The 72,089-nt window shown below is 41.7% G+C and overlaps 1 protein-coding gene across 1 annotated transcript; it reads left to right on the forward strand.

Annotated features, from left to right (window-relative positions):
• The first annotated feature begins 4,928 nt into the window (after nt 1-4,928).
• Nucleotides 4,929-48,261, forward strand: MANEAL (mannosidase endo-alpha like). Its single transcript, XM_075195397.1, has 5 exons — nt 4,929-5,441; nt 38,488-39,055; nt 41,295-41,404; nt 44,600-44,676; nt 45,581-48,261. The coding sequence occupies exons 2-5, from the start codon at nt 38,581-38,583 to the stop codon at nt 46,215-46,217; spliced, it is 1,299 nt and encodes a 432-aa protein (XP_075051498.1). The 5' UTR covers nt 4,929-5,441; nt 38,488-38,580; the 3' UTR covers nt 46,218-48,261.
• The last annotated feature ends 23,828 nt before the right edge of the window (nt 48,262-72,089 follow it).

Consider the following 72,089-nt stretch of genomic DNA (forward strand, 5'->3'; position numbering starts at 1 on the left):
AGTCAAACCACAAAATTGTCCTATATGCAGATAATGTCCTATTGAGTATTTCGCAACCCACCACATCCCTCCCTCCCCTGCTTTCCGAGCTAGACACATATGGGCACTTCTCGGGGTATAAAATTTATCCTGACAAAACTGACACTCTTGACTTTCAAATCACCCAACTGGATAAATCCCTTTCAGAACAAAATTCCCCTTTAATTGGCGTCTACAGAAACTCAAATATTTAGAAAAATTTTTTCACTAAGTGCCACCAGCTTTTCCAAGCCAATATCTCTCACACTCTCTTCCAAATTAAATCTGATCTCCAGTCCTGGGGGTAAATGTAATAAGTGCTAATTTCTGTAAGTCAACAGAAATCTGCGAGTTTGCAGTGAAAATTTAAAGCAGCAATGGCTTTAAAGGCATTGTTTTGCCTGTAAAGTCATTGCCGCTTTAAATTTTCACTGCAAACTCGCTGATTTACTGCGACTTGCAGAAATCGGCACTTAATACAGTTACTCCCTAGTGTAAACATTTCATCTCATGGATAGGTTGCTTTAACGTGGTTAAAATGAATGTACTCCAGCGATTGTTATATCTGTTCCAGACCCTTCCCATTCAGGATCCCTCCCTATGTGTTTAAATTCCTCCAACGTTATCTCCAAATTTATCCGGGAGGGCTAACGTCCACGAGTGGGGCTACATGTCCCACAGAGGTCCTCGGAATGGTGCCCTTGGTGTGCCGAACTTCAAACACCATTAACTATCTACCCATCTCGCTCAATATGTCTTATGGTGTGATCAAATGGCCTCTAGGGTATGGATGTCTGTTGAGGCTGAAGGTCTGGGTTTACTTACCCCTGCTACCCTTTTCTGGTTCCCGCAAGCTCATCACTCTAAGCAGGTCTTTATTTATAAAATTATAAAAAAATATATATATTAAAATGGTTTAAATGAATCCAATCACAGATGTGGGAGAACTCATAACAGAAAAATATGGGTGATCAAGCAGCGAAATAAAGCTCTTATGTTTTCCCGGGATAAATGTTGCTGGGTGATTCAGTCAAATCCAAGACGTTAATAGGTTAGAGTAGTCCCATTCATCTCATCCACCAACGCGTTTAGACTATAAGTCTTTTCAAGGTGGTCCACTATTTGTGTAATATATGTGAACTACTTTATAGCTCCATGGAGGTAGACTTTAGAAGTGTATTCTAAAAAATGTACTTATATCATGTGCCCACCTGTTATGTTTTGTATTGTGTACATGAGTTCAGAAGTAAACGGTTCAGCATGTTCAAAACGACATACACTATACTACAAAACCTCATTCACCACTACACAAAGAAATTGCCAGCTGTAAAGTGGGAGCCAGAGAAAAGATGTTGCAATTTGAAAAAAATGTTTAATGGGAATTATTCAAAAGCCGTCTGTTCGTCTGCTCCTGAACATCCGAATAAGAAAGTTCGGGGTAGCCGACTTCTGCACCACATGACCTCCTCTGCACAACACAGGAATGTCACGCTGCATAAGGGAAGAGGGGAACGAGGAGGAGGAAGTGCAGTCTGCTCTCCCTCCTTTTTCTGTGCGGCCCTTTTGAAAGTTGGAGGGGCACAAGTGTGACCCGTGAAGAATAAGAGGTTGCCCATCAGTCATCTAGTACATTGTCTGAACGTGTGTTTAGTGGAATTATAAATGAAAAGTCAATTCGTTATTCCCCCAATTTTTTAAATGGTGGATATACATAAAAAAAAATCAACAATGGATAACCCCTACATTGATCCTTAGATTCACAAGAATAAGCACACTGTGTAATTTACTGTACCATAAGTGTAATATTGATTAGTAACACATTAAATTCAATTAGATATTAAACTGCAAATACATTTTTATTGTCGTAATTGTTTAACCCCTAAGCAAAACTCTCTTGATATATATTCACTTGAATGCTTAAGGAAGGTCATACGCAACACACAAAACTGTCAAAGCGCAATGCTAAATCCTCTTTGGTGACTTCACGTTCCTTAGTTTGAGCTGATGTTCTCAGATTTCCACTAAAGTGCGTTAGTGAGCGAAGCAAAGTGTCATTTGCAGCGGCTAATGGTGTGAGGGTGTTGCCTATTTCCTAATTGCGGTTCCCTGTAAAAATAACATTTGTTTTGTGGAGTGATCATATTAAAATGAGGTAAAGGGGTGGATAGGATACCTTTTTATGCGCATTCCTTAATTTGCAAAAGAGTTCATAGCCATTTACAGTCTGCAAAAATACTTATAATATCATCTCCAAAAACATACTGGTAGGTTAATTGGCTGCTATCAAAATTGACCCTAGTCTCTCCCTCTCTGTCTGTCTGTCTTTGTGTGTGTGTGTGTGAGTGTGTATCTATATTATAGAATTTAGACTGTAAGCTCCAATGGGGCAGGGACTGATGTGAATGAGTTCTCTGTACAGCGCTGTGGAATTAGTGGCGCTATATAAATAAATGATGATGATGATGATTTTGAAAAGTGGGTAAGACAAGTATCAATTTACTGATTCAAACAGACAAATTTCCCATTCAAATTCAGGCATTTGAGCAAACAGAATTTCTGGAGTTTTAAACATTTTTTTATTTAGCACGGCTGCACTAGAAGAACTAGAAGAGAAAGCATTTATTTGTTACTGCAGTACAAACCGTCCCAAGGTTTTAATATTTGTCCCTAGAAAATGGCGTCCCAAAAAATATCCCTATTTTTAAATATTGTTGAACTGCATAGTACAAATTCTGTTTAATTTCTTATGTTTAAGACACAATTCTCATATCCTTTTTATTTATCTAATAACCAAGATTAATAAGCATGATTGGCATTGAAGTATACTAAGGTTCATCTGGACAGTATTACACAGGATGTACTTAAACACATCCCCTCAGCAGGAAAATTGACCTTGAAAATTATTTTGAAATGTTGTCAAGTATCGATACTGTACAAGGCTGCAGAGAAATCAATTAATTTAATAATTCAGCCAAATCCAGTAAAACCCTGAAGTGTGTGGAGATACATAGCGAGCATTTCACTTCAGCAGTGTAATGAGAGGCTTCAGTATGACGGTGAATAGATTTAGTCCGATGGCTTTGCCTTTCATAAAAAATTTAAAAAAGACAGCAAATTGCTGAGAATCGGTGGTTTCAAGTAACCCTTAAATGTTGCATTTATCCCTTAGTTTACTCTTGGTTTTGGTAAAGACTTCTTAGTACATACATCACAGTGAGGCTAATACTTTGTTGAATTAAAATATATCCGGTTCTACTTTTTCATTGCCACAATAATAGCTAGCCTGTATATAGTGCATTTAATAAAGTGTGAAGAAACCCCCATAATTTGATTGACCAATAAGAGTTAAACATTCTTGTGAATACCTTTTTTTTTAGTTTAATTTAAATCTGCATAATTAGGACTTGTGGTTCTAGTTTCTAAACAAACGATGATCACTTTTATCCATTATCAAAAATCAAAACATGAATTGCTGCACTTTGGCCAATGTCACTCTTTGTTCATCAAAATGGTTCATAATGCTTTTTCACCTTAGGTTTTCTATTATGGTCTTTTTATGATATATAATTACAAGTCTGTCTTCAGGAAAGAGTTGCAGTCTAAAAATGTATTCAGGGTGTGTGTCTGTTAGGGAATTTAGACTTTAAGCTCTATTGGGGCAGGGACAGATGTGAGTGAGTTCTCTGTACAGTGCTGCAAAATTAGTTGCGCTATGTAAATAAATAAATGATGATGATGACCATGACCCCCCAAAAAAATGTTTTTGCCTATTTGAACTATTAAAGCAAGTAGGCATCACAGTGAGTGTATGTGATTATCTATCCCTCCAGACCTGACCAGCAAAACTGATCTAATCTTATATATGACATTTGCTTTTCTTGGTGAACACATCCAGAGCTCATAAGATGTGCATGGAATGTTGCTTTACGAAAAAATCCAATTATCAAGCAAAACGAGCCCTCCTTAAAACATACAAATATGTATGTATATAATAGTTACCTTCTGGCAAAGATTTCCAGGGACCACCCCAAAAAGGTAAGTTTGTCATGTAGATTTTTTGACAACATATCTTTGTACTTATTGTTGACCAACTGCCCTCTATGTTCATAGCTATGTTTGCTTGTTGGAGTTTTCAGTAAATGTTCTTATTCAATATGCTACATAAATCAAATTCATTAAATAGGAGTACTGTATATACAATGGAATACATATGTATATTTAGAAAATGTAGTGCTCTATGTCTGTAATGACTGTTGTACACACACTGGAGCTCAATTAAACACAGCGCTATGTGCATAGCTGCTGTAACCCATAGAGACCTATCAGGCGTTTGCTTTCATTTTCCAAAGTGCATTAGAAAAAAAAACAACAGTTACATTGTGATAGGTTGCCATTGGTTACAGCAGGTTTGTACACATTGTACCATGTTAATAATGAAATTCCATTGTGTACAGATTCACATGCCTAATAGTGTTCCTGTAAGTTGTTTTGCAAATGTAGATCAGTACGATATATAAATCTGTCACTGTATTTATAGTATGCACTAGGTAAAAAAAAAACAAAAACAAATAAACAAAGCAAGTTCTCCTACCGAAGGAGAGCACAACCCAGTTATAAAGCAGCCTTCTGTTCACACTGCAGACTGCTCCTGTGTGGACTGTTCCACTGCCCTGAAAGCAGGGGGTGCCCAAAAGCAAATCTTTAGTCTTAGCTACTTCCCCTTTCTCCTAACATAGCCATTCACATGAAATGTCACGTACGCGTTATGTTTATAACCTGCGAGACTCTTCTATCAGTGTAAATATTCAAAGTGGGTCAATATTTAGTGGTGCACCTGTTGAAGGTCCCCCCGTCTTTCTGTAATAGTAGGTATCTGACATTTCTTTTATGGATGCATTGTACTGGATGGAGAGCTAGTTACTTGTTAATAAGTGTTTGGAATCTATTAGGGGATACCAGGAAAGCATTTGAGTCTCACTCCTGCGCTAGTGACAGCCAGTCTCTAACCCATATACCTATCAGTGGCTGCTGTGAGGATGCAGTGTGCTCCTGGTAGCCCCTCCTCCTGAGGGAGCACACCGCATCATCCTGTCCACTCAGCTGCCATCCGAGATGGTCATTGCAGAAGGAAGTCCGTGAAGATCCTCGGATAGACTGCATGGTACAATCAGTCATTGCAAGAAGATCATCAGCTGGTCTAGTAGATCGCTCTGAGGGATCACTAGTAGTCAGGGTTATACGATCCTTCATAGTATATAAACTGCACATATGTAAGTGAACCTGCAGACTCACACTCCCTTTTATAGCAGCTTGAGCTGGACACAATGGACACCATCTGCATCCCGCTGCCTTTATATGGAGATCATTGACTAGAACAGACTTCGTCGTATATTTACCATCCTTGTCGGTTAGATGATTATAAGGTATGTATTGCATCTATTAACCCACTGTCGTTTAGTTGTAATATTTAAGAAAAAAATACACATCCTCAGGGTTTACACCATAGTTTAGACAATGAAAGGTATAAACGTAAATTGTCTGATCTATTTGTGGTAGCAAAATATGAACAATAATGATATTCAGTGTTGTTATGGAAATTAGATATACAAATTGCTGTACGTTTTTAAAGCACCAGAAATACTTTGCAGCGTTGTACTATTGGGAGGTATTACAGATAGTGAGATACAGCTTGGCAGGTACATTAGATTGTAGCTATTATCTTGCTGGTAGGACCATACAATCAGAAAGGTGTTTTTGGTTTTTTTTTTTTAAAGATTTAAAAAGTGTGGATTTGGTTTTATTTTATATTGCAGTAAAGGAGAAAAGTGTGTGTGTTCTTAAATGAAAATAGACAGTGCCTCATTAATACATATATAAAATGAGATATTATACAGCTTAAGATCAAAGACGCATGATGGACTCTCTAGTGAGTAATGAGAGACATTAAGAGAAAAGTTGTTAAAAAGGAAATTCAATTCTGTTTATACATATTTATACTTTATATATGATACCATTATGGATGCTTCAGTGAGTCTATATGTTTAATGTTTAGACAGTATTGTAATGTATCATACGGTGTAATTTATGTCATCTTGAATAGTGTGATTTTGTTGCAGAAAGGGAATTAGGATACTATAAATATAGAGTGCTTGGCTGAGTAGAATAAAATGTGTTATATAAGGGATACACACAGTATTACTTTCTATAAAACATTGCTGCCATATATTAATGGAAAGTTTTGGGGATATGTAAGCTTGTTTGGCTAATATATTTTTATATTTGAGCTATTTGTAAAAAACAAAAAGTGTAGTTTTTGTTTCCAAAAATGTAAATATAATAATATAGAAGTTCATTCACATATTGGTAATTACTGATTCCCCCAATATTCTCAATATATATGTGGTAGGAATAAACTTGTAATGGAGGTTAACACCTTGCTGTGATATTACAGTTGATATTTTTTTTAAAACTTGTATTGCTTTCCTAGAAAAACATTGTACAGTGAAACAAAGCATTATTGATCATTTTAAAGAAAGTTTTATCCATGAATAAAATGTCTCAATTTCATACAGTTTCTGGTAAAACTCTTTTGCCATACTGTCCTATCCATTAATATGTTTCCTAATTATGGTCAGATATGTGTTAGCAAATATCTATGTTGCACAGGCAAGGTTCCTGGATTAAATACTTCAAGGATTGAGCCTGTTATTTATTCTCTGAGCTGTGCCTATTGTCAATGGGCATCTACAGCTTAAATGGTCCCCACATTGCATTATTATTATTATTCTTTATTTATAAGATGCCACAAGGTTTCCACAGCACCATACAGAGTACAAACGATAGACCTTAGAAGGTATAACACAGAACAATAAACAAGTACTAGGCCAGCAGAAGTAATAAGTATAGAGACAGAAGGGACGAGGGCCCTGCTCATAAGAGCTCACAACCTAAAGGGAGGGTAAAGAGACAACAGGCACAAGGGGAGTCAGAGGAGGGGGATCTAGGGCAAGAGGAGTGCATAGGAGGGACGGGAATGAGAGAGGGTTAGGCGGATGGTTGTTGGGCTTTTAAGAACAGGTATGTTTTCAAAGTTACGAAGAGTCATTTATTAACTGCAAACTGTTTGTGTCGAGTCTACCTATTTGTTTAGTACCTACATACACTCGGATCCAAACTACACTTTTGGGGAATTGTCCACATAAATTGGAAATACACCAACTTTTACAAGATTGTAGGTGCACATAAAAATATGGATCATAGAAAGAGTAAAAACATAACTTCAAAGTCTTTTTGTTTCAAGTTAATTATGAGAGTGATGGGACATCAGGTCTGTTACTAAATATGTCAATTTTCTATGTTTTAATATTTTTATTACATGGGTATTTGTGGGCATATAAATGCATCAAATGCACCTAGATCAGTGATGGGCAAACTTTTTCAGGAGCGGGCCAAATAAAAAAGAAAAACTTTAGGCGGGCCAATATAATTTATTAAAAAAACTCAAATATCGAAATATATAATACAAATTTTTTGAATGGGACGGGAGGGTGTTATATAGCAGTGTTACCTCTATAAGTGCAGCGATCGTACAGACACAGCACTTATTTCAGCAGGTTGTTGCAGATCCATCTTTCTGGTGATCCACTAACTGACAACACAGCAGCCAATCGAAATCCGCCTTAGTATATGGCCCAGCCCATCTCTTCTCACATGACTTTCAGCCATTAGGGGGCGGGCAGGTGTTTGAGTGATTGACATACGAAGTGTCCTTTTAGGAAGGAGGATGAAGTGTAATGGAGGAAATAGCTGGGAAGGCATAAAAATTAAGGTTCTGACACACAGGGTCGGCCCTAATAATTGTATGCATATTTTAATGAAATTTTTTAAAATATTGGCTGGCCGGATAAACCCTCCAAGCGGGCCGGATCTGGCCCACGGGACGTATTTTGCCCATCACTGCCCTAGATGGTACAAATGTGATCTCGTTTTACCACGTGGGCCAAATAAAAGCCATATTGGGATCATTCCACTTCAAATCAACACAATTTTAGAAAAATTTCTACCTTACATTCTCTAATTTCAATTAAGTTGCACTTTTTTAACAAAAAACTTGCTTTTAGCGTTTTTTTAAATTGCATTTGTATTGCACCTGATTGAGCTAGAGAGTTGGTCAAGGTCTCTTTTTCTGGGCTTTCATGTGATATATAACACAGCATTATGTTTCAATGAAAATTAAAAATGTAACATTTTCTCAAAAAGCCATATTTTAACATTTTTGAAAAACATCTAAAAAATTGTTAATACTGTTGTTAATAAATACCCAAAGTTTTATTTTGGGATCATCTGCTACAAGAGCTTTCAAATTTGACTGATTCATGAAAATTGTGTTTATTGAGGCACTACACATCTGGGAAAATTAACAAAACAATATTTTTTCCAGTTCAATTCAATAGATGAATGCACTTTCCTCTTCAGGTGCGCCTGCTCCCACTGCTGCATAGGCATGTAAATTTAAGTTGAAAGATATTCTACGTGGAAAGACACTTCAATTGTGTTGAATAGGCCCACCTTTTTCATTTCCCTGGACCACTACAAGTGGTCAGGTTGGGGTGGGCTTTAATTAGTGAAGAAAAACCCCTTGGTCACTAATTGAAGCCCACCCAAACCTAACCTGACCCTGGACCATTTGTGACACATTTGAAAATGCTAAGTATTTACTTACAGTGGAGACTCAGACTCGGAAATTGTGTGCTGGGCGCAGGGAGGAACATCAGCTTGGAGAAGGGGTCCTGGGAGGCAAAGAAACAGCAGACTGGGAGCAACACTGCCCTCACAAGAAGAAGCCTCAGTCACCCGGCCAGACAGAGAAGAGAAGACACAGCCCATGAGGCAGCAACTGATCTTCATGGGACAGAGGAGCATGTGATAGACTCCTCCAATCAGAGCTCAGCACATGCTCCTCTCACCCCTCAGCAGAGTCTGATGGGAATTATTTCCCTGGGAGTCCAGTCCGAGCCTGCTGTGGTGTTTAAATTGATTTAGAGCAGTGTTTGCAATGGTTGATGGTTAAATTGGTTTAGAGAAGTAAGGAAGAATAAAGATGGAGGAAAGTGACAGGTACCTTATTGTTTTAACCTAGTTATAAAGGCTAATAATACTTCTAATAAGAAGGGGTTGAGAACTGTTTCAGAATGGATGTGTAAGTTATTTCCTGAAATACCAAATATTGCAAACGTTTCTGCCAGCTGCAGAAAACAACTTTGACGCGTCGGAAAAAAGCAAGAGGATCATTGTTCAGTTCCTCAAGATAATGTAGTATCAGCTCCCACTTGCTGACATCAGAGGGTATGTAACTGCTGTCTATGACAACAAATGGTGGCTGGCATTTATTCTGGAGAACATTGAAAATATCAATGAAGTGAAAGTGACTTTCCTCCATCCAGCTGGTCCATCACCATTTTTATCATACTCAAGGAAAACGGATGTTTTATGGATTACTATGGTAGATATTCTGTGGAAGGTGAATCCGATAACTCCCAACAGGTCAAATGTACGCCCTTTCTGAAATGGAAATACTAAAAAAAAAATGAAGCCTTCAGCCAGTTCCAACCCATCAAGTAGCACCATCCATCCAGAGCAGCAGCACCAAATGGTAATGATCTGTATAGTAAGCTCACTTAAAATATGTGAAAGGCATAAAATTATCAAAAATGTTTTAAATATTTCAGTATTTAACATAATGTGTCATTGTACATAATATACATCAAAGAGATTGTTTAAGGAGATAAATTAAAAGTAATGAACAGGCCTAGATAGTTCTCATTTTCATTATTTTAACAAACAGTCCAAAATGAAAGCTCTTGTAGCAGATGATTCCATCATGAACCCAAAATAAAACTTTGGGGATTTATTAACAACAGTATGAACATTTTTTAGATGTTTTTCAACAATTTTAAAATATGTTTTTTTGAGAAAATCAAAATTTTGATTTTGAAAATGCTACATTTTTAATTTTCATTGAAACATGATGCTGTGTTATATAGAAAGCCCATAAAAAGAGGTTTAACATGAGACCTTGTCCAACTCAATCAAGTGAGCTACAAATGCAATTTAAAAAAACGTTAACGAGTTTTTCATTAAAAAAGTGCAACTTTAAAGGCATATAACTTCAAAACCAGTGCCCATATCAGTCTAAGATTTGGGGGTTTTCTTTACACCCATGACAGCATTTATTATTCCAAATTTAATTACAATCTGAAATGGTCCGTTTGAAACCCTGTGTTGATTTGATGTGGAATGACCCGTTGGTGCTCCCAGTCCACATTTAGCTAGGAACATCCTGATCTACCCTACTCCTGCCATCACCAGAATTTTGCACCCCTTGTAAATGTCACCATTTTGACCTGCAAATCCAAAAGCATAGAATAAAAAATACACTGTGGGGATGCTTGTATGCATGTTTATATATGACCCTTAATATAGTAATAGTTCGTCCTCTGATTTGTCCCACATTTTAATGGCCAGAGTAGTGAAATCTATGCTGAAACAGAAAAGCAAGTTAATGCATAGGTAGTGTGTTTCCACCATGTACCTAGCACCAATTGTTATTAATATTATCTTTTATAGTTTTCAAGGTGTGTCGGTATGACACACTTGCACTTCTAAACTAGCACTCTCCCAATCTGCAAGAGCGAAGATCCTTCCAAGCCCTGCCAATGTTTATTTTGTGTTTGTAGGGGTAGGGGGGGGGGGTATAGGTGCTGTTGGTTCTGGGGTTGGGGTGCCGATTACGCATCTGTGGGGTTTGGTTGTTTGGCACTGTTCGTTTTATGTATGTGAGGGGGGGTATAGGGGGTGCCGGTGGTGTCTGTAGCGCTTGACTAGTGTTTGGCTGCTTAGTTATTAATTAGGTACCATAAGCACCATATCACTGAAGAGATATACAGTATATAACATCCATTTAAAACACATCTGTATAAATTAATCTGCATACAAAATGTACATATGTTAGAGATGTAGGAATGCAACCTTAGGGAAAGGTGGAGGTACGCATGGGAGAGGTAATTGGACACATTAAAGAGGGGACGGGGACTGTGCGGACATCCTTGCACCATGTAATATGTTTCCTATTAAATTGTATAGTGTTGAAAACCAACTAATATTTCAACTAAAATTTCACATAATCAAAATCCATCAAGCTTCTGGAGGTCTAGGCAGTTCCCATGACCACCATCATTCACTTCTAAATTTCCACTTGGACCACTGATCTTTTATTTATAAGGCGCTGCAACGCCGTACATAGGGAGTTGGAACATACAACAAAATTACATAAGTAAATGCAGATAAGAAAAGTGGGTACACATAAGCAGAGTAATAAATGCATGGATGCAATTAACAAAACAAATCACATGTTGTACAAAAACAATACAGTACAAGTCAACACAGGGACTGGGAGTGGGCAAACATGAGACATAGGGTAGAGGCCTAGGTCTAGAAGGGGCCGTGATGGTGTATGGACCTAGGTAGTAGAGAGTCTTGGAGGGTCCAGATGGCGCAGAAACCTGTTTCAGCAATGAGATAAGTGGTAAAACAGCAATGGCCAATGAGAGAGCTCCCTGCTTTTTATATAAAACTGGGATTCATATGCCCTATGTATATCGACCTACCGTTTATATTGCCTGTATACACTTTACCATATCATAGTGACATGGGGTTTTATATGGTGGAGAGAAGACTATCATGCTAGGCATATGGCTGTACATTGTAGGTATGAATACGGTTTTGCTTGGAAATGGAGTATGATGAGTCACTGTTGGACATGAGGCTGTTTTGCTAGGCAAGGAACTGAATATGGTGGGATTGGGGTTCTGTGTGCTGGGTATTGGGCATGGTGGACGTAGGGCTTAATAATCTAATTGACAATTGGGTCTGCAGTGCACAATATTTCCTTTTTGCCATACTACACTCACTAATACACAAATTTCATCCTTTTTTTTGTAGATATATAAGATCACTTTGTGAAAAGAATGTTCATGTTGCAATGTCTCTATTTGTTTAGCAACGTATTTTTTGGGCATGTTAATCCTTTAAGCACAAAATGAAAGGGACATCCCAAAAACTTAGTGAAGGGGAAAAAGTTTTAGTCGGGGCATGAGAGGCACTCGTGAACATTTCCTGCAAAGATCCTTCGCCAGTATTACAGAGAAGAGATGGAGTCACAAACCTCCATATAAAGATGTTCCTAATACATAGATTTTGCATTTGTAAGCAGTCCTGCAACACAGAGACCTTGACTTTGAGCCACTGGACGAAACACAGCAATGAATGCTAACTAGCTGTGGCAATAACTGAAGGCTATATGCAGCATATGAAATTAGCTTCCATTGTGTCTGTTATGTATGGATGTCTAATCTTAATACAAGAGGAGAAAAGGATTGTCCCAAAAGTAGGAATAGACAAATATACTGAACAAGAACCTCACTTCATTATAGTTGTTCACACAATTACATATTTAAAGTACAGTACTAATCATTTCCTTTAGTTTCTTCGGTGTTAGTTGTGTACAATTACAGTGAAAATTCTGAAAAAAGTAAAATATGATATTCTATAATATAATCAAACCAGCAGGTAAGAAAACTATAAGCCACGTAAATATTTGCTTTACATTTTTACTTTTAACTTCTATCATATTTAACCCTTAGTTTGCTTATTAAAATCCATTAAATATACAAACAAAGTGACCACTTTGTTAGTTATATCTTTCTAGTACTGGGTAGGACTTCCCTTTGCCCCCAGAAGAGCCTGAATTCTTTGTGGCATTGAGGCATATTTGTTGGATGCACATTTATGCTGCAAATCTCGACCTTATCCGAAAGGTGCCTTATTGGATTGTGATCTGGTTGTGGATGCCATTGAACTCATTGTCATGTTTGTGGAACCAGCTTGAGATGCTGTGTGCTTTGTAACATGGCGCATTAATCTGCTGCAAGTAGCTATTAGAAGATGTGTAGACTGTGGCCATAAAAGGATGCACATGGTCAGCAACAATACTCAGGGAGGCTGTGGCATTTAAACAATGCTCAATTAGTATTAAGGGGCCAAGAAAACATTCCCCACACCATTACACCACCACCACCAGCCTGAACCGTTGACACAAGGCAGGATAGATGCATGCAATGAAGTGACAACTATGTTATACATTCTGCATTATCTGTCAAAATAAATTCACTAGCTTTAGGATTCAAAGTTTTAAAGCATTTGTATCTAGTGCAGGGGTTGGCAACCTTTCTCTATCAGTGTGCCGGCTAAAATCTAGTCAAGCACAAGTGTATAAGTCGTGTATATGTGTGTGTGTGATATATATGCTATTTATACCCTCAATTCGTATTATGCCACAGAGTAGTGACCCCAGTTCACATTACGCCACATAGTAGTACCCTCAATTCATATTCTGCCACGCAAGTGACCCAATCAATTTGTATTATGTCACACAGTAGTACACCCAATTTTTATTATGCTACACAGTATAGCCCCCAGTTCATATTATGAAACACATTTGTGTCCCCCATTTATATTATGCCAAATAGTTGTGCCCACAATTTTTTGTTCTTTACATCAGAAATGTATAAAATAGAGTTGTTGTTTTGCTTAGATTTGTCTGTTGCATAATAACATTTGCACATCTTCCACTAAAAATGCCGTTTTTAGGTCCCTGCCCCGCTGTCCTAAAAGTCAGGATTGCTGGGACATATGTCACGCTCGGGCACACTTCTGCCAATGGTGTCCGCAGCAATGCAGGTCTTCTTTTTTTTGTAGGAGGGTGACCTAGCACTTTTCACCTGCTTAAACATGTCCCCAATGATGCAGAGGCAATTTATGGACATAGCTCCTTTCATGCCACGCCACCATGCAGTGCATGATATACTATACAACCCAACTATAAGGGGGGCCCCATGATGTTGCTCTACCAGGGCCCAGAATTCCTCTTGTTGACCCTGGGTTTTCTGTTGCTATAAGCCCATCCACTTCAAGGTTGGATGTGCGTTCAGAGATGCTTTTCTGCATACCACTATTGTAACGCATGGTTTTATTTGAGTTACTGATGTTGTCCCGTCAGCTTGAAACAGTCTGGCCACTTTCCTCTATCCTCTCTCATTAACAAGGCCTGTTTGCACACAGAACTGCTGCTTAGTGGATGTTTTTGTTTTGCACACCATTCACTGTAAACTCAAGAGACTGTGCAAGAAAATTCCAGGAGATACTAAAAACACCCTGTCTGGCACAATCATTCTACGATCAAAGTCACTTAAAATCAAGATTCTTCCACATCCTGGTGGTTTGGTTTGACCAACAGCTGAGCTCTTGACCATGACTGCATGTTTTTTTGCATGGAGTTGCTTCCACATATTTGGCATTGCATTAACTTGCAAATGTAACTAATAAAGTGGCCACTGAATGTGTGCGTGCATATATTTAATTTTGCATGAATATGCTTAGTGTTTAAAGTGTGCACCTCGATTTTGGATTGTGTGTGTGTTTGTGTGTGTGTGTGTGTGTGTGTGTATGTGTGTGATATATATATATAACACTTTGTTTATCCTGCTGAAAGCCTAAAAAATCGTAAGACTCAATATGACAAGCAAGGAAAGAAAGGGATAAACAGACAAATCATTATTATTGTTTATTTGTGTAGCGCCAACAATCATTTACATCAGATCCTCAATAAGCGTCCTGCAACACACCTTCAAGTAAGATTTCTTTTGCAAGCACTGGCCACATTTTTTTTGTCTAGATTTTCAAGTATTTCATTATAATGTCCATTCGTTTTATTAGTAGAAATTTAATGTCCTGTTCTGTGTTTACCACTCTAAAGTACTTCGTACTTATACTTTAAATCAATGATAGTGAACAGACGGACGATGAGTTTTCACCTGCAGGGACCTGTGACTGCTATTGAATAAGTTGAAGCTGGGGCTAGATGAAGCTCAGTATCTCATTAAGTAGAATGTAATAAGAGCAGCCATTAGGGGTGTGTAGGTAATTTGGGGGGTTTGAGTGACATGTAGGGAAGTCTGAAGGAAGATTTGATGTACATGTGGGGTACTTTGGGGTTAGTGGGATGTCTAAGTAGCTTGTGGGACAATTTTCAAGTGGGAGTCTGCAGGCATGTAGGGGTTCAGAGGTAATTCTGGGTTGTTTTGTTTTGCATCAATACAGATATGGAAGTTGCTAAATCAGTTTATAGGTTCACAGCAGGTACTTGAAATGGTGGGTTTATCTAGAAAGGAACAAATACAGAGGAAAAATGCACAGCACCCTGCTTTAACCAGTAAAAGAGCTGCTATTTCTACTTGTACATACAAATGCAGAATTCTCAGTTACACACATTTGCAAATGTATGATAAGCTACCCACCCCGTCAAGGCGCTTCTGCTAATAGGGTTGTTTGAACTCTAAACAATGAGAGTCCCTATTTTTGGGTCATACATATGTGTTTTTAAATTGAGAGCTAACTTGCCAAAAGTTACCCCATGAGCCTTCAAATGGCAACAGAGTACCAGCACTCCCCATCAGCTACTGATTCCAAACATACCTATCAAACAACAATACAGAAATGGAAGTTACTTAATTAATTTCTAGGTTCACAGCAGGTGCTTGAAAGGAATGGGTTATCCAGAAAGGAAAAACTAGAGAAAAATCCCAAAGCACAGTGTTTTGAACTAGTAAAAGAGCTGCTATTCTACTTGTACATAAAAATGCAGAATTCTAAGTTACACACAGATAAGCCACCCGCCACTTAACGGCATACTTGCCAACTCTCCCGGAATGTCCGGGAGACTCCCGAAATTCGGATCAGGCTCCCGGGCTCGTTGGCATTTCTCCCGCATCCTGGATTTCACTGAGAATCGCGTCAAATGACGCGATTCTCAGTGATTGACGCCATTTTGGAGGGCGGGAGGGGGCGGGACGAGGCCAATCGTGTCATTTTGGCCCCGCCCCCCCGCGACATAAATTACGTTTTCGCGGGGACGGGACCAAAATGACACGTTTGGCCTCGTCCCGCCCTCCAGTCACGCCCCCTCTCCCGGAAACTTGTTTCCGAGAGTTGGCAAGTATGCTTAACGGCGCTTCTGCTAATAGGCTGGTCCTAACTTTAAACAGTGAGAGACCCTATATACTGGACCATACATTCATGTGTTTAGAAATTGAGAGCTAACGTTTGCATGTTAGCAAAAGAAATCTTCATTTTTGGAGTGCAGTGAGATGTGCAAAGAAGCATCAGAATGACAGGAACAGAGTAAGATGGAAGAGAAGGTATATGTGTGTGTGTGTGTGTGTGTGTGTGTGTGTGTGTGTGTGTCTAAAACAAAACTTGTTACTGCAATTAAGGGTAATGTTCAGTCCTTTTGAAGGCTATAGAGCAGCACATGCCTTGAAGTCTGCCAGACTGCCAATTGCTGATTTACATCCCAGGGGGTAAATGTATCAAAGTCCGGTTTTGTCATCTTGCGGGAGATCGGCGATTTTTCAGCTAAAATTTAAAGCGGCGATGGCTTGTAAAGGCAAACTTTGATACATTTGCCCCCAGATCTTCTACAAGATTAGTTTGACATGACTGGTCCCTAAAAAGTGTGCCGACACTGTTATCAGTTTATTTTAAGTAATATATTTCAATATTTTACCCACCACTGATGCCAAGCTCATTGCTTTGTAAAGTCCTGAGTTTGATTTTGCTCTCTTTTAAGATATTGGGACCAGATCTGCCATCTGTCAATCTTGTACTGATCCCGTTATGCAGGAGTTTATCTTTGACTGAATATAAGTCCTTCAGCAGTGTAGCAGATCAATAATCTCAAATGGTGTGCAAGGGTCATTGTGGTATAATATGTTTCCTATCATTGATTCCTACATATACACAGATGAAAAGAACAAATTTTATAAATCTGCTTTTCTTTATCGCCTCTTAGTTTTCTTATGCAATAATTTTTTCAGTTTATTGTCTTTGCTAGCCTTGATTCTTAATTTTACATATTTTGTTACATTGTTTTATTTTTGTAATGACCTCTCTGTACCAGGGAAATTCAATCGGCCGTGTTACTGCCAAAAGTAACACATCATGCGCTCTATTACCATTTGTACGGTAATTTTAACCCGGATTTCTGCTCAGGGAGCTGCGAGCAAATATCAGCGTTAAAGATTACCATACTAACTGTAATAATGTGCACTATTACCGTAGTAACGGTAATGGTGCGCAGGCTGCGTTACTTTCGGCAGTAACGCGACCAATTGAATTGCCCCCTAAATGCTCTCCTTTTCATTTTTCACCTTTTACTAAAGACTTTTTTTAGCCACTTTGGTTTTCTTATTGCTAGAAATCTTGTTGTGATATAAGTACCTGCAACAATGCTTATTCAAATTAGGTTTACTATGGTCCCATTTGGCCTCTAATTTCTGTGAAAGTACAATATCAAATTCAATCAGCTTTTATGCCTGTCAGATCTGTTAAAAATTGGCAGAACCACTGGTTCAAGTATCCCAGTTTATACCCGAGTAGATAAAATCACCATTAATGAGCAGTAGACTACATTTCAGTACAATCTGTAATGCTTTGTAACTTACAACAAACTCCAATCAATATTCTGTGCTTTTGTTGCTATTTATATCTACTTGTGAGGCCTCTGCAGTGTCACCTTCTCAGTAATATCTTCCCCATAGTTGCCTACTTTCCTGGAATTTCCAGGAGATCCACGAATTTCTGGGAGTCCTACCAGACTCCCCGGAGAGCAGGGCAACCTCCCGGTTACTAAAGACATCTATATTAAAGTGGGGGGGGGAGGCTTATGACGCGACCCCGCTTGCCTCACCCCCAACACGCCCACCCCACTCCGATCTCCCGGACCACCTATGATATTCCCATAAGATTGGTCTTAATCAGTATTTAGACAAACCCTTCCACTATCGTTTCTGTCCTCTATTATATAGTCTTCTACATACACTGCCTAGTTTGTCTCATCCAATCATGTTTCTGTTCTACTCACTGTATAATAATAATAATAATCCTCATCCAGCATTATTAATTATAGTTCCCCTATTTTGCTTGGAAGAGTCCCTTCATTTGTTAACACATTTTTTGCCACTCTAATTGTTATGCACCTTATTGCCTGTACTATTCTCACTCCAATTCTTCCACTATTTATTTTCAGTAAGCCCAGTTTTCCAGCTACCCTATCTAGCTCACTATTTCTGTCCTAACCCTTTTTGTAGTTCATTGTTTAAAATCTCCTCCAGCCTTCTATCCACCTTTTCCTTTAACACAGCTGCACCCTGTCCGTTTAGATCCAGCCATAATGTAGAGTCTGAAGCTTCAGTTCTCCATGAACTCAAAAATCTTCTTCCTACTCCAATCTCTCTCTCTCCTATTAACTGTCCTAAGCACCTGCTGTCTTATCTGGTGTAGCACTCGGCACAGGCAGTAATACCTAAACAGAAGACCCTACCTTAAGCTAATATCCAAATTCCCTGATTTTGTTTTTGAAAACCTTGCATCTCCCCATAGTTTTATCATTGGTACTAATGTGTACTAAAACTGCTGGTTCTGCACAACCCCACCTAACAATCAATCTAACAGATCAACAATATGCCAAACCCTGGCACTTGGTAGACAGCTAGCTGTTCATTCAAGGTCTTGGCAACAGATTACCATATCTGTCTTCCTAATAAATTAGTCACCCAGCACCTGTCAGCCTTTACAGCTTATCCCCTTTCTTTGTAGAGCAGCAATTCCCATAGCTCTAGTCATAGTACTCCTAAAAGAACGGCCCCAATATCAGCCATTTGGCATACTTACTAGGGGGTGGGGGGAGGTCAAGTAATGAGCTTTGTGTAGCAACTGCAATTTTCTGAGTATTTTTGTTAAAGCTAATGTAATATTATTTTACTCTAGCTCTCATAAAACTTTATTCCACTTACTCATTGAGAAACACCGATGTACACCACAGTTACATAATAATATAAATTTGGAAGCAATATTGCTTTATACTGCACTAGCACTCCCCTACTGTTCACATACCTCATAGGTTGTTTACAAATAAGTAATTGGCTTTAAATGTGTTTTTCTATATATGTTTAGATGCACAGAAACAGTGTATAAAATTTTTTATTTTCTTTAACTAGGTGACCTCCTCTGAATAACATGCCACTTTCAATGCATGCACATCACTCGGAAAATAGATGAGTCGCTGGTATCCTGAAGCCAGCATACCTCCCACATTCTAGCATGCAGGGTTCCTGGTGTGGTGAATATTAATGCTTGAGAATGGGGGAGATGTGCTGGTATCAGGACCATGTCTGTTTTTAGTACAATATGCATATGGCAAGTGCAGTCTTACTGCAGTAACCTAAAATGGTAAAGAATCCTGTAACTGGCAATACAGTGATAAATAGTACATCCTACAAATCTCATATATTTGTATAAGCAGAACACCAGAGTTGCTATGGAGATAAGCTCTGTTTTTGTTCCAAGAGCTTAGGAAGCGAAATGCTTAAGTGAAAAAAAAAATTCAACAGTGTGAGATTGGCTGTCATCCATATTCAAATAATTAAGTGGTATAAAATGTAAGACCTTTATTACATTTACAGCAGAATTCATAGATGCCATGGTATGGTTTAAAAATAACTTTTTCACATAGGCAGTTTCTGTGACCCTTTTAAAACAACTCAGAATTACTGGCTCCTAATATCTTTATAGTTTGAGGTAAGGGTTTGTTATGCCATATATGTTACACAGAGCCTGCCAGCAGTGTAATTGCTGAGTACACAGAGTGGGGGCTTGTCCAGGTATTTTTTTATCTCATTCAGGTAAAAAAATGTCCAGCCCTGGGTTAATCTACTGTTTGGACCATGAACAATATATGATGGAGCTCCGATCTCATTATATGATCAGATGATACTCCACAAAGAAAATGTGCTGTTTCCTTGTAGGGCCACAGATTACTAGTAAGTGCTCTAATTATATCAAGAAGCACCATGCTGCTGAGCAAATGCATGAAAGGGTCATGAGTTCAATTCCCGACTATGGCCTTATCTGTGTGGAGTTTGTATGTTCTCCCTGTGTTTGCGTGGGTTTTCTCTGGGTGCTCCGGTTTCCTCCTACACTTCAAAAACATACTGGTAGTTTAATTGGCTGCTATTGAAATTGACCCTAGTCTCTGTCTGTCTGTCCCCCTCTTTGTCTGTCTGTGTGTGTGAGTGTGTGTCTATATTAGGGAATTTAGACTGTAAGCTCCAATGGGGCAGGGACTGATGTGAATGAGTTCTCTGTACAGCGCTGCGGAATTAGTGGCATAATATAAATAAATGATGATGATGATGATGATGAAAGGAGAGCTCTGCCACCAGATATCGGCTTAAAAATCCTGTATGCCAGAAGAAGACTCGAGCACTCTAACTGCGCAGTGCTCCTGAGGATATCGTGTGGCCTGCATCGGTCATATCTAACATCGCCATCTTACTAACAAATTCACCCTCGAGGTGTATGGTGACGCAGGCTCCAAAACCCCACCTTACAGATTTGCTCCAGGCAATTAATAACTGTCAAATCACGCTTGCCAAGAAAATGAGCCAACTCCAAGAAGTCATAGTACCTATTAGGTACCAGGCAAGGCATGCACACCTTGAGAACCCACTCCACAGTATCTTACATGGGATTCCACTCCACATCACAAGAAGATAGATGATTTAGGAATCTGTATAGTGCAGAAATAATATCTGATGAGTAGCTATTTTTAACGGAGCCGAGGACAAAAAACAGAGACTGAACAGTGAATGACTCAGTATTCTCTGTAAAGCACTGTGTAATATGGTGATGCTATATAAACCAACAATAATGATGGAGATAAAATTCTCACAAAGGTACAATTTGGCATCCTAGCTGGACTTTTCTGTCCTAATACAACAATATCCTTTTATGGACTGTCCAAATAAAGGGAGCTGGATCTTCCCACAGTCATATTATTCTCTGCAGTGCTAAGCTAAGGGGAATTGATGGCAATATATTTATTTTTTCTTTGCCACCCCAGTGGATCTCTACACATGACTGGTTCAGTGCCCACACACATAAATATATAACCTATAGGGCTATTGTGGTTCTTTTAATCTTTTCATTCTCATGTTTCACAAGATTTACTGCTTAAATGTATGTCATTCAAGGAGTCCTGAGTTTATAATAGATAATATCCTGTTATTATTCACTAAATATATGTTTGGTAGCCGCAGTGACTATATTTGGCTGAAGATTAATGAGGCAGCGCCAAATAATACCCCACAAAAATGGTATAGGTATCTTCCAGTTGAATGGAGTGAGAGCAGGGTGAGGGGTAGGGTATGGAAGTTGGCTACTGTTTGCAGGTTGATATTGATATTTGGTTGTAACCACATGACCTATTTTGTAATACTGGTCTATATGACACTCTTCATCATCAACATTTATTTATATAGCGCCTGCAAATTCCGTTGCGCTTTACAATTGGGAACAAACATTAATAAGACAATACTGGGTAAAACATACAGACAGAGAGGTAAGAGAACCCTGCTCGAAGCTTACAATCTATAGGACTCTTAAGAGGGCATTAATATTTCATTGTCACAATGTTGTAAGAATTTTTTAGGAGATTCGCATAACTGGACAAAAGGTGATGGCTCTTGCAAAAAAAATAAAAAAAATATGGATGATATATGCTTATCTCTGTACTTACATCTCGCTCTGTACTTACATCTCGTACATTAGCAGTGTAGCCATGTTCAATTGTAAGTATATTATTGTATATGCAGTCGACATAAAATGAGTGTCAAGGGTAAATATAACAATGTTGAGTAATAAATAGTATAAAATGGAACAGAATTATTGTCTGGAAATGTGTATCAATAGTTCACTGGTCAAACATATTGTCTGAAACTAATAAGCAGGCTATAATTTTGAGGGGAGAGTTTAATATCGTTTTAAATGCTGACGTGGATAGCAGGTATAGGAAATCGCGATCTGGTTAACTTGATACTTGTTTTAGATTACTGAACTACCTGAATCTTACTGAAATTTGGAGATATATCCAACGACACATAAGTCATATTCATGCCAATCTGTCTAGCATGCTTCTTTCTCACACAGAAGTCTGGTATTCCTTTTCCACCACAGTCCTGAACTCTGGTCATGAAAGCAGAATATATTTTGTGTGGCACATCACATCACTCGCATATAAATGTTAATCTACATCTAAATATCCCAAATTCCACTCCATCATCAATCATCATCATTTATTTAGTGGGCACCACAGATTATGTAGCTCCAGCCAATCGCCTCACGGATATGACATACATTAATATATTAACCATAATAACAAATACATGGATAATCAAGAGCTAGTAATTACAGCTAGCATGGATAGATAGGAATCGCATGTAAGTGAACAAACCACAGAAGATTCAGCTTAAGGCATGACATCATGGTCGTGCAAGGTGGACAGATATTAGACATGCCTGTGAGAACTTGCATTGTAGATTGATAGAGTTAAAACAGATTTGGAACCTATATTCAATAACCATTATGTTACTGCCTCTGATTTGACAATTTGGGGTGCATTTATGTAGTAAATGTTTATTATTAATATGTATTTATTACATGTTGCATAATCGCACTTTATAACAAAAAATAAGAATTCTGCTTTTAAAACTCCAGAAAGAGAATTTATAGCTTCTCCCTCTGAAAGGGCTAAAATAGCTAGAGGAGGCCATTCTATGCAAGAAATAATTGGTTTGAAATGGTGATTGAGCAGGTAGCACTCCTCTCTAGGGAATCACATTCCAACACAGGAATTACTGGGCTGTGGGATAATAGTGACTCTCTGGTGATGAGTCCTACATTAATTAATGGTTGTGTTTAAAACATTTTACGAACAATTATATTATTTCACCTTGTCTCTAGGGCAAGCAGATATTGAGTCTTATTCACAGGTTATACCCATATACTTATAAAACCTGTTGATGCTTTATCTTTGAAAAAAAGAAAATTACGCTAGAAGAAGTTTCATTTGTAAGTGCCTCACTTCCAAATGGTAAAATCCAGGACTGGATGATCTCACCTCAGAGTCATATTAGCTGCAGACAGAGGTACATGTGCCTAGATTACTAGGAAGCATTCGAGCAGGGACAAATGTCAAGTTCAATTGGAGAGGCTTTTAATCACTTTGGTTGTAAAACCTGGAAAGGATCTTACTGACTGTGGCCCATGTATTTAATCAATATAGATACATTAATCCACGCAAAAATGGCAGCAATTTTGCTTAATCAATTAATAACTTCTGTAATACATATTGATAAATCAGGGCATGCAGACACTCGATGGCAATTAATCTTAGAAAATTATCCAGTAATCTAATGGTATTTCATGGTAATAAGGGCACTAATGTCATAACCACATAAGACAATGTTAAGGGGTTTTTTTTTTTTTTTTTCTTTTTTAAAAAACAACTTATTATTAACAGCATAGGATGAATCTAACCAACTTGCAATATGTTATAATAGAACAAACACAAGTTAATGCTGGTACATAGCAATAATACTGTTATTTTGTTTAATTCTATTGGATGGTAGTATCTCTGGGCCATTATGAGGAGGTTGTGGTCCAAAATTCATAAGTTAGATATGATTACTATACACATTACCACAAGCAAGAGCGATAAAGGGTTCTGGCCGCCCTAGGCTAATACGGCCGCAGCGCCCCCCCCCCCCCCCCTTCCCCTCGAATATATGTGTATAAGAACACTCCTGAATATGAATGTTCAGGTGTATTCTCCAGCATTCAAATCTAGACAGATTGTACCATTGTCTCTTACCTGTTCTTGCTCTTCTCTCTTGCAACTTTGTTATCCTCTCGCTGGCTTCTGGAAAGTTGGCGTCCTGTTTTGAAAATGCAAAAATTTCTTATAATGCAAAATGTTAACAAACCCTGAATGATTAGGCCCTTTAGTTACAACAAAACACTCCTTTATGGCCAGCTAAAAGTATCCCATTGTACAGGCATATATAAGCAATATCTGTTAGGAACCCCACTAACCAATACAACACCACCCGGAGTCTACTCTGATAGTCAGGTGTTCGCTGGAGCCCCTAGTGGTGGGGACAGGCTTGGCTGCAGACTACAGAGGGTCGTGTGGCGTGTACTAGCGGCGGGGAACCCAGGAGTAGAGGATAATGGCAGACAGCAATTCCAAAGGACAGGCCGAGATCAGGGGTCACTTGCTAGGAAGAATCGTCGGGAAACAAGCCAAAGGTCGAGGTCACGGGCAAATCAGCATAAACGGTGGTACAGGCCAAAAGGTCAAGGGCACAGGCAAACGGCAAATCCAGAAAACAGGCAGAGGTTATACACAGAAGGCAACAATCAAAAGGAACACCAAGAGTACAGAAGCAGGCAGCAACACAGGAACCAGGAAGCTATAACCGGCAGGGAGGCTAAGCCCTCCCTGCCTTAAATACTAAGTGTGACCAATCAGAGCCTAGCTCTGAAATTGCCCCCAGCCTATGCCTAATAGGTAATGAATTAATAATTAGCCCACAGGCTGGTAAATATACTGCGTACGCGCCCAGCTGCCCCACAGTGCCGGGACGCGGCGCTGGAGTGATTAGCGTCTGACCGTTGCTAAGGCAACGGTCAGGCTGGCCCCGGAAATTACGTCCCGGTCGTCATAGCGACGGCCGGGACGGAGGTAGGAGAGTCGCGGCAGCTGGGCACCGCCGCGGCTCGTAACAGTACCCCCCCTCTTAAAGAGAGGGGTCAAGGCACCCCGACATCCAGGTTTGCCAGGGAATTGTTTGAAGAATTCCTCAATGAGTTTGCGGGCATGTAAGCGTCTCCACGGAATCCAAGATCTTTCCTCCGGGCCACGATTTTCCCCTGGACCTTTTTGGAGACCAGAATCTTCTCCACCAGGAGTTCCCTGTGGCCCTCTGGGATGACAGGCTGAGATCTGCGTAAGTAACGAAGCCTAGACTTACGTGCAGGGATAGCCGGCTTCAGGAGAGAACAATGGAAGTTATTCGGCATCCTAAGCGACTGAGGAAGCTTTAGCCTGAAGGCGACAGGATTGACCTGTTTGATGATCAGGAATGGACCAATAAATCTAGGACCTAATTATTTTCAGGGCTGTTTGAGCTTGATGTTGCGGGTGGATAACCAGACTTTTTGCCCCGCCTTGAACGAACAATTCTTCCGATGGCGGTCAGAATTTTTTTTAGACTGGAACGAGGCCCGTACTAGTGCAGTGTGAACCTTTTTCCAAACGGTTTTGAGGTATGAAGCTGTGGAACGGATCTCTGGAAGACCAGAATAGTTGAGTGATGATAAGGAATTGGACCTTGGATGGAAGCCAAAATTACAGAAAAATTGAGAGGCTCGTAACAGATGGGTGGAAGAGTGAGATGCGTTATTGTACGCAAACTCGGCCCACGAAAGCAATGATGACCAATTGTCTTGAAATTCTGTGATGTAGAGACGTAAATATTGCTGCAACGACTGGTTCACTCTCTGTCTGCCCGTTAGATTGAGGATGATAGGCTGAAGAGAGACTTATGTTAATTCCCAGAAGACTGCAGAAAGACCTCCAGAATTGGGCGATAAATTGGGAACCCCTGTCGGAAACAATATCAATGGGTAAGCCATGAAGACGGAAAACATGTTTCACAAACAGCACATCCAGATCCTGAGCGCTGGGGAGTTTGGTTAATGGAACAAAATGGGACATTTTGCTAAAACGATCCACTATTACCCAAATTGTGTTGTTTCCTGAAGAACATGGCAGATCCATGATAAAATCCATGGACAGATGTGTCAAGGGTCTCATAGGCGGAGACAGAGGCATTAGTGGACCTGACTGAGAGGTTCTGGAAGTTTTGTTTTTTGCGCAATCTTCACAGATGCGGACAAAACTCTCCACATCCGAGGACAAGGAAGGCCACCATACAGAACGTGCAAGTATTTCAAGGGTTCTGTAGATACCCGGATGCCCTGCTGATTTGTTCTCTTGGGCCTCAGCGAGAACCGCTCTGCGAAGATGCACTGGAACAAAAAGACGTCCTAAAGGTGTTTCGGAAGGGGCGATTTTCTGAAACTGACGTATGGTGTTTCCTAGATCCTGAGTCAACCCAGCGTGAATGATAGAAGCCGGAATGATAGATGATGGTTCACTAGTGGGTACTTGATGAGGTAGAAAGCTCCTGGACAACGCATTCGCCTTGGTATTCTTAGAACCGGGTCTGTAGGTTAGGATAAAGTTGAAGCGGGTAAAGAATAAGGCCCACCAAGCTTGTCTAGAGTTTAACCGTTTGGCGGATTCAATGTACAATAGGTTTTTGTGATCAGTGAGGACTGAAATTGTATGAACTGCACCCTCAAGCCAGTGGCGCCACTCCTCGAACGCCCACTTGATTGCCAGAAGTTCCCGATTACCCACATCATAGTTGACTTCGGCAGACGAAAACTTGCGTGAGAAGAAGGCACATGGATGCACCTTACGATCACCGGGGATAAGAGAGCACCAGCGCCTACTTCCGAGGCATCCACTTCCAGAATAAATGTCAACTGTGGATTGAGGTGCTTGAGGACCGGAGCAGTAGTGAACGCTGTTTTAAGAGCTTCAAATGATGCGATGGCCACGGGTGACAAATTACAAGAATCCGCCGCTTTGCGGGTAAGAGCAGTAATGGGAGCCACGATATCAGAAAAAGCTTGAATGAATCTCCGATAGTAATTCGCGAAGTCCAAGAATCTTTGGATCGCTTTCAGATTCATGGGACATACCCACTCCAGCATGGCCTGGACTTTATTAGGATCCATAGAAAACCCATCAGGAGAAATTATATAGCCTAGGAATGATACTTTCCTAACATCGAACTCGCATTTTTTTCAAGCTTGGCGAAGAGATGTTGTTCTCGGAGTTTAAGCAGGACCTGTTTGACATTATCACGGTGTTGAGAAAGAGACTTTGAATAAATCTGGATGTCGTCCAGATACACCACTACAAACTGACCCAGGAACTCACGGAGTACTTCGTTAATAAGGTCTTGGAAGACTGCAGGCGCATTACACAGGCCGAAGGGCATGACCAAATATTCATAATGGCCAGATTGAGTGTTGAAGGCTGTTTTCCACTCATCGCCCTCTCGATTGCGTATAAGATTATAGGCGCCACGGAGATCTGTCTTGGTGTATATGGTAGCGTCTCTCAATTGGTCAAACAGGACAGAGATGAGCGGAAGCGGGTAAATGTTTTTGATGGTGATCTTGTTCAGGCCACGATAATCAATGCACGGGCGTAGACTACCATCCTTTTTGGAAACAAAAAAACACCCGCTCCTGCAGGAGACTTTGAAGGTCTGATGAACCCTCTTTGCAAGTTTTCCTCCACATAGTCTTGCATAACTTTAGTCTCAGGGCCAGAAAGAGAGTATAACCTTCCCTTGGGCAACTTGGATCCTGGAAGCAGATCAATGGCACAATCAAAGTCTCTATGTGGAGGTAGAGAATCAGCCACCTTCTTGGAAAACACATCCTGGAATTCACTATATGCAGAGGGCAGTTAATCCGGGAGCGGCTGCAGGAGCCGCCGAGACATGGTCAAACAGCTTTGAGAACAGTGAGTACTCCAGCGACTAATTTCTCCAAGATTCCAGTCGATCACGGGATTATGGAGATGAAGCCATGGATGACCGAGTATTAGCAGAACAGAAGGGCAATCAATGAGGAGAAGAGACAAGGTTTCAGAATGAAGAGACCCAACTGTAAGACAAAGGGGCGGAGTCGTGAAGGATATCCTGCCACCCGGTAACGGACCCCTGTCCAGACCGCAGACAGTAATAGCGGAATCCATTTTGATGAACGGAATTCCAATGGATTTGGCAAAGCTTGTATCCATAAAGTTGCCTGCGGCCCCGCTATCATTAAAGGCAGAGGTATCAGAAGAGTGTGATCCATAGGAAAGATTAGCGGGAACTATTAATGCATTTTTGGAAGAAATGAACTGCAGACCTAGATGAATCTCTTCCACCTTCTCTAGGCATGATCTTTTCCCGACTTGTTGGGACAGGAGAGCAGGAGGTGGCCTTTGGTTCCACAATATAGGCAGAGGCCTAAGGTGCATCCCCTAGATCTCTCTTCCTGAGTGAGGTGATAGGCGCCTAACTGCATCGGTTCCGCAGCTTCCATATTAGGAGAAGGCACAGAAAGAAACGTACTGGGAATGGATGCTTCCCTCTCAGTTCTTCTTTCCTTGAGGCATCTGTCAATTTTGATTGTAAGATGCATGAGTCCCTCCAGGGAAGTAGGTGAAGGATACTGTACCAGGGAATCCTTTATTTGCTCCGATAACCCTAAACGGAATTGGCTGCGTAAAGCTGGGTCATTCCACTCGCTATCAGTGGACCAGCGCCGGAATTCTGCAGCGTATTCCTCTGCAGAACTTCGGCCTTGTTTTAGGGATCTGAGGTGGCCCTCAGCGGAAGCTACACGATCCGGGTCATCATACAGAAGGCCTAGGGCTTCGAAAAAGGATTCCACGGACCTCAGAGAAGGACTGTCAGAAGGCAAGCTGAGGGCCCAGGACTGCGGGTCCCCCTGAAGTAAGGAAATCACAATGCCCACTCTTTGCTGTTCAGAGCCGGAGGAACGGGGTCAGAGACGGAAGTACAATTTACAGCTCTCCTTGAAGTTACGGAACAGATTCCTGTCCCCAGAAAATCGATCTGGCAAATTCAGCTTGGGTTCCATAGCAGGAACTGATTGGTCTTGTTGGGCTTGGGCTTGAGCGGCTCTGGTGGCCTCTTCCTGAGCTGACAGGCGTTGAACCAGGTTCTGGACCACTTGTGAGACGGACTGGATCTGTCCAGCCAGAATTCGGGCTGGAGAAAGGTTCGTCCCGTTATCTTCCATTGAAGCGAACTCTCCAATAATTTTTGGGCCGGTTATAATGTTAGGAACCCCACCAACCAATACAACACCATCCGGAGTCTACTCTGATGGTCAGGTGTTCGCTGGAGCCCCTAGTGGTGGGGACAGGCTTGGCTGCAGACTACAGAGGGTCGTGTGGCGTGTACTAGCGGCGGGGAACCCAGGAGCAGAGGATAATGGCAGACAGCAATTCCAAAGGACAGGCCGAGATCAGGGGTCACTTGCTAGGAAGAATCATCAGGAAACAAGCCAAAGGTCGAGGTCACGGGCAAATCAGCATAAACGGTGGTACAGGCCAAAAGGTCAAGGGCACAGGCAAACGGCAAATCCAGAAAACAGGCAGAGGTCATACACAGAAGGCAACAATCCAAAGGAACACCAGGAGTACAGAAGCAGGCAGCAACACAGGAACCAGGAAGCTATAACCGGCAGGGAGGCTAAGCCCTCCCTGCCTTAAATACTAAGTGTGACCAATCAGAGCCTAGCTCTGAAATTGCCCCCAGCCTATGCCTAATAGGTAATGAATTAATAATTAGCCCACAGGCTGGTTAATATACTGCGCACGCGCCCAGCTGCCCCACAGTGCCGGGATGCGGCGCTGGAGTGATTAGCGTCTGACCATGGCTAAGGCAACGGTCGGGCTGGCCCCAGAAATGACGTCCCGGTCGTCATAGCGACGGCCGGGTTGGAGGTAGGAGAGTCGCGGTGGCTGGGCACCGCCGCGGCTCGTAACAATATCTTAATATTTGTGGTCAATCAAATACAAACTTCTGGTGGGCGTGGCCTGGCAGAGCATGGCGTAGGGTGAGGATACCGGAGCTCCCCTGCCTAAATATCCTGGACGGACATCCTGCTGAACTACTGGCCCTCACTAAGTCAGTAGTCTGTGGTGGAATTGCCCTAGAACTAGTGGAGGCAAGTTGGGTGCATGCTGGAGGATCGGGCGGCTGTGACAGGCACGAGTGGTCGGAGCGCTGCTGAGACGGAATCTGCTGGCGGGAAGTGGACGGAGCTCATACCTGGGACCTGGTAGGTTGAAATACTTACTTGTCCTGAGTGGGGACGGCTGGCTCAGTAGAGAGAAGGCATCTGGCGGATGGAGAGGACGGAAGGGCTGTACCTGGGTTCCCGCTGTGTAGTGGGCTTAGGCGCCATCTTGGAAAGTAGTGCAGAGGCAGAGTGTATGCACCTGTGTGCTCCAACTGATATAATCTTGCCGTCTGGTGAAGCCTGTGTGTAGCGGTGGGTCTGCTGTTTGTGGCACAGTGAAGAGAATATTATGTGTACAGTCTAGAGCAGTTTGGAGGTCCTCTTTCTGTGAAATACCTGAATGCTGGGGCTGCCTGGGAGTGCATGTGTCTCAGTGGCCACTTATTACAGTGCTTTTATCCCCATTTGAGGCATCCAAGAGTTTGCTGTGGGTCTGATTGAGGACTGGGCGCTCTGCTGAAACATTCTACAGTCTGGTCTGTAAACTCTGTTCTGAGATCCTGAGCCTGGACAAAAATTCAGCTGGGGCCTGAGGGATTCGTCTTTGATCTTCCCCTGCGGTACGAGTAACCTGTATACAACCCTATATTTATTACACCTACTGATATCTACATAAGGGGTGTCACTATGGGTAAACACTCTACAAGTAATACTGCTGCTAGCAGGCTGGAGAAATATGCTCGTTCTAACCCAGCTGCAGCTTCAGGAGGAGCTCCTGCGTCTGAGCTGCAGGTACCCCAGTCTTCCAAGGATGCAGACTCGCCTGCTGATTCTACTCTTCAGGAAGTCCTGAAAGCTATCGCTGCCTCTGAAAAGAAGGTAATGGATACAATTGGAGACGGAGGCCCGCATCTCTATACTTGAAGATACTACAGTTCCTTTACCGCAGAAAGTTGCTGGTTTGGAAGCTCAGATGGTGTCGGTTAAACAGAAGATGTCAGATATGGAGGGTCACCTCAGACGCAGTAATATTCGACTGGTGGGTCTCCCTGAGAAGACAGAGGGGAATGCTCCGGAGACATTCTTGGAGAATTGGATGATCCAGTTGTTCGGCAGAGAGGAGTTCACGCCCTAGTTTGCGGTGGAGAGGGCACATCGGATCCCGACTCAGAGACCGCCTCCTGGTGCACAGCCGCGCACATTCATTGCCAAGATGTTACATTATAAGGATCGGGATGCTATCCTGCACCTGGCTCGGATTAAGGGCCCCTTGATGTACCAAAACCAAAGAGTAGCTGTATTTCCTGATTTCTCGTTGGATGTACAGAAAAGCAGAGCTCAATTTATATAGGTGAAGCGTCGTCTTCGTGAAATGCAATTGCCGTATGCTATGCTTTTCCTGTCAAGATTGAGGGTGGTTGCGGATGGAACTACCCTTTTCATAGGCGACTCACTGGTTGGATAGGAGAGCTCCTAGTGGTCTTCGTCCGGATTGAAGATGCTCCTGGTGACGTATTGATCTCCTGGACTGAGCTAATGCTATTAAAGATTGTGTGCATTTGATAGATATAATGTTTGAGATATGCTCCGTTAATGTATATCACTTTGATTTATGTTTATATATAACTGAAATGCTTTGATTGATATTGCAGTTTTTTGGATGGCTACGAAAATGTTAAGTATAAGGTGATATTATTTGAAACTGTTGGGTCTTATAGTTGGTGCTAATGGATTGGTTGGGTATGGAGGGTCAGAGGAGTACTAGGGTGAACTTGTGGGCTGGAGGGCTTCCCTTGCTTAAAGGGTCGCGGTCTCCCTCTCCTTTTTTCGGTGCAAACGGGTGTTTCTATAAGTACGCAGAGATAGTTGTGTGCACAGTTTAAGGAGATGTGGGGTAGTTGTAATGGGATCCAGGTATGTCTAAGTTGGGGGTGGATATACGGGGAGGGGGGTTGTTTGAATAGGGTAGGGTGTGGTAGGTTTTTTTCAATGCAGTGTCAAGTGTGGTGCTTTATCTTTATGCAAACCTTTTCAGATGTTGAGATTGATTGTTTTGGTATATGCTAATGTGGTTGACTGGTGGCTGGGTGTCTGCCTGGGTTGGAGGGGTTTGATTTCTATGTGGAAATGTCTCATGTATTCCCTGGTGTTATGGCGAATGGGAAGCTGAATATGGGGTCTATTAAAATCCTGACTTGGAATGTTCGTGACCTAAATGATAAAATTAAACGGTCTTTGGTCATATCCCAATTAAAAAAGTATGAGGCGGATGTTATATGTCTAACTGAAACTCATCTAGTGGGAGGTAAAGTGTTGGCCCTTAAGAAACCGTGGGTTGGATGGGCATATCATGCTACTCATACGGGTCATTCTAGAGGGGTATCTCTCCTTATACGTAAAAAAGTAAATTTTATTTTGGAAATGGTGGAATCTGACCCATTGGGTAGATATGTTTTTGTAAGGGGTATTTTTGATTTTAAACGTATAAACTTGCTGTCAGTTTATGTCTCGCCCCCTTATAGTGGTGAAGTTTTAAAAAAATGCAATGATTTTATCTCTCTTTCTCCTGACACTCCTGTGATTTGCTGTGGGGATTTCAATAATGTGTTGAATTCTAATGTTGATAGGTGGAGGGAGGTGGGGGATACTACACATGGCAGAAAATTGAAATTTGCTGATCTGGTGGAAGAGATGGGTTTGGTGGACGTGTGGCGTCTGAGACATCCGGTAGAGGTCTGTTTCTCATGTTATTCCACTTCATATAATGCCTTCTCACAAATTGATTTAGGACTTGTATCAAAGGGGCTGTTGCCGGCTGTCTCGGATGCTGCATATTTACCTAAATAGAAGTATGAATTGTTTCAAAAGAGAGTCTAGGCTGAGAGGTGATAGATTAGAAAAAGAGGTTGTGCGGTTGGAAGAGGTGTATCTTTCTTCTCATATGGCTTCTGACAGGCTGGCTTGGTTAGCGGTACAGAGAGAATGGTCGGATTACTTGTTAGATAAATCAAGACGTAAGTTGTTATTTGCTAAGCATACTCAATACTTTGAAGCGGATAAATGTGGCAGGTTTCTGGCGTATTTGGCTAGATCAGAGAGGGCGGCGGCTGTAGTGGCGGGAATTAGATACTTTGGGTGTTGTGCATACCTTGACCGAAGAGATCAGTGATGTTTTTTATGTATATTTTAAAGATGCTTATGCGTCTAGAGCTGAATACTCAGATTCTGATTTAGACACGTATCTGGTGGCTGTTTCCTTGCCTGAGCTAAGCGCAGATAGTAGAGAAAGTTTGGACTTGTCAATCACTGATGAGGAGATTGTAGCTGCGATATCCTCGTTTGCAAATGGCAGGGCTTTAGGCATAGACGGGATACCCATAGAACTGTATAAGAAGCATTTGGGGTTTTTTGTGCCTCGCTTGCAAGACATGTTTACAAATTTTAGAGATATGGGGTCTGTATCTCTGTCTGTCTGAAGCTCTTATAGTCCTTATCCCTAAAACGGGAAAGAATCCCTTGTTCCCGGAATCATACAGACCTATATCGTTACTAACAACGGATATTAAGATATTGGCAAAAATTTTGGCGTCACGTTTGAGGCGGGTGATTGGTGAGATTGTGCACTCTGACCAAACTGGTTTTATGCCGGGAAAATCTACGGTTATAAATTTGCGTAGGCTTTTTTGTCATCTGCTGTTGCCCCACCCTGCAGAGGAGGAGGCGGTGGTGTTATCGTTAGATGCTGGTAGGGCCTTTGACTCTGTGGAGTGGAGGTACTTGTGGGCGGTGCTGTTGAAATTTGGGTTTGGACCGGTTTTTGTTCAGTGGGTAAGATTGCTGTACTCTTGTCCTACAGCTAGATCTGTGTGAATGGCTTTGTGTCTCGTCAGTTTGTCATGGGCAGGGGTACCAGACAGGGGTGCCCTCTGTCCCCCACTCTGTTTGCCCTGGCCATAGAGCCGTTGGCATGTGCTGTTAGGATGCAGTCAGATATTACTGGATTGAAGATGGGCTGCAAGACGGACACCATTGGCCTTTACGCAGATGATATGCTGCTTTTTTTGTCCAACCCTGATAGGTCGCTACCTGCGCTTCTCCGAGTGGTCACAATTTTTGGTAGGTACCTGGGGCTTTTGATCAATTGGGATAAATCTAGTGTAACTCCGATTAAGGGTATTTGCCCTACGGGGCAAGTCTTACAGACTCCTCTTAAATGGACGCCAATATTTAAATATCTTGGTATCTGGATTTCTGGTGATATGGGTCAATATATCCAGCGTAATGTCCAGCCTCAGATTTACTATCTTAAGAGCCAGATCGGGATATGGAAACAGCTGCCATTAACGGTCACAGGTAGAATTAATCTGGTCAAAATGATAATCCAACCAAAGTTTCTGTATATTCTGCAGCAGTCGATATATATCCCTCATAGTATATTTAGTTATATTGAGCGTCTCATGGCTTCTTTGGTGTGGGCAGGCAAGAGAGCAAGAGTTAAGCTTGCCACTTTATATTGTTCTTGAGGGTCAGGGGGTTTGGCTTTGCCGAATCTGCGGCTTTATTATTTTGCTTCTCAGCTGACACATATAGAGGTATGGTTCCGGTAGCGGATGGGTGTGGATTTGCATGATTTTCTAGTCTCTGGGACAGGCTCTAAACATACACGGGTGCAGTTTCTTTTGGCTGGTAGAAAGTTTGGGGGTGATCCCCCTTTATTGATACAGGCCAGGCGCGGGCTGGCGGATTGCAGCCCGGGGGGCGCCCAGGCGGCCGCATCACATGACACGCGATGCGGCCATGTCCAATGACGTGGGATAATTTATAAATGCGCCTATGCAATGTGCTTTTTATGAAGATGTGCATTCCTTTTAAGGTTGCCTATTTGAACTATAAATATACAAGAAGCATTAGAAAGCCTTCTTTTAAATAGATATATGGTTGCAGTTGTTATTTCATCATCGGGAATTGAACTCATGACCCCAGCGCTGTGAGGCAGAAGTGTTAACCATTAAGCCACCGTGCTGTGGTTATTTGTTGTCTTTCTCATGGTTCAATTCAGGAGCTTTACTCAAAATTTTTCAGGCGCCTACACATTTTTTAGGGAGGAACGCGCTACTCTCACTTACCTTACTGGGCCAACAGTTGCGTGCTGCTCTGCTCTTCCTGCTTGGCTCATTAAGTATCCTGCTAAATAAGAACAGACCAGGGACTGGAGCAGCATGTGCTGGGACCTATAGCAGCTGCTATCCTAGTAGTTATGTGATGGCAACATCTTAATAACTGGTTTATGTACACCATTGGGAACTATGTGTAACCATTGAACAGTATATATTGTAGGGAAGTGTAAAGGTTTGTTGTAGGGCTGCTAATGGAGCTTTACATTTCACAAAGCATGTGGATGAAAAAGCTATGTTCAATTATCTGCTTTCTGGCCTAGGTATCTATATTAAACACTGTTACTGCATCATTCACTGTTTGCAACGGAGTTCAGCTCAGATGTGTTACATATGCCCCAGTGTCTGATCCCTAAGGGAGTTGTAGCTTGAGAAAAGCTACACACAGACTCACTGGCTGTGAAAGGGGCTGTTCAGTTTTGTGCAATCTGCTATTCAGACAGACTCCTCCATGTAGTCCTTTTGTTGAGATGAGGACCCCTCACCCCTGGGATACCATACTACATTTGGTTCCCTATCCAAAAGTGAAACTAGTAACTATTTCAAGCCCTATGCCTAAAATGGCCTCTATAACGTAAACATGGGAAAAGTTATTTATTTTACTTTGACATATATATCAAAATAATTAAACAAATATGTCCAATGTTGTAATTATTGTCTATTTATGGTATAAAAAATATAAAATATTTTAACCAACCACGCATTAGGCTCTATAACTGAATTTATGGCTAGACACTGCATGCCCATTCCTACCATGGCTATAGAGCCATGCAGTTGAAGACTTGTTAGCATTTACTATTTAGTGTATTGTTTTTATATTAGAAAAGTAACAGCCTTGTTATATGTTACAGTACTTTTGATAGACATGAATAATACAAGACTGTCATTGACTGTAGAAGAAGAAGGGGGGATGGGATGGTACATGATGAGTGCTATCAGATCAGATATCGGTGTTCTACTATGGCTCCCGCATTGTGTCTCTCTTAGTGACTGTTTAGTGTAGCTCTTGTTACTTAAAGATTCAGAAGAAATTTAATATCATTAAGAGAGCTGTAGCCTTTTAGCTGAAACACAATCCGCCCAGCAGATGTCCCATTTCAGAAAGTATTAATTACAAGGATTTAATGTCTTTTATACCGTAATACTGGGGTTGGGTAATATAACGTAGAACTCAGAAGACAATCATTCAGATCTAGTTGTCAACAGGAATATTTCTGGAGTTAAAGAAGATACATTGGATAGCTCTAGGGATATGTCCACCCCTGTTGTAATATGATTTATTTATAACTTTATTTTGGGTCCTGTAAGTGTGACAGCTGTACAAACCATTGAAATCAGGTTATACAATGGATTATGGTGATGTGGGCTAAGGCAGTGAGAGCCTTCCTATCAACTTGGAGAATTCATACGACTTTAAAAGTCACTATTATCCCATATACTAGAGAAAGGAGGGAGGGCATGTCACTCCATTAATTGTTAGGGGAGAGAATGCAAATCACCCTTTATTTGTCCCTGTAAGCCATCAATGGAAACTGTAGCACTGTTTCAGCACAGATATAGCCAGAATGTAGAACCATAAATTTAACTTGCAGCTGTTTTCATTGTGTTAGATTTACTCAAAGCACAATCCCAGAATTATTGTTTGTATCCCATTGGCCTAGGTTGGCAGTATATTGGTGATGCTTGAGAACCACAAGAAAACCTGTACTTTTGGTACTACTGACTTACAGAGTCCCCTGTTTTAGCATACACACAGAGCTAGTTCGTCTCAGACAAATGGGACACCGAGCTACACTAGGTAGTGTGTGTGAGTGAAAGAAAAACAGGAGAGGCACTCCGGTCCCTGAACAAATCATAATTGTTAAAAAATGTTATTGAAAATTTTATTATAAAATATTTATTTTCAGAAACAAAGGTGACATTGGTTAAAAATAGTTTTGTGTGTATAGTGTATATTAAAAATAATAATGAAGAAACCCTTCAGTGGCGTTATGGACAAATATCAGAGCAGGATCCTATTCAAAAATATCAGAATCCCATTGTATATTCTAACATGGGATACACAATATATCACCAGCTATTTGATCATTGCTGGGTATCTCAATAATAGTTCACAATATTGGCTTCCTTATTTGCACAAATAAAACATTTAAACCTAGTCCAAAGATTGGTAATTGTAGGGGGTAGACACATATAAGTAGACGCAAGGAGGTGATTATAATATATTTCGGTGTCGCTTACTGCAAAACAAACAATACGTATGCATGTAAACCCTTGGTGCTAATCATTGGGTTCAAATTAACCACCCATATATTACAGCACCCTTATTACCAAAACATACCTAAATGTACTTAAATCATCCCTAAATATGAGTCATGAGAGAGATTTGGTACATCTAACCCCTCCTAAGTTGGTTCCCTCTCTCATAAGTTGATTGGACTACCTAGAGCGTATAACTTATAGTGCTGACAAACTCAAAGTTACACAATCACGCATACACACTTCTTAGTCCGAATAGAGCATGTATCCTAATCAATTAGTATTCGTGTGTATTGGGCACAGTAGCCATTTAGCTAGGACTAGTTTACCAGGCATACATTCCCGATGCCGAACACCACTGTCAGGCTCCGTGACGTCAATGATGACGTCATTTCCCGATGTACATTTCACCTATGGCTTTGTCAAGGGAGTCCTGTGCCCATCCAGGACACAATAGCCACTAAACAGGGGGTGCAATGACCAAATAAATCCGGTGGAGGTGTTGGGCCTTGGTGAACTATAACATTAGCCCTTAAGTGTAAAGTGGCCATTTCCCAGCCACCCCCGCTTCCCCTCTGGTCCCTCAAAGTTTTCGGGCAAATATGCTTCATTTATACCAATTGCTGAGTCCATGCAGACAAGGAATTACATTTTTCACATGAAGCAACTTTGAAATATTAAAATAGAACTTTACAGTATCTACTTATCAACTAAGAAACCTCTGAGCCCATAGCCCTTTATTGTTCTCTGAGTGAAAGCCGGTGCCGGATGGGCTTAACTTTTTTTTGCAAAGTTACAAGAAGAAATCTGGCTCCTAAATACAACAGTGACAGTATCAGAATTTAAAGTATATGGGAAATGACTGTGAAAATAAAAATATCACATATACATTAATATACATGCTTTTGAATGAATACAGTAAAACATAATTAATATTATTCCATTTGTGTCATAATTTTAAGTCAATAGGAGTACTTCTACAGTGTGCTCATTAGACAAATTGTGATTCTAACACCGTAAGGTTGTATATAGTCCATTTCTTTATCTTCAAGCTTGTCTATTCAAGTTGCATCAGCAGGTTGATCTTTTATTTTTACATTTTTCTCTCTGACAGGGAACCCTCAACTGCAACCTGATGGGAATTGTCATATTTATCACATATACACAGTAGGAGGATCCAAGGTTCGGTGACGGCGCAATAATTGAGATGGCAAGACTCCGCAGGAAAGCATGTATAGCTCTTTTTCTTTTCACTCTCTTCATTTTTGGAACCATGATGGGCTTGAGAACATTGAAGCCCACTGATGGCTTTTCTGACCTTGCGCCTGGTCTAGAACTTATGCCCTTTGGTGAGCAGTCAGAGAGACGCTCTGTTTCCAATGTGGTTATTTCCCAGCCACAAGGCACCACAAATGCAGCTGAGCAAACAAAAGTGTATTATGATCTACACGTTTTTTATTACATGTGGTATGGGAACCCTAAGTTTGACAATAATTATATTCATTGGGATCATGTGATGGTACCTCATTGGGATCCCAAAATATCTGCAAGTTACCCTAAAGGTAGACACAGCCCTCCTGAAGACATTGGCTCCAGCTTCTATCCTGAGTTAGGACCCTACAGTTCCAAAGACCCTGAGGTCCTAGAAGAGCATATGAGGCAGCTCAGAGCAGCAGCTATAGGTAAGATCCAGTATAGAATTAAGGTACATCCACTCTCACACATCACTGTAGTAATGCTCTTATAGGTTATAATACCTAAAAGGGTCTCTGAGTTAAGGTTTGAAATAAATTAATTCTGGTCTATAACAAAAGCATTTATGGTTTATTTTATTTTTGACCCTCCTGGCCAACGTAGCCTAAACCGCTTACGGAGGTATATAACATTTTTCATACAACCATGGTAAAGTTATACATTGCTGAATTAAACTGCCTCTGATAAATAAATTTCAACATGAACATGACAAGCCAGTAAATGTGCCATTCTTACTAGATAATTGTTTCTACACTATGATCTTCAAGCACCCTTAATAGTCCAGGTTTTAAGTATATTCATTATTTAATATATGGCACTTAACTCAATCATTTTGATTCAATCACATGTGCTCAAGCATGGATATTCTTAAAACCTGGACTGTTACTAGGCCAAGAATACATTTGATTAAAATGAGCTGTATTTTAAGACAAAAACTGAAGTTTATTTTATTAAAAGAGTGGAACTAAAGTCGTAGGTTGGACTTTGATGTAATGTTGGCAGTTTTGCATTGGGCACCTCTGGAGACTTTTCCACCTATCTGCATACCTAGGCATGCTTACAGTTTGTGAAAGCTTCTCCCAAGATTGGAGAATGGGCATAGACTTTGAAGTGCACTATATGAACCATTTAGATTCACTGGTGCAATTACCAAGATGTTTTGACTTGGGTCTTTAGTGCTCTATATAAAATACTTCCAACCTGCTCTATGGGCAATTTGTTTTCTAACAAAGTTGTTTTTCTACAATACTTATAACAAAGATCAGGTCCTTGGCAAAGCTGCACTTTGGACACTTCTGTTTTTCAAACTATGTTGTTTAATGCAAGTCATTTCAAAGAATACTTCAGAAAGAGACATCACCTGATTCTGTTATATTCTTCACAACACAACTAATATGATGTTGCCCCATAAGGTATCCTCTAAGCAGTAGGGCACACCATCCTTGTATCACACAGAAGTACTCTATGGAACACTGTTGGGCATGCCAGTTCTCCATCTGGGGACCAGTAAAGAGTCCAGGGGAGCTTAGAAACCATGGACCATGATTTGGGGAGCAAAATGTAAGCAAGCCCAGAAAGTAATATCACTGCATATAACAGAGTATGCTGTGACAGTTTTTCTCCTCTTTAATACATTCCCACCATCTTATTTTGGAACTACTGCATGTCACAATTCTGGGCAATTAAGAAGCTTCTACCTGGGCTACAACTTCACCCAAAGGAGAATAACACAGACCTCAATTAAGTTCTAACATCCCACTGCAGTATGACATAAAGAACCGTTCTATTCATTATCACTTGATCTCTCATTAGTAATCCCAAAGTGATTTAACTTTAAAGCAAAACTCTGTGCTCAGACTCCTCTTATCTTCTCTGGTGCTTTTGAATCCACTCAAGCTCTCTCCATAATGCCTGGCCCCAACCCTTGTCATCTACAATTAGCATTCTGTGTTCTGGAGGAGAGTTGTGTAACAAATGCAACACTTGATTGGAGTAGCTGTAGCTTCCGTTCAGTAAGGTTCTACATTAATTGCGCAAAAAACAGCCTGGGAAGGTTTGAATTATCTGGGGTGGGGACTGACTTTAGATTTATTTAAAGAGCACATGTTGCTGTCTTGTGTGTACCATCTTGAGAAAGTTATGACTAGGAATTATGGCACCTGTGTGGCTGGTCTGGGATTTTGGCAGAAAAAGGGATCTTTGAAGTCTCTGCGGACACTGTCACTTTGTTGAACTGCCAAAGCGGGAGGATATCGAACTCAGTCCTTACCCCGCAAAACTCTGTAAACTTTCAATATAGTCCCTTTAGGGTACGGGTGTTTAGTCAGCTGTTTGTGCATCAAACCCCCTGGCTTTTGTTGCTTACATTATTTGTATCCTCTGTGTTCTCTCATTTATTTATAAAATAAAGCACATTTGTACTTTTCCAGTTGTTTGATTAAGTTATTCAGAACTTGTAGAGGTACCCTCACATAAACACATAAGGCTGCTTTCAGGCTGACCAGCTAGCGCTGAGTGGGCAAAAGAACTAAACATAAGTCCGGTATCCTCATACCCATCTACATAATGAATTACTATTGTAAAATTCCTGTTGTGTTTTCTATAGATAGGATTGATAATGGGTTATCAGCATGGGTCTGATTTCTCTATAAAATGTTTTTGTTACAGGAGTGCTGGTGCTGTCATGGTATCCGCTTGGCACAGCAGATGAGAACGGTGAAGCAGTAGAAAACCTGGTACCCTTGGTTCTGGATGCTGCCCATAGATATAACATAAAGGTAACAGTCAGCATGAGTTCTGTAGGAGCCTCCTTATATGCAAGGCTACAGTCAGTGGACACCAGTTAACTTGTCTTCCAATACAAAACATTCGTAGCTGTACTATGGAGCACAAAAAATGGTCATCTTCTGTGATTAATATTCCTGCATATGTTTGAATAAAATGCCCTTTGGATTTTTCATGTTCCATTTCAAAATCCGTTTGGTCATTTGTCATCAAACAATGTACACAGGTAAGGCACAGATGGAGGCCATTATTAAACCAGTGTGTCATTTCGATAAGTCATTTCTTAACATACAAAAATGTGCCCCCACAGAGTGCCTGTTTCAGTTTATATGAGAAGTCGAGATGGTGATCTTATTGTGACAAAGTGTTGTGTGTGTCTAACGTATAAGCACTTTTTTAGTAACATTTGCTCATCGTACAATCAACGTTATTTTGTCATGCTAAACAGTGCCCCAATCCATAAAAACTAGGGCATAAGAGCATTATAGCAAGCAAAAAAGGCACCTAATAAAACAGGAAACATTATTTGCAAATAATCTCATTGTGTACTATTTGTCACACTGGGAATTGTGTAGGAAAAAAACAGGACACAAACTGATGACAAGGATGAAGCTTTTACAGCTATACAAATAACAATAAAAACCCTCAAATACCATCAGGAAAACAGACTGAGGGCTCGTTCACATGGGTGCACTGGGAGAATGGGCTTTAGGTTTTCCATGCACTTTCCATACATTGCGCTTTTACCAGTACAATCTACTGTACTAGTATTGTCATATGTCTGTAGAATTCTAACTGTGACCCAGTGTTGTAACACAAACCACGGAATCATAAGCAGATAGCTGTGCTAACCAGTAGAATAATTAGCTTTTCCTCCCTTTTCTAATATTGATCTGTAGCAATTTTTACAAACAGTTTAAATATGGTAAGAGATGATTTTAAGTACATTAATCCCACAGAGATTCACATATCAGTGTAGGCAATATGTTATAGGCAACTTTTCCAGTCTGCTGACTCCCTTCACCTCCCCATCACCACATTAATTGAAACCTCTTAATACTTAAAATATGTATTATAGACACAAGCTAAACCAGCCTGTATATTCCTTTACTGATCATTATTTCATAAATGGCAATTCATATTTTTATTTGAAATTTATTGTAGTCCATTAAATACTTGTATTATGATGGATTATTATGTAAGATGATAATTCATATAAAATGTATATCCAAATTACCTTCTGTAATTAACTTTTCTCTAATTTGCATAGGAGAGTCGTGTGAACCGATACTATCTAAGAAAAGTCCCATTCACCCTTATTTAAACCATCAATATAACATACCTCCCAACTATCCCGATTTGAGGGCTCTGTCCCGCTATCCCAATTGGGACAGCGTTGTCCTGTGGGTAGGAAACTCGCTGCTGCTTTGCATGGCAGAGCAGCGGTGAACAGATGCCAGTGCGTGTGGTAATGACTGGAGTGTGGGAGGGAGGGGAGTACGGGGCAGCCTAACACTTCAAAAGCGCTAGGCATATCCCTGGGTGTGTGGTTATGCCTCCATCATGAAGTGGCCACGCCTCATTGTTACATGGCCACGCTGTCTTGATGCGGGATACCCAAATGTTGGGAGGTATGATATAGGCAATGAAATTTAATGGTGCTAGAAGTTACGGATAAGTTGCACTAAAACTGTATTCTGTAGTATTACAACAAGAAATGATGCAACTGCTCCCACACAGCCCACTCATATTGTTAGATGAAGCCAAAAACATCCAAAAATACATAACGCATAAAAGCACTAATATATTTAAATTGCATTCAAACCATAATAACAAAAATAAAAGCAACACAAGTCAAAAAGCACTGCAAAATGTACCTGTCATGCAGTTTAGGAAACACCTAATGTAATAGTGCAGTTATTGACATACAGTACATAACATTGTTATGTACTGTGTGTTAAGACTGCCTCTCCCTCTCTGTGCTAGAACTGCCCTAGGCATTATTGGAATTAGCTGCTAGTGTGGGAAGTAGTCCCTGTGACACTTGAATCATGTGATCATTTGAAATAACTAAAACATCATGAAAATGACAGCAATTCTATAGTAAAGGGGGGAAATTACCAATGAGTGTGTGGGTATGTATGTGTGTGTTTGTATGTGTATGTATGTATGTATGTATGTATGTATATATATATATATATATATATATATATATATATATATATATATATATATATATATATATATATATATATATATATGAGTGTATTAAGGCATATGCTCTTTTATTAAATTAATACTACAAGCAAGATCAATTTTACAATAAGGAGTGTTTGATAAAAAAACAAAATAATGCAGCTAATTTCTGAAAGTGCAAACATGCAATGCAAATACAAATTTTGTGGCACCTACATTATGTAAATGTTCCCAGTTTGGCAGATCAGCATATGGATTTGATGGACATTATCCTTGATGTGTATGGATTAGGCGCATGAGTACTCCTACTTTTAGAGAAAACGAGATTAACTAACTAATATGCTTTTCACATATAGCAGCCCACTCGGTTGCACAAATCAGAGGTGATTACCGGCAAGGGATACTGGGAAACAGTCCGAAGAAACCACAGAGGATCCAAGTTCAGAAGCAGAGGGCATGCTCGATGGAAAGGCCAGATATAGCAACAGTTGAGCAGATGCAGGACGATATTAGTTTGCAGGAGAATAGTCCAAAACCAAGCTCAAGACCTGTATATAACGGGAAAATCAAGAGTGAGAAAAGGTCAAAACACCAGAGAACCACAAGTAACAGTGCATCTAGGAACAAAACAAAACCACTGGCACTGTACGGCATATACCCCCAGTTTATACAGGTGCATAATGCCTATATATGACCCTGGTGCGAGTTCCAGCACAGCAGGACGTGCTGCTGTGAGGGCAATTTAATTTAAATAGTTTAGTATTACATGGGCAATTGTGTGAAAGTGACATGTAGCAGTTAATGGAAATGCAGTAAGGTGTAGTGCACTGCTGAGAGCATTCATGGCAGTGCTTCTCTTACAGCCAGCCCACAGCCTCCCCAGCTCCCCACAAATGTTCTCCTTAATATGTTGTATTTTATTTAATTCAGTGAAGACTATCGCCAAGCAAGATAATCAATTAAATGTGTTTTATACTTTGTCTATACTGCAGGTGGCATTTCACATCCAGCCGTACAAGGGACGTGATGACCGCACATTGCATGAGAATATTAAATACATAATTGACAAGTAAGTTTATTGAGTATCTGTTTTATTCAATGTATTGTTATTATAGGAAACATAGAAAATTATATATGGTAAAGCAATTTACTGTCTTATAACTTGTTCCTTTCCCTGTATCGGTTCCTGAATTTATGGGGGAATAGAAAGTATTTTTTCTGTCATTAATCAATATAGTTCCACACTTATTAGCTGAGAAGTAAGTAGTGTGAAATAGCTGGGTCTGGGTTGGTAAAAATTTAATCTGCACTTTAAAATGGTTCTCTCTCTCTAGAATTGTTTTATTCCTTTTTGACTTAACCATCTCTTACTCCACCAAACATCCCAACCCCAAACCTCCCAATAGTTCTGCAGTTAGTACTTATTTGTAAAGTGTATTGAGCTATGGGTATTTGCAGGCTAATAGTTTAATAATGTTTGTTTATTGGTTGTGTTCTTTTGTAATAGAGACATTAGTTATTTATATCAAAGTATATTAGCTTAAACTCATATCACTGAGACTTTACAACTGACCACACATAAAGGACTGGTGTGGCCCCAAAATAAGTGGTGCCCAATAATGATCCGATTGTAATTGCTTAGATTGCTGGGCATGCTAAGATCATTACTGGGACAGTCAGTTGACTGTTATCAGCTTGTATGTATGCTCAGTTCCCCATATGGTCCAGAAGTGATCCGGTCACCCAGCCTGAGCACCAGGTGGCTGGTTCTCATCCAGTTTGACCAGTCGCATATATTGGAAAGTTAGACCGTGAATCTGTAATGTATCATTTGGGTCGAGTATGAGGATCTCCTGTGTATGGCCTACTTAATAGTATTACAATTTGATAATATCAAATCACTGCAAATATTAAGTAATTTCTTGACTATTGTTCTTGTTTATCACATATTTCTTTTCTCTCTCTCTTGTTAGTTTTGGATCCCATGCAGCTTTCTACAGATATAGAACAAGTACCAGCAAAAGCCTTCCACTCTTCTACATTTATGACTCTTATCTAACTCCACCCGAGTCCTGGGCAAACCTACTGACAGTGACTGGCTCCCATTCTATCCGTAACACTCCTTACGATGCAGTCTTTATTGGCCTATTGGTAGAGGAGGGACATAAGCATGACATTCTAACAGCTGGATACGATGGAATTTACACATACTTTGCCTCCAACGGCTTCTCCTTTGGTTCCTCCCACCAGAACTGGAAAACCATCAAAAGCTTTTGTGATACCAACAACCTCATGTTTATCCCAAGTGTTGGACCTGGTTACATAGATACCAGCATTAGACCATGGAACAACCACAATACCAGGAACAGGGTCAATGGAAAGTATTATGAGACAGCTCTTCAGGCTGCTCTCACTGTCCGACCAGAAATAGTTTCTATCACATCTTTTAATGAATGGCACGAAGGGACCCAAATAGAAAAAGCCACTCCAAAAAAAACAGCCACTCGCCTCTATCTAGACTACTTGCCACACCAGCCTGACCTTTACCTTGTTCTTACCAGGAAGTGGGCAGAACATTTTAACAAGGAGAAAGATCAATGGCTTATGTGAACATGTAGTGGTACATGGTACAAGTCTACCTGGAAAGAAATAAAGCATCTCTTGTTCCTACTCTGACTGAATCAGTGTGGACTACAGAGAAGATGCTGACACACGGAGTACCAAAGATGTGCCAGAGTTTGTGCCAATATCAGCTAACCGTAAAGCTGTTTTGCACATCTTCTCATTGGGGGTTTCATTTTGTGATGGAGGATGTAGACTGGGGCTGCAATTTGTTGAGACTTGTTTAGGATTGAATAGCAGCCTGGAAAAACGGAATCAAAACTAAGTGATATTCATGTGAAATTGTGTCATTGGTAATATCCCAGGAGAGTGGATGCAGAAACAAAGGCATTGTTATGTAGTGTCTTTGAAAGGTGTACCCTTGAAATCAGACTTACATTATGTTTCATAGAAGATATTAAAAACTTATGTGTCCATAAGACAGACTTTCTAAATATCACTTAATCAACTTCAAAAAAGATGCCTGAGCAAATTACATCATGAACAATTAAATCTACATTTGAAAACCCAGCTTAAACATTGATACTCTGTTTGTCCCCTTGTGGCAAGATCATTATAAATTGTATGAACAAGCTACAAACACATTTTTTATAGCTCACTGAATCCAAATACTAAGTATTCTAATTGTACTGTATACTGCATAAACATTCAAGGAATAATATATTAAAATAATATCCTCTCCCCTAATATAATATAAACTAATATAATAGCAGGAACTCTTTATTCAACTATTATCTAGGCCACAACACCTGGAGTATCTCTTGTTTTTGAACAGGTCTCCAAGCAGTGTGTCAGACAGGCTCTCCTTTAAAATATATATAGGTGTTTTATTGTGAATACATTTACCTGCCACCACTGTTTCCTTGTTTGACACATTGTTGATTTTATTAGGTAAATAGGAGAAACAGAGAAATAAATGTGTACCTTTCTTATCATGGCTTAAGCAAGACTTTTTAACCTCTTAGTGACCAGACCAATTTTTGCTCTTGATCTGGTTCAATGGAGAGTAACCCGCATGTTTGTTAGGGTATCCAGGTGAATTTTGTATTTATTTTTTATGACAAATTGGACTTTCTTCTGGTAGGATTTTTAAAATGGATTAATTTTCTTTTCTTTGCATAACACTGGCAAAATCCGACAGGAATGGTGCAAACATATTTATGAGTCAAACATACATTATTTTCACACATTTAGGGCTAGATTTACTAAACTGCAGGTTTGCAAAAGTGGAAATGTTGCCTATAGCAAGCAATCAGATTCTAGTTATTTATTTAGTACAATCTACAAAATGACAGCTAGAATCTGATTGGTTGCTATAGGCAACATCTCCACTTTTTCAAACCCGCAGTTTAGTAAATATATCCCTTAGTACCACCACAAAAATATACCACAGGATAAAATACATTTACTTACTTTTCCTGTTTATTTAGATACCAAATACATGTAGTTTAGGTGGCCTGTAGGGTCTAGAAGTGTGTGTGTGTGTGTGTGTGTGTGTGTGTGTGTTTTCTTTCTATGTTACTTTTCTTTACTTTTATTTAATATTGACTATTTTATCAGTGTATAACCCAGTGGGTCAAAATAGTGCACCACCTAGTGAAAATATTTTACTAACATGCTGGGTCTCCGTTTCTCCTACAGTCGCCCTAAGCCCAGAGGAATGGAAGATTGTGAGCAGGAGGACCAATCACAATCTGCAATTAAGTGTTTCATTTGCCAGTTTTGTATTACAGAATGGCTCCATGTAGCAGGCCCTGGGACAAGGAGGAGAGGCGCATTAGTAAAATCTTTTCAATAGGTGTTAGATTTGACAGTGCTTTTTAAAGCTGCACTGTCTTCCTAGCTGGCCCAAATATTTTCTTCTACTTACAATGTTCATTTAGTGAAGAAATGTTGAACAAGCATATTACACATGCAAGGATATAGTATTGCAATTGGTACAAATATAACATTGCCTGTAAATTGGTTGGAATGTAAATCATTAATAAACAGGTGCTGATGACTTATTAAAACAATGTGCAGAATGTTTGTTTTTAACTTGCTACTACCACATTAACATAATGTATATGTAGAAGTAAAACTGTAAGCCTGACCTGAAGTGGGCCATTCATTTGGGGATAAGAGCTAAGTTAACCTGTCCATGCAGCAGGTAGAGACCCTGCTGGGAACTTCAAGAATATTGTTCCAGTCTGAATCATCTATAGGTCCCACAGCCACCTAGGATATGAGTGGTAGAGCATACTGCACTGGGGTGGAGGCGCAGGGCAGACAAAACGCCTAAAAACGTTCAATCCAGGAGGTGTACAAAAATAGCATGCCTAAGGTGAAGATTTAATGAAATAATAATGTTATGGTATGTGAAATTCTGCTTTAAGTAGGGATGTGCACCGGCCACTTTTGGTGTCTCGTGTTTTGGATTCGGATTTGCTTGAGGTTTTGGTTCGGATTTGTTTCGCAAAACACCTGAAGAAAGGTTTTGGTTCGGATTTAAGGTTTTGAATTCGGATTTATTTTGAAAAAAACATAAAAAGTGTTAAAATCAAGTTTTTTGGTTTATTTTCACTCCTACGCTATTATTAACCTCAATAACATTCAATAACAATCATTTCCACTAATTCCCAGTCTATTCTGAACACCTCACACCTCACAATATTGTTTTTAGTCCAAAACGTTTCACCGAGGTAGCTTTCTGGACTGCATAGTGCAGTGGTCCCGGTACACAATTTGGTACCGGGGCCACAATACCTCCGCCTTCAAATGGTCTGAATTCCACTGCACAGCTGCCTGCTCCTACATCCTCTGCAGCATATACAGGGTGTAGTTCGAGCGTGTCAATACCTCTTGTTTTAGACGACCATGGTACAGAGCATTCATCATTGAGATCCCATCAAGTATTTTTTGTAGGGGGGGGAGGAGGAGGGCTTAGATCCTTGGGTGAAGCTGGACCACTAGTCATGAACACGGGCCAGGGCCTAAGCCGTTCCTTGCCACTACGTGTCGTAAATGGCATATTGCCAACTTTACGTTTCTCCTCAGATGATTTTAAGTTTCTCTTTTTGCTACTTTTTGAGAACTTGGGCTTTTTGGATTTTACATGCCCTGTACTAGGAGATTGGGCATCGGGCTTGCCAGACGACGTTGATGGCATTTCATCGTCTATGTCATGACTAGTGGCAGCAGCTTCAGCATTAGGAGGAAGTGGGTCTTGATCTTTCCCTACTTTATCCTCCAAATTTTTGTTTTCCATTATATGTAGCACAAGAGAGCGTACCCCTAAGCCACACACACTCGGCAAAGCCTTTAAAAATTATATGCGGCACAGGAGAGTACCACTGGACTTATACTGCTGAATCAGTGAACTTTGTAATATAGCAGTACCACTGGACTTATACTGCTGAATCAGTGAACTTTGTAATATAGCAGTACCACTGGAATTATACTGCTGAATCAGTGAACTTTGTAATATAGCAGTACCACTGGAATTATACTGCTGAATCAGTGAACTTTGTAATATAGCAGTACCAATGGACTTATACTGCAGAATCAGTGAACTTTGTAATATAGCAGTACCAATGGACTTATACTGCAGGATTGTTTTTGGATATTTACTTATTTTTTATAACTTTTTTTAAAAAATTTTATAACTTGGGAATAATGGGGAAATAACAATGCCCTTAGAAGGACAGAGCACAGGACACAGCACCACTGGACTGAACAGGACACAGCACAGCACAGAACTGAACAGCACAGCACGAGATATAGCAGGACAGAGGACCACCTAAAACAACCTCCCTCTACCCTGATCAATGCCCGAGTGAAGATGGCGGCGGCTAGCGGGGAATTTATAGAATACGAGTATCGCGTAATCCGACAGCGGGATTATGACTCAAAGCCTCGGTTTCAGTTTTGCAATTGGCGGGAATACCCGGATCTGTCTCGGATCGGCAACGTTCGGGTGGGCTCGGATTTCAGATATCCGAGCCCGCTCATCTCTAGCTTTAAGTTGACCTATATGTACCCTTAGAACAGGGGTCAGGGGAACTTTTTTACCTTTTACCCCCAAATATATTTAGATACGCCGACGTTACCCACTTGATTTGAAAGTAAGGAAATCATATATTATTAATTATTAGAATTTTAAATTTTATTGAATCTATTCAAAATTTCTTTAAAAGCTTCAACTTCAAAACTTCAGGTTTTGGAGAAATGATGTTGCTTCATTTTTGATACGAAAACATCAATATTGGGGCATTGTGATGTCAGAGACATTTGTATACAGTCTTCAGCGTTCAATCAATTTCTCTGCTTTGTTTTTATGTTCGGGAGAGTGGAAAATCCTTGTTCACAAAAGTAGGTTGTTGCAAAAGGCAGCAACTTTTTGACTGCCTCCTCGTGCAATTTTGATGGCTTTGTAGCTGTTGACATCCAAAAATATGACTGATCTGCTTTGTTTTCAAATGCAATACGTGCTTCATTATTGCATCAAAGCTCAAGAAGTGCCTCTGCCAACCCTTGAGGCTCTTCTGGTACAACAGCAATTTCACATTTAAAGGGGGTCTACAATCTAACTGACAGCATGTGAATTGGCAGCATTACCCCCAGGAATTTCATTTTTACCCCATTTGGGGTAATTTACCCCTGTTCCCTGACCATTGCCTTAGAATATAACTGACCCCGGTGCCCACACCATCTTCTAGGCTGCATTATCTACATGAATCCAAAAGGCTATTGTTTTATTAAAGTGGAATGTAATTAACTTGAGCAGGCTTCCCATCCAGATTTGAAACACTAAACATAGCTCCTTTAACAGAAGACCACAACCAGCCACCAATATAATACAAATATTATAATTTTCCTGAGAGAATCCACTGAAGAAGTCACGTTTGCGACAACTTGAACATTTTTTTTTTCACTTTTTATTTATATTTCCTTGTACTCCCAACAGTTTAACTGTGTATTAGTCATTCTACAATTTCGAGATTGTATTTATTTCATTTATTCTATACCTCTATTCTGACACTTCATTGTACCACTCTTTCCACTTTTATTATATTACCCCTAAAACACCATCTCATTTTCATTTGTTCTAACTCATAATATCATGCACATCTCTCCTGATATAATACTGTCCATACATATTCATACTTCACCATTTATTCCCTTTTAGATGGCAATCATCATTTTCTGTTTCGGGGGGGACTCCCAAAAAAATCTGAAAACCCTTCCCTCCTCCTGCTGTGCAATGTCATAGTTTATGGCATTGTGCAGGGGGGGCAGGGCTATTATGACAAATCACATCAACCTCTGCCTCCTCCCACTTCAATAGAAAGCAGGATCTAGGAAGAGCAGACAAGTATGATCAAATGTTATGGACACAATTTTGGTCGGCAATGAAAAAACAGAATTGTAATCACAAAAAACTTAATCTGAAAAATAATACCAAACAAAAAAGGATCCAGTCAATTCAGTAAAATAAACATTCATGTACCTATGAGACTTATCCCATGAGGAATATGCTAATATCTATATCATGATTATAGAAATGGAAGAAAAAGTATTGAAACCATGTACTTGAGTAGTTAATGTAGAAAGAGTTATAAATATACATATCCTGTTGGGAATAGTGAAATTGCAAATCCTAGATAGACCATGACCTAAACACATTAATCACAAGGAACAACACTTTGTCATAAGACTTTAGGCTACAGAGCTTAGGGACATACAATTAAGAACAGCCATTAAATGTATTATTTTGTTTTCACCTATAATAATTTATGTATTTCTATACTCGCGAGGTTGTTGGTTGATTTATTTGTTTTTGGCGATTTTTACAAGAAGATCACTCCTGATTAATTATGAGGGTATTGCTGTATAGTCCAAATAAACTATTTTGGATTCATAGCATGGCAAATATGGTGGAGTTGATGTAAGCTTGGAGGGGATTACATTTCAAAAGCGATACTGGGACTCTGGGAGAGGTCTTAGACCTGATCTCTTCATAAATAGAAATCTCTATGAGAATTCAACAATGTGGCTAAAACAGTCATTTCTTATAGCTTGGTCTAATCATACTTGCCACTTCCATAGGCAACTAATGGTATGTGCCTATCACTTTGTTCTATTCTTATAACACAGGGCACAGTATACCCCCTCGTACCATCCCCTTCTGCTTTCCCTCTTTTGGTTCCTCCTTCTCTCTTATTGCCCCCCCCCATCTCCCACTTTTTCCTGTTTCCTTTACTTATCATTTTCAACAAAAAAAGAGTTTATATAAAAAAAACATTACCAAATTCCGGTTTTCCTCTATTGCTCATATATTAATCATATATATGTATACTGTAACATGATGTGAATAATATCCTACATGAATGAAGTGAAGTAATCAGAACAGCCAAGGGGTGGAAGCTGAGGTTTGTTGAGCAGTGCACAGTAAATAAATCTAAAAGTAAGAACTCTGAATTAAAGAGCCCAGTTACATAACTCTGTGTCATAAAAGGAGGAGGCTTACCAGAGAGTGGGAAAGCTTTGTCAGAAAAGTGGGTATGATTGGCAGATTGGTGGTATGACTTATTTTGTCCGCATATTGTGTGATAAATGTTAGGACGTATGCAGAAGCATTAGTATCAAAGTCATGTCTAACATTACTTATCTGTGTACAGTTTACCAAAGTGGTATCTAACACTACCTCCAAATATCCCAGTCATGTCAAGCACTTCCTCCCTATGTCTCACTTACTAAAGTCATCTTGCATTACCTCTCCAAAGCCAAGTCTTAGTCTGCTTAACTGTGTATCATTCACCAGTCATGTCTAACACTGCTTACCTGTGTCTTTTATTCATCAAAGTAATGTCTAGCATTGCTTAGCTGTGTCTCATTCAACACTAACTTCCTTTGTCCCAATTACAAACTGATGACTAGCACTGCTGCTCTATTTCCAATTTACCAAAGTCATGTCTAGTAATTACTCGTTCATTTACTGTTACGGCAACCAGTGCGGTATAAACTTATAGAACTGGTAGAAGAGGTCTTCACCTTTAGCAGCCGCCTTTCCCGAAGAGACTGGTTATGCTCACAGGTACTCAGAAGCCCCCAGGTCTTAAACTCAAAGTAGTATAAATGTAGATAACAAGATATAAACGCTGGCGCTCAATGCAGTATTGTATATATGAGATAATAGAATCAAACCCACAGGTACACCTCTTCCACGTGAGGAGGCAGCCTTCCTTCAAAACTCTGGCTGGTAAGGCCGAAAATAGATATAGTAGGTACAACAGAAGGAGGGCGCAATGGTGATGTTAACAGATTATACTGAACAAGGTGGGTGCAGGATAAATTGGCATAAGGATGTGATAAAAGTCTCTGGGTTGGTATCCAACAATAGTGCAATTAAACCAGTTCACAAAACCAAATGCTGGACAGAGTGTTCAAACGTAACAGACACTGATGTGCAGAGAGTCAATTTCTGATGCCGTAATCTGAGATATAATTGCTGCCCATATGGAGCTTCACTAGACAGAAGTTACACAGCTTATAATTCTCCAATCATATGTCAACAGAAGGACAGGGATAAGTGGAAAATGTGTGTAGTAGTAGTACAGTTCACCAGATAACAAATCAAATAGGTGGGAGCGTACCAGAAAGTAATATAAAACCAGCTTATCTGTATCAGGGTCTCCAAAAGGAAATCTTGGCTCTGTCTGGTGTGTCAGGAACAGGCAAGACAGCAAATGCAGTATACAATAGTTCTTAGCCTCGGGCAGCCGTCCCCATACAATCACCGCTCACAGTCTCCAATCAACCGAAATAGTAGAGATAGAGGAGCCATATAGTGTAGTAATTTATGTACAAAAAATTTATTCACAAATCATATAAATGCACACTCACATTTTGCAAGATAATAATAAGCTTATCTGTAATAAGGCAGTAGGTCAGCTTGTACCAGTATGGATCCCTGGAGAGCTTAACAGGTATTACCAACGATCTCTGCACAGATGTATCAGGGTATACACAATAGATGTCCAGGATGGTAATGTGACCTACACAAAACATATAGCTTAGGTAGTGGGGCCTCAACGCGTTTCGTCTTGACAGACTTCTTCAGGAGGAAAAACGAGTGCCCATACTCAGGGCTTGTTTAAATACTATGTACGGTGGCCATTTTGCGCATGCGCAGTGCACGGACTCCACTGCGCATGCGCGGTGCGCAGATGCTACTGTGCATGCGCAGGACACCCGCGACAGAGCAGGTGCTACAGGATGGATGATACTATGATAGTATCTGTAGGTATGCAGGACAGAGTCTCTGGACACTAATGGAGCAAGTCCAGTGCCATATTTAGGTTAAAAAAGTCCAGAAAAAAGTTAGTGAAGCCGAGTGCGGTGGCCATCTTGGATAAGGGCACCCAACATGGATTGTTGTCAGGTGGAGTCTACAGTGGCCATTTTAAGTAAGGGTGCTATAGTAATCATTACATGCACAATAAATGATACAGAATAAAATGTTGTTTGAACATAGTAACAATTAAAACATACATTATAATATAAAATATAAAAATCACTGCATATATAAAACAGTCCATAGACTGTAGCTAAAGGACATATGCTAATATATATATATATATGCTAAAAGATAATAAGAGAACTGTCACGGGCACTAGGAGTCTTTACCCAGGGATCACCAGGTGATAGGCTTACCAGAGCAGTATAGGTGGTAATATGGTACTCTGGTAGCAGGGTGATCACGGAACAGGAAATAGCAGATGATGAGATGCTCAGGAAAGTCTATGACTAGCAGCACTGGCAATATGGAGGTAGTAATACACGAGGAACTGTATGGACAAAGGACACGTGAAGGTAGTCAGTGGTCTGCGGTAGCAAGTTGTACCACTGCTATAGTGAGGAGGAATGTCCAACAGAAACGAGGAGGTGATGAGAGTCAGCGGTCTGCGGATAGCAAGTTGTACCGCTGTCTGAGTGAAGGAATGGAATCCGAATGGAGGTATCCGGGGAGTCAGTGGTCTGCGTTAGCAAGTTGTACCACTGCTATGTGAGAGGATACTGGAACAGGTGAAACTGGAAACAGGGGTCAGTGGTCTGCCACTAGCAAGTTGTACCACTGAATATATATGTGAGGAGGTGCACGGGGAGAGACTGCAACACAAGATATACACGGGCACCTTGACTTTGATCCACAGTAATATGCAAAATATAAATGTATATATGACTGAACAACACTGCCAATATAGAAAGTCTCTTGAAGTAATCCAACACGAGATAACACAGTCAATGATGGCAATAGACTCAGCGGATAGCAAACTCCAGAGGAGAACCAACACAGTCCAGCAAGGTATGCAATACACAGCACAGTCAATGAGAAGTATGCATACCGTGGTTCAGGAGAAGGCAGTCAGACAGGAGTGCAGAGATACCTGAACGGCAGGAGGCCGGCAGGATGCAAAGTCCCTGGATGGGTGAAGCGGTGGTCTAGTAGGTGCAGCGCACAGGTAGGTAGACCAGCAGGGAACACAGGAAAGCGTGGAGAGCGGATCAGCAGTAGATGGATGAGTAGCGCTGAGAAGTAGCAGCAGCGGGTCTCTGCGGGAACACGGAGGTAGCCAATAGCAACCAGCAGGTGCAATAACGATGGGACACGGGAGAGCAGAGTTGAACTGGAACTGTTGATCACGGAGAGTAGCGGGTAGCAATAGTGGCAGCAGACTCAAGGAAACACGGGAGAGTTGACAAGGACTGAAGACAGAAGCGCACAGGGGCAGCGGATAGGAATCAGCCAAACAGTCACAATTAAACACAGACGGGTTGCAGGTTGAAGACTGTAGTGCACGGAGGCAGCGGATAGGAATCAGCTAGCAGTCACGATGATGAAACACAGACGAGTTGCAGGTTGAAGACTGTAGTGCACAGAGACAGCGGATAGGAATCAGCTAGCAGTCACGATGATGAAACACAGACGAGTTGCAGGTTGAAGACTGTAGTGCACGGAGGCAGCGGATAGGAATCAGCTAGCAGTCACAATCATGAACAGGTGAGTGGATGTGAATGAAAGACTGTAGTGCACGGAGGCAGCGGATAGGCATCAGCTAACAGTCCCAATAATACATGGTAGAGTTGAAGTGGTTAGAAGACTGTAGTGCACGGAGGCAGCGGATAGGAATCAGCTCACAGTCACGATGATACACAGAAGGGTAGCTGTGGTATGGGAACCACAGTAGTAGAAGTGGTTTGGAAACCACAGAGGTAGAAGTGGTTTGGAAACCACAGGAATCAGCTGGGCTGAATAAACGAGGAAACACAGGAACACCTTCAGAGACTCATGGGGAATGAGACTCCAAGATCAGGCAACGTGGTGTTGACCACAGGTGCTTAATATAGGGAGGTTGCCTGATCTGCCAATTAAGTTAAAGGAACATACACTGAAGGTTTAGAAAGGGCTGCGCATGCGCAGTCCCTCAGGATGGAGGACGGCCACGGTTCCTAAATGTCCGGGAAGAAGCACTCACAGTCCGGTGAGTGACAGTACCCCCCCTTTTAAAGGTGGGCACAGAACGCCTGGAACCGGGCTTGTCCGGATTTTTGGAATAAAACTTCTTCAGAAGGGCAGGAGCATTAAGATCTTCAGCTTTGATCCATGAACGCTCTTCAGGACCAAAGCCCTTCCAATGAACGAGGAAACGGAGGACTCCTCGCGAAATTTTTGCATCCAATACCTCAGTAATCTCGAAATCCTCCTCCTGATGAACTTGAACTGGCTGCGGTGCTGAGGGAGGAGCCGAGAAACGGTTGATGATGAGAGGTTTGAGCAAGGACACATGGAAGGCATTGGAAATCCGAAGATTCTTAGGAAGAAGAAGTTTAACACATACTGGATTGATAACTTGAATGATCCTATATGGACCAATAAAACGAGGGGCGAATTTCATAGATGGAACCTTCAAACGAATATTTTTGGTAGATAACCAGACACGATCTCCAATTTTTAGTGGTGGAATAGCCCGCCTCTTCTTATCTGCGAAAGACTTATATTTGTTAGATGTCTTCTTTAAACAGGTTTTGACCTGAGACCAGATATTTTTGAAGGTCTGACAAGCAGTCTCCACAGCAGGAACTTGGGTGGGCGGGAGGGCAGGAAATTCCGGAAAAGACGGATGGTGACCGTAGACCACAAAGAATGGAGTTTTGGATGATGACTCATGGTACATGTTGTTATGGGCGAATTCAGCCCAAGGGAGCAATTCTACCCAGTTGTCTTGGTTGGCTGAAGAGAACATCCTAATAAAAGTCTCAAGATCTTGATTGACTCGTTCCGTTTGTCCGTTAGATTGCGGATGGTAAGAAGATGAGAGTGCTAATCGTATGCCCAAGGTTTTACAAAGGGCCCGCCAGAATCTGGAAACGAATTGTACTCCTCTATCAGACACAATCTCAGACGGACATCCATGGATGCGAAAGATTTCTTTAATGAAATGTTCAGCCAGAGTAGACGAGGAAGGTAAACCGGACAGAGGGACGAAATGGGCCATCTTCGAAAATCTGTCTACCACTACCCAAATAGTATTGTGATTCTTACTTGGTGGCAAATCAGTAACGAAATCCATACTAATATGGGTCCAAGGCTTGGACGGAATGGGTAGTGGTCGCAGCAACCCTGCTGGAGTTCTGCGGGAGGATTTGAACTGAGAACATAAATCACAGGAAGCAATAAACTCTTTGACGTCTCTCCTCATAGAAGGCCACCAGTAACTTCGAGAGAGAATCTCAAAGGTCTTGTGTTCACCGGCGTGTCCAGAAAAACGAGAGGCATGGAACCACGAAAGGATTTTCCTCCTCAGAGTAGGAGGCACGAGGGTCTTCCCAAATGGTAGCATTTTGGTGGATGAAGCAGCCAGAGAAATACATTTGGGGTCTAGAATAGCATGGTTGGGAACCTCTTCTACATCAGAGGACGTCACAAAAGCTCGAGATAGAGCGTCAGCTTTCTTGTTCTTAGCGGCTGGTTTGAAGGTTATAATTAATTCAAAACGGGAAAAGAAAAGAGACCATCTTGCTTGACGAGGGTTCAAGCATTGGGCAGATTGCAAATATGACAAGTTCTTATGATCCGTGAAGATCGTCACCGGATGGCGAGCTCCTTCCAACAAGTATCTCCATTCCTCTAATGCAGCTTTGATGGCCAGCAACTCCTTGTCCCCGATAGTATAATTTTTCTCTGCGGGCAGAAGACCCCGAGAGTAGAAGGCACAAGGATGTAATTTTTGTTGCTCCGAGCGTTGGGAGAGAATGGCTCCTAAACCCACATTAGAGGCATCTACTTCTAGGAAGAAGGGGAGTGTCACATCAGGCTGTCGAAGAATGGGAGCAGACGAGAAGGACTCTTTGAGAATTTGAAAGGCTTGGAGAGCCTCAGATGACCATTGCTTAGTATTAGCCCCTTTCCGAGTTAGGGCCACAATAGGAGATGCAATGGATGAAAAGTCTTGAATGAAGCGTCTATAGTAATTGGCAAAACCTAAAAAACGCTGGATGGCACGAAGAGTAGTTGGCTGAGGCCAATGTAGTACAGCATTTACTTTGTCTGGATCCATCTTCAGGCCAACTCCGGAAACTATATACCCCAAGAATGGAATCTGGGGTAACTCGAATGAACATTTTTCCAATTTACAGAACAATGAATTTTTCCGTAGTCTGGAGAGGACCTCTGCCACATGTTGGTGATGAGAAGGCAGGTCCTGTGAGAAGATCAATATGTCGTCCAGGTAGACAACGACACATACATATAATAAGTCCCGAAAGATCTCATTGATGAAACCCTGGAAAACAGCGGGGGCATTACACAGCCCGAAGGGCATTACTAAATATTCGTAATGCCCATCCCTGGTGTTGAACGCGGTCTTCCATTCATCACCGGAACGGATTCTAATTAAATTGTAGGCACCACGAAGATCCAACTTAGTAAATATCCGAGCTCCCTTGATGCGATCAAATAGCTCAGTGATCAGCGGAATGGGATATCGATTCTTGATAGTAATGGCGTTGAGTCCACGAAAATCTATACAGGGGCGTAATGATCCATCCTTCTTTTTGACGAAGAAGAACCCAGCTCCAGCGGGAGAGGTGGAAGGTCGAATGAACCCACGCTGGAGATTCTCCTGTATGTACTCAGATGTGGCTTGAGTTTCAGGTAACGAGAGAGGATAGACCCGACCCCTGGGAGGAGTCTTGCCGGGTAGAAGGTCGATCGGACAATCCCAAGAACGATGAGGAGAAAGACGTTCAGACTGAGCTTTATCAAACACATCGGCAAATGAAGCATACTGAGGAGGGAGTCCCGGGGAGGAAGATGAGATGGAAGATTGCTGTACCTTAAGAGGAATAACTTGAGAAAGACAACGATGGTGACATTCAGACCCCCAAGACGTAACTTGAGGGGTGCGCCAGTCAATCTGGGGAGAGTGACACTGAAGCCATGGAAGGCCTAAGACAATCGGACTTGTCGTAACTGGAAGAATTAAAAACGAAATTTCTTCATGGTGTAGTACACCAATCTGAAGGGTTACTGGAGACGTACTCTGGGTGATGAGACCATTGATGAGACGTGATCCATCTATAGCCGTCACAGTAATGGGTGTTTTTAAAGTGATCACTGGTAGGGACCATTGATTCACTAGTGATTTAGAAATGAAATTTCCTGCTGCTCCGGAATCAATCAATGCCTGTGACTCAAAGGATTTGGTAGCAAAGGAAATCGTAACATCAAAAGCGCAGACTTTAGATTTCATAGACAATGGAGAGGACTCCAGGGACCCTAACTTCACCTCTCCAGAACTAGTTAGGGCCTGGCATTTCCCGATCTCTTAGGGCAAGAGCTGAGCATATGCGTGGAATCAGCACAATAGATACAGAGTCTATTCTTTACTCTTCGTTTCCTCTCCTCTGAAGATAATTTGGAACGTCCTATCTCCATGGGAATCACAGAGGATGGAGCTGGACGAAATTGAGGGTTTGAACGAAGAGGTGCTTTGACAGCCGTTGTTTTCTCAGACTCTCTTTCACGAAATCTCATATCTACACGATGGCAAAGAGAGATCAAATCTTCTAGTGACGAAGGAAGCTCTTGGGTAGTCAGTGCATCTTTAATTTTATCGGAGAGCCCCTGCCAGAAGGCGGCAACTAATGCTTCAGTGTTCCACTGAAGTTCAGAGGCTAAGATCCTAAATTGAATGACATACTGTCCTACTGTATGGGAGCCTTGTCGCAAACGAAGAATGCTGGAAGCAGCGGAGGTCACACGACCTGGTTCATCGAACACACTTCGGAACGTGGAAATGAATTTGGCACTATCTTGTAGAATTGGATCGTTTCTTTCCCACAGAGGGGAGGCCCAAGCCAGGGCTTGTCCAGAAAACAATGAGATAAGATAGGCCACTCTGGAACGATGGGTAGAAAAATTTTGAGGTTGGAGTTCAAAATGGACTGAACATTGGTTAAGGAAACCTCTACAAGTTTTGGGGTCCCCGTCATATTTTGACGGAGTAGGCAGGTGAAGCGTAGGAACTGTAGACACCTGGGATGGCACTGGGGAAACGGAGGAAAGCACAGGAGCTTCAATATTAGCTGTAACAGTCTGTCCAGATGTTCCTTGGGAGGTTAACGATTGGTAACATTGAAGTAACAGCTGTTGGCGAGCATCCTGTTGCTCCACACGGCTGACCAGATGCTGCAGCATCTCTTTAGCAGTAGGTTCCGTATCTGGGTCTGTCATGGCCTGATCTTACTGTCACGGGCACTAGGAGTCTTTACCCAGGGATCACCAGGTGATAGGCTTACCAGAGCAGTATAGGTGGTAATATGGTACTCTGGTAGCAGGGTGATCACGGAACAGGAAATAGCAGATGATGAGATGCTCAGGAAAGTCTATGACTAGCAGCACTGGCAATATGGAGGTAGTAATACACGAGGAACTGTATGGACAAAGGACACGTGAAGGTAGTCAGTGGTCTGCGGTAGCAAGTTGTACCACTGCTATAGTGAGGAGGAATGTCCAACAGAAACGAGGAGGTGATGAGAGTCAGCGGTCTGCGGATAGCAAGTTGTACCGCTGTCTGAGTGAAGGAATGGAATCCGAATGGAGGTATCCGGGGAGTCAGTGGTCTGCGTTAGCAAGTTGTACCACTGCTATGTGAGAGGATACTGGAACAGGTGAAACTGGAAACAGGGGTCAGTGGTCTGCCACTAGCAAGTTGTACCACTGAATATATATGTGAGGAGGTGCACGGGGAGAGACTGCAACACAAGATATACACGGGCACCTTGACTTTGATCCACAGTAATATGCAAAATATAAATGTATATATGACTGAACAACACTGCCAATATAGAAAGTCTCTTGAAGTAATCCAGCACGAGATAACACAGTCAATGATGGCAATAGGCTCAGCGGATAGCAAACTCCAGAGGAGAACCAACACAGTCCAGCAAGGTATGCAATACACAGCACAGTCAATGAGAAGTATGCATACCGTGGTTCAGGAGAAGGCAGTCAGACAGGAGTGCAGAGATACCTGAACGGCAGGAGGCCGGCAGGATGCAAAGTCCCTGGATGGGTGAAGCGGTGGTCTAGTAGGTGCAGCGCACAGGTAGGTAGACCAGCAGGGAACACAGGAAAGCGTGGAGAGCGGATCAGCAGTAGATGGATGAGTAGCGCTGAGAAGTAGCAGCAGCGGGTCTCTGCGGGAACACGGAGGTAGCCAATAGCAACCAGCAGGTGCAGTAACGATGGGACACGGGAGAGCAGAGTTGAACTGGAACTGTTGATCACGGAGAGTAGCGGGTAGCAATAGTGGCAGCAGACTCAAGGAAACACGGGAGAGTTGACAAGGACTGAAGACAGAAGCGCACAGGGGCAGCGGATAGGAATCAGCCAAACAGTCACAATTAAACACAGACGGGTTGCAGGTTGAAGACTGTAGTGCACGGAGGCAGCGGATAGGAATCAGCTAGCAGTCACGATGATGAAACACAGACGAGTTGCAGGTTGAAGACTGTAGTGCACAGAGGCAGCGGATAGGAATCAGCTAGCAGTCACGATGATGAAACACAGACGAGTTGCAGGTTGAAGACTGTAGTGCACGGAGGCAGCGGATAGGAATCAGCTAGCAGTCACAATCATGAACAGGTGAGTGGATGTGAATGAAAGACTGTAGTGCACGGAGGCAGCGGATAGGCATCAGCTAACAGTCCCAATAATACATGGTAGAGTTGAAGTGGTTAGAAGACTGTAGTGCACGGAGGCAGCGGATAGGAATCAGCTCACAGTCACGATGATACACAGAAGGGTAGCTGTGGTATGGGAACCACAGTAGTAGAAGTGGTTTGGAAACCACAGAGGTAGAAGTGGTTTGGAAACCACAGGAATCAGCTGGGCTGAATAAACGAGGAAACACAGGAACACCTTCAGAGACTCATGGGGAATGAGACTCCAAGATCAGGCAACGTGGTGTTGACCACAGGTGCTTAATATAGGGAGGTTGCCTGATCTGCCAATTAAGTTAAAGGAACATACACTGAAGGTTTAGAAAGGGCTGCGCATGCGCAGTCCCTCAGGATGGAGGACGGCCACGGTTCCTAAATGTCCGGGAAGAAGCACTCACAGTCCGGTGAGTGACAAGAACAGTACTAAAAATAGATATAGCTAAAAATGCAGACATTTCGATGCCATCCTATACATCCTCAAACACCATAAAACTATATATATGGTCCTTCTAAGCACAGGTCGCCATTAACCACAATTAGCCCCCTGGTGTTGGTGGAAGTGTTAGTCAAGTGTAATCAGAAATATTACTATAAAAAAGGTGCAATTTCATATCCTTCGTTAAGACCACAGGGGGTGAGGGTGTTCAGCTGGAAAATCCAAAACATCTCCCCTTTGGAGAGTTTGGACTGGAGATCGCCTCCTCGGCGTCCTAAGCACACATTTTCTATTCCCTTAAATGTGAGATGGTTAGGGTCAGAGTTATGTTTCTTATTAAAATGTCTGGAGACAGAATGGGATTCGACTTTGTTTTTAATGTTTCGAACATGTTCTTGGATTCTCAGTTTTAATGGTCTTTTTGTTTTACCAATGTATTTAAGACCACAAGAACATTCTAACAGGTATATAACGGAGGATGTTTGGCAGTTCATAAATTCTTTTATGTTAAACTTCTGGCTATTATCATGATTATAGAAAACTTTCTTATCAGGGCTCGCAAACTTGCAAATATTGCAGTGACTGCACTTGTTAAAACCCTTCACCGCTAATAATGTGTTGGAAGTGTTAGTATGAATGTCGGGTAGCATGCTAGGTGCCAGAGCATCTTTCAGGTTCCTATTTTTACGGAAGATAATATCAGGTCTTGTGGGAAGAATAGTGGCTAAAATGGGGTCCATGCATAAAATCTCCCAATGTTTGGAGATGGTAGACCTAATTCTATTCTCACAGGAATTATAATTGGTGATAAAAGGGATGCGTTCCTTCTGATTATCTCTGATTTTATGTTGTAGAAGGTCAGTTCTGTTAACCCCTTCTATTTTCGTCAGTGCTATTGAGATGAGTTTGTCTGGATACCCTCTTTCCTGAAATCGTTGTGCATACATGTGTAATTGCTCCCTACATTGGGAGTCGTTACTACAGTTTCTCTTAATCCTATAGAATTGGGAGTATGGGATGTTCGATTTCCATTTTCTTACATGACCGCTCTTATAGTGGAGATAGCTGTTGGTGTCAACTGTTTTAACAAAATTCTTCGTTTCAACCCTATCGTTAGTGCCTGTGAGTACTAGATCTAGATATTCAATGTTGGTAGTACTCCGGTTGGCTGTAAATTTAAGATTGTAATTATTAGTACCAATGTATGCAAGGAATGAATTGATGGATTCCTCGTCACCTTCCCAAACCATAAGGATATCATCTATATATCTCTTGTAGACTTTAATGCAATGGGAAAAGGGATTAGGCTTGTATATATATTCACGTTCCCAGCTTCCCATAAATAGATTGGCGCAGCTGGGCGCAAAAATCGTGCCCATAGCTGTGCCACAGATCTGGAGATAAAAGGTTTCTGAGAATCTAAAATAATTGTGGGTAAGGATGAATTCCATCAATTCGCACAGAAAATCCTTATGTTCTGAAGAAAGGTTAGGGTCCGGATCTAAAAATTCTCTACAGGCTTTGATACCCTTGTCGTGCTCGATTGCTGTGTATAGTGATTGGATGTCAATGGTGAGCCAGGTATAGTTTGGGTTCCAACAGAAATCCTCAAAGAGGCTCAAAACGCTACTCGTGTCCTTAAGATAGGATTCGAGCTTGACAACGTATTTGTTAAGGAAAATGTTAACATATTCAGAAATATGAGATGTAAGGGAGTCTATACCGGCCACTATAGGTCTACCAGGGGGTTTAGTCAATGTCTTATGGATTTTTGGTAGAAAGTAGAAAACAGGGACAATAGGGTTCAAAACTAGTGAGTATTGATATTCATCTTTGGTTAATACGTTATTGCGTAAACCTTTTAGAAGAGTGTTTCTTAGTTGAGATATAAAGTCTATGGTGGGGTCAGTTTGTAGTTTAGTGTAGGAGGCTGTATCGTTCAATAACCTCTTCTTCTATGTATGCTGATCTATCTAGTAGAACTACTCCTCCCCCTTTATCAGCTTGTTTGATTATTACTTCTTTGTTGTGGGCTAGGGTATCCATAGCTAAAAGTTCCTGTTTGGTGAGATTAGAGGTTTTCGGGTTACTGTAATTTTCTCTACATAAATCTCTAGTTACCAATTCCTGGAAAAGTTTGATGTGGCTACTCCTAGATTCTAGAGGATAAAACTTAGAGGTGGGTTTTAGACTTGACTTGGACGTGTTTTCATAATTGGAAATGATAGCTGTATCCTTTCTGGCAAAATGTCGTTTTAACGTTAATTTCCTAGTGTATTTATTGATGTCTATAAACATCTGGAATTTGTTGGGTTTATGTGTAGGGGCGAATGAGTGTCCCTTACTCAACAGTGAAAATTCTGAGCTATTGAGTTGATGTTTGGATAAATTGAATATCCCATTCTTTTTTAGCGTTCCGTTGTTGATGAATTGTACCTTTTCCTTTGTTTTTTGTAACCCCCCTCGCTTTCCCCTTCTTCCATGTGCCTGCGCTTCATGGGTGAGGCTATTTTGATATTTTCCTTGACATTGCGCTTGTTGCCCCCTCTTTCGTGTAACAAGCGTACTGGGGATAAAAAATTGTACTATCGCTAGCATTGATAGTGTCTAATGTAAGGAATCTATTCCTGAGGGGTAGGTGTTCTGCCGGTGAATGTTTCTTAGTAGGGGGGCTGTGGCGTGTTCTATCATGATTTTGTTTTGTGGTTTTCCACTGATGATCTGACCTGTGTGTATTGTCAGGATATGAGGAATAGTGATTCTTATGGAAAGATTGTGTTGTCTGTTTCTTCCATTGTTTGATGTTATCTCTCTCGTAATTCTGTTTGTCCCTAATGAACTTTTTTTCTTTTGTCCTAACAACTTCCAACTCTAACCTTTCAAGCTTTTTATTTAGAACCTGTTCATTTATAGCATAGTCCTCTTGTGTTTTAAATGGTTCTAAAAGAACATCTTTAGATTTGATTTCTTCCTCAATTTTGTGAAATAGCTTTTTTTTTTCACGAATAATGAGTTTCATGAGATTCAGGGAGCACTCATGTAGAGTTTGGTCCCAGTCCTTCATGAACTCAGTGTTATCGGTTCCGAATGTGGGGGATTTGTTTATACGTAAACCCCTAGGGATGCGGTCGACAGATATATAGTGTTCCAAACCTTGGACATCCCACCATATGCGTGTTTCCTTAACAAACAATTTTTCTATGTCCCAGAAAAGACTATCCAAGTCTGATCGTGATTCCAGTATATTGGCATTTTCATTGAAAATCTTTTTACACCAGTCGGATCTATTAGTTATTCTGTCTGAGTTTTTCCACATATTGTTATTGTGGAAAATACAATCTGTATGGCTGCCTGTTTAGATAAAAAAACCAAGGGAATAGATGTAGATAACAAAATGTAAACGCTGGCGCTCAATGCAGTATTGTATATATGAGATAATAGAATCAAACCCACAGGTACACCTCTTCCATGTGAGGAGGCAGCCTTCCTTCAAAACTCTGGCTGGTAAGGCCGAAAATAGATATAGTAGGTACAACAGAAGGAGGGCGCAATGGTGATGTTAACAGATTATACTGAACAAGGTGGGTGCAGGATAAATTGGCATAAGGATGTGATAAAAGTCTCTGGGTTGGTATCCAACAATAGTGCAATTAAACCAGTTCACAAAACTAAATGCTGGACAGAGTGTTCAAACGTAACAGACACTGATGTGCAGAGAGTCAATTTCTGATGCCGTAATCTGAGATATAATTGCTGCCCATATGGAGCTTCACTAGACAGAAGTAACACAGCTTATAGTTCTCCAATCATATGTCAACAGAAGGACAGGGATAAGTGGAAAATGTGTGTAGTATAAGTTTATACTTACACGGCTGCGCACAGGTACAGGAAGTAACACACGGAATAAACGCAGACCAGCGATCTGTAGACTGGACGAAGCACTGGAGGAGATGTCAGGTATTAGCAGGGTGAGGATCACAGGCAACGGTTCAGAATCCGGTGACAGGCAAAAGGTCATAAACAGGCAATCAATCCAAAGGTTAAACACCAAACAATAGCTCAAGAGCAGGCAGCAGGACTGGAAACAGAACGCTATAATCGGCAGGGAGGCTAAGCCTTCCCTGCCTAATATACTGCAACTAGCCAATCAGGGCTTAGCCCTGTAATCATACACAGGCCAGGGTAATGGGTGATAATGAGTCTAAATTAATCAGCCCGCAGGCTGTACACTAGCCCACGTGCCCGGCTGCCCTGTGTTGCCGGGGCGTGGTAATGCTGACTTCGGCGTCCGGCCGTTGCCCTGGCAACCGTCGGGGCTGTGGAACCGGATGTGACGTCCCGGTCGTCACAGCAATGGCCGGGACGCCAGGAACCAGGGGCAGTGACATTTACAAAGTGGTCGCCAGCACTGTTTCCATGTGTCCCAAGTAGCAGTAATCCCCATCACTGACTCCCTGTTTCCTATTTTGCAAAATCATGTCTAGCAGTAATAAGCTGCATCACATTTACTAAAATCATGTCTTGCACACTACTTACCTGTGTTGTAACATTTACATATTTCATGTCAAGGACACCTCCATATGTCCTAATTTCCAAAGTGTAACTAGCACTTCTTTTCAGTGTTCCATTTACCTAAGTGATGTCTAGAAGTACTTGCCTGCATCACATTTACTAAAGTCATGTTTAGCATTGATTACCAAAGTGGTGTCTAGGACTGCCTTCGTTTGTCCCATTTGTCAAAGTTATGTGTAGCACTGTCTCTCCATATACCATCCACCAAATCATGTCTAGTACTGCCTCCCTCTGTCCCATTTAACAAAATTATGTCTAACGTCCCAATTGCCAAAGTCATGTGTAGCGCTGCCTCCCTGTATCACACCTACCAAATCATGCCTAGCCCTGCTTACATGTATTCTAATTACCATAGTCATGTCTAATACTGCCTCCTTGTATCCCAGTTGTCACGATACCAGGCTGCCCACAGGATATTTTCCTGCACTGAATGGCAGAGTTAACCAGCAGGGCTAATTTTCAACCTATCACCCGCCATCTGTACCGAGGACGTGGGAATGTATTTTCACACCCAGGCAAATAACTGAATAAATGATGTTTACATTTATCTACCTTTAAATCCTCACCAATAGCTCTATAACACATTTAAATGAAATGTTAACAATCACACTGTAACATTTGCAAAATAACACATAGGACAATAAGACAATACACAAAGACAATACAAGTATAAGTCTCTATAGGCAATTATTATTATTATTATTATTATTATTATCCTTTATTTGTTTGGCGCCACAAGGGTTCCGCAGCGCCGTACACTGTACAAAACAGTAGACTATACAGGGTAAGACATTACTGAACAATAAACAATAAATACCAAACTTCAGAGGCTCCAGGCAGGCTAATGCAGTAAGGACGGAGCAGAAGAACAGGTATGGATACAGGAGGGAAGAGGGCCCTGCTCAAGTGAGCTTACATCCTAAGGGAGGGTAAACAAGACTCAGGCACAAAGGGAGTCAGTTGATGCATATGGGAGGGAGAAGGGGCAGGGAGGAGAGAGGGAAATATGGGTTAGGTGGAAGGATGGTAGGCTTTAAGGAAGAGGTGAGTTTTAAGTGCTCGTTTGAAGGAGCTTAGATTGGGAGAGAGACGGATGGAGCGAGGGAGGTTGTTCCAGTGAAGGGGGGCTGCACGGGAAAAGTCCTGGATTCTGGAGCGGGAAGAGGTGACCAGGGTGGAGGAGAGGCGACGGTCATTGGCCGAGCGCAGGGAGCGGGCAGGAGTGTGAATGGAGAGGAGGTTAGAGATATAGGGGGGAGTGGACTGGGAAAGAGCCTTGAACGTGGTGGTCAGGAGTTTGAAAAGGATTCTGTAGGGGATGGGGAGCCAGTGAAGGGCAAGGCAGAGGGGGGATGCGGAGGAGGAGCGGCGAGAGAGGAAGATGAGTCTTGCAGCCGCATTGAGAATAGAGCGGAGGGGGGCAAGGTGGCAGAGGGGGAGGCCAGAGAGGAGGAGGTTGCAATAATCGAGGCGGGAGATAATGAGTGCGTGGATGATGATTTTGGTGGCATCCTGAGAGAGGAAGGGCTGGATGCGGGCAACATTGCGAAGCTGGAAGCGACAGGCTTGGGCGAGGGATTGAATGTGGGGTGCAAAAGAGAGAGAGGAGTCGAAGGTAACGCCCAGGCAGCGAAGTTGGGTGACAGAAGAGATGGTGGTGCTGTTGACGGTGATAGAGAGGTCGTGGTGGGAGGGGAGCCTGGGGGGAGGAAAGACAATAAGTTCAGTTTTAGAGATGTTAATTTTGAGAAAGCGGGAGGACATCCAGGAGGAGATGGCAGAGCGGCAGTCGGATACACGAGAGAGGAGGGTGGGGGAGAGATCAGGCGAGGAGGTGTAGAGTTGGATGTCATCGGCATAAAGGTGATACTGAAGACCGAAGGAGGAGATGAGAGCACCAAGGGAGGAGGTATAGAGTGAAAAGAGTAGAGGGCCGAGAACAGAGCCCTGAGGGACTCCGACAGGAAGAGGGGAGGGGGTGGAGGAGCCAGACGTGGATACAGAGAAGGAGCGGTTAGCGAGGTATGAGGTGAACCAGGTGAGGACAGACCCAGATAAGCCAAGAGAGAGGAGGGTTTGAAGCAGGAGGGGGTGGTCTACGGTGTCAAAGGCCACAGAAAGGTCGAGGAGGATGAGTAGGGAGAAGTGACCCTTGGATTTGGCTAAAAGTAGATCATTGGTAACTTTGGCCAGGGCAGTTTCGGTGGAGTGCAGGGGGCGGAAACCAGATTGGAGAGGGTCAAGGAGTGAATAGTCCGCGAGGTGTCTGGTAAGGCGGCTGCAGACAATCCTCTCAAGTAGTTTAGAGGCAAAGGGGAGAAGTGAGATAGGGCGATAGTTAGCAGGAGAGTTGGGGGTCAAGATTGGGTTTTTTGAGGATGGGAGAGATGAGAGCGTGTTTTAATGAGGAGGGGACTACGCCAGAGGAGAGTGATAGGTTGAAGAGGTGGGCTAGGTAAGAGCAGGCAGTGGGAGAGAGCGAGCGGAGGAGGCGAGAGGGGATAGGATCGAGAGGACAGGTAGAGGGTGGAGAGGATAGAATAAGTGAGCGAACTTCTTCACCTGAAGTGGGACAGAAGGAGCACCAGAGTTGGTTGTTGGGGGGAGGTGAGGGGAAAAGGGAGGATGGAGGGGGATGGGAGGAGGAGATGTTCAGTCTGATGGCCTCGATTTTGGAAGAGAAAAATGTGGCGAAGTCAGAAGCTGAGAGGGAAGTCGGGATAGGAGGGGGGGGTGGAGAGAGGAGGGAGTTGAAGGTGGCAAAGAGGCGGCGGGGGTTGGAGGACTGAGTAGATGACAGAGATGCGGAGGTGGATGGGGGAGAAGAGACGGATGGAGTGTACTTCAAATGAGGAGAAAGAGAGTGATGGTATAGTGGGAATGACCCGAAAGGTGCAGGTAGGGGATAGGAGGAGGCCCATTCCGCCTCCTGGACGTTCGTCAGGTCTGGTGGAGTGGGTGAAGGAGAGACCCCCGTAGGAGAGAGCAGCAGGTGAGACGGTGTCAGAAGAGGAGTGCCAGGTTTCAGTGATGGCGAGGAGGTTAAGAGAGTTGGAGATGAAGAGGTCATGGATGGAGGGGAGTTTGTTTCGGATGGACCTGGCGTTCCAGAGGGCACATGAGAAGGGGAGGGAGGGAAGAGGGGAGATGTGGATAGGATTATCAGGGTTGATGGAGCGAGGGGGGGGGGTGAGAGATGGGACAATGAGAGGTGGGACCATGAAAGTGGCGAGGAGAGTGGATGGGTATAGGAGCTGAGCAGGGCGGCATGGTGGGAGACAGGGGGGCTGGGAGCAACACAGGGGAGTAGGGAGCGACACAGGAGAGAGGAGGGGACAGAGTGAGGGGGGGAGAGGTGAGGTGCACTCAGAAGATTCAGATGCAGATACTCCAATTCCTGGAGTATCTGCATTGGGCACAGTCTGGTGTTAGTAAGGCTTCTCTCCCTCTTGCTGTCAGCAAGACAGCAGTCTTTCTTCACACTTTTGACAGACACACACATTCACATGACCTTCAGGAAAAAGGGCAATGGTCCTGGTAGTATTTTTCTGTAGCCTCCACTTCTTGATCAATCCAGCAGGAGCTGTCTCCCATAGCCATGCCTGACTTTCAGCTTCAGTGCTGAATCTCTCTTCTGGTCAGCTTTTATCCTTTGGTTCCCTCACTCGTGCTTTTGTGTACAGGGAGTGAGCTATGTATGTTGGCTACCTGATTTGGGGCTGGACAGGGAGCAAGGCCCTGCCGATCATTCTCCTGGACCCCCTGCCAATGCTGGCTCCGCAAATTCTAAGGATAAAAGACTTGAATACTGGATCTCGGCAAAGGAGATTAATCACTGATGATGATGAAGTTAGCTGTGGTAACCTCCCTGATTTAACCCATTGCAGTCTTTTCGTGAGACCCAGAGTTCCAATCTCAATGACACTATCTGTGGGTGTTAGCCAGACCTCTGCGTGCTTAGTTCAGGGACATGTAGTCACAATATTAAGTCCATCCGTAACAAACTGCCATCTATCCATGACCTCTTCATCTCAAACTCTATTAACCTTCTTGCTATCAATAAAACCTGGCTCTCTTCTACTGACACTGCTTCTCCTGCCACTCTCTCCTATGGAGGCCTCTCCTTCACCCATTCCACCAGACCGGATGACCATCTGGGAGGTGGAGTGGGCCTACTCCTATCCCCTAACTGTAGTGGGTTATTCCCACTGTACCTTCCCTCTTTTTCTCTTCCTTTGATGTCCACTATTTTCGTCTTTTCTTCCCATCCACCTCTGTGTCTCTGTCATTTACCGCTTCCCTGACGCCACTCCTCTTTTGATTGACAACTTTGATGCCTCACTTTCCCAATACCTATCTTTTGACCTACTCTCCATCATACTTGGTGATTTTAACATCCCTATTGATAACCCCTCTGACCTTGCTTCCATCAAACTTCTCGCCCTTTCCATCTCCCTTGGCCTCATCCAGTGGACCTCTTCTCCCACCCACTGTCTTGGTCACTTGGTCACTCCCTTGACTTTGTCTTTTCTCATCTCTGTTATTTTTCCGACTTCTCTAACTCTCCCTTCCCACTCTCTGACCAC

This window comes from Mixophyes fleayi, chromosome 2 (assembly GCF_038048845.1).
Source record: "Mixophyes fleayi isolate aMixFle1 chromosome 2, aMixFle1.hap1, whole genome shotgun sequence".
NCBI classification, from domain to species: Eukaryota; Metazoa; Chordata; class Amphibia; order Anura; family Limnodynastidae; genus Mixophyes; species Mixophyes fleayi.

Bases quoted from the DNA above. Each gene is read 5' to 3' on its own strand.
- MANEAL (XM_075195397.1), top strand. From the start codon at position 38,581: ATGGCAAGACTCCGCAGGAAAGCATGTATAGCTCTTTTTCTTTTCACT. The intron at 41,405-44,599 runs GTAACAGTCAGC...TCTATACTGCAG, and splicing joins CCCATAGATATAACATAAAG to GTGGCATTTCACATCCAGCC. The intron at 44,677-45,580 runs GTAAGTTTATTG...CTCTCTTGTTAG, and splicing joins ATTAAATACATAATTGACAA to TTTTGGATCCCATGCAGCTT.